General features: G+C 36.1%; 1 protein-coding gene across 1 annotated transcript; it reads left to right on the forward strand.

The window, feature by feature from the left end:
- The first annotated feature begins 25,205 nt into the window (after nt 1-25,205).
- LOC149835315 (uncharacterized) lies at nt 25,206-39,859 on the forward strand. The gene is made up of 6 exons (XM_090010497.1): nt 25,206-25,580; nt 26,038-26,124; nt 35,276-35,443; nt 35,561-35,647; nt 35,737-35,808; nt 37,635-39,859. Exons 1-6 carry the CDS (start codon nt 25,398-25,400, stop codon nt 39,597-39,599), a joined length of 2,562 nt encoding a protein of 853 aa, XP_089866623.1. The 5' UTR covers nt 25,206-25,397; the 3' UTR covers nt 39,600-39,859.
- The last annotated feature ends 32,230 nt before the right edge of the window (nt 39,860-72,089 follow it).

Raw genomic sequence — 72,089 nt, forward strand, 5'->3', positions numbered from 1 at the left:
TTTTTGATGTTTTGAAAAGCTAAGTTCATCTACTTTAATTCATGTTTTGAAGTAAAAAACAAAATTTGATCATGATTTTTGGTCTAAAGTTTTTAAGATAATGATATAGAGGATCATATCCTTTGATTTTTTACCTTTTTATTTTTGTACAAACTTTAAAAAAAAAATCACAAAACTCTTTATGAAATATAGTTGATGCTTTTTAATTATTGCTGAGGAGGAAGCATGGATAAGAGAACCTTTGTCATACAAAAGTTTTCTTGAAGAAATTGAGACATAACAAGATAGAGGATCACTCAATATGTGATTAGTGCAGAGTGATGAGTACTATGATGTCAGCAAGGCTGGAGACGCAAATGAATGTCAGGGAGAGTCTCAGCAACAAAGATCCCCATAGGCCAAGATTTTGATTTTTCATAATTATGCATAGATAAAGGCCAACGGACGACAATCAGTGGATGGCAAAACCAGGATTAATGTTCAGTAGAGACAGAAAACCCAAAAAAAAATAAAATTTTTCAAAAAAAAAATCATAATGCAATTTTAGCTACGAAAGACTAAGAAAAAGTATGACATCCCATCACGGTCGTCAAAAATTGTTGATGATTATTTTTAAGGTTAAAAAAGATAGGAATTACCTAGATTATGCAGAATCCACTTTTAAAATCCTAGGGGATGTTGTTACAAGCTCTAACCATCCTTCGCCTAGTGGGAAGGTAAAGATCGAGCAGGTTTTCTCAACCTCCGTAACTTGAATTGCACCATTGTGGATTCCAATATGCAAATAAAAAATAAAACATGCATAAGCACCTAATCCAAAGAATATATGAAATAGAAACAAGCGAATTAGGGATCTGAGAAAATACCTTTTTTAGACAGGAGGATTTGTTTTATCATTTAAGCTCGTTCTTTTGTCCATTAACTCTTCACGTATATACAAGTGGTCTTCAATGGCGTTGGGACAGTGTACCAGCAAGGCGTGGATAGACGTGTTCATGTAGGGCCAACACGTAGGTATATAGTCTCTAGATTTTCAGATAATTTTCAGATGTTCAAGGTATAGGGTTGAGCTCTTATTTATAGAGTTCAGCATGAGATATGGATTACTCATCTACGAAAGTCTTCTAGTATAAAAACTCATCCCAGAAGAGTCCTCCCACCCTAGAAGACGTGCAGAGCAATTGGGATAAGATAGAGATAAGCCTCGAAGCTTATCCATGCATTTGGTATAGCGGATGACATTCTGATTGTGTCATCCCTTAACGGACGACACTACATGTTATCATCCAACAACAGACAACGTTCCTTGTTCTGCCATCCATTAATGGACGATAGTACATTCTACCATCTGTGGTGGGGGTCTAATTTGGTACCTGTAAACACTTAACTTCAAAAGATATTAGCGTTTAGTCATATTAAAATTTTTTGGTGTTTACAGTACATATGACAGGAGAAAAACTGGCACCCAGACACCTGTTTTGACTAATCTAACCAACTTTCTAGTCATTAAAATTATAAATCAGAAAAAACATAGAAAAATAACTAAAAAAGTGCAAGAAGTCAACTTTCCAAATACATCAAAATCACCTTGATACAATGTAAGGCTAATGAGATATGGCTTCTTGAAGACATGATGTTTGATAACCACTAGCTTCAGACCAAAAATCTGCCTCGCTTTTGAAATCCAAAAATGACAACCCTAGATGAGTTTTTAGCTCTGACTCAAAACAGAAGAGTTTCAGTCCAAAATCTCAGCTTTCAAACGGATATAAAATCATGGGTTTTTGAAATCGTGGTGTTGAGATATGTTCAAAAAATCAGAGGCTATCAGCAAAAAAAAATAGGAAAACAAATTATTTTCTCGATTCTCATGCATTTTTCAGTGGCCTTAGAGGCAGAATCTGAACTCATGTCAAAAATGAAAAATGCAGCTTTAGATGCCTATTTTCAAACGACACCTAGCACGTGATGATAAGACTCACAAAAAGAGAGATATAACTTTGCCAACATGGCAAAGTCAAACCAAAAAAATAAAGCAGATATGGATATTGGATTTAATGTTGATCCAATATACAAAAACACCAAAAGAAATAACAAAACTGACCTTGCAGTGCCAAAATCACATATATCTCAAATTTCAAGGTCTAGATGAGTGATCCCACTGTGATCATCATTCTGTAGATCCCTAAATTTAAAAAAATAAAGATAAATTTGAAAATGTTTTTGGATTATAAAATGGATCTGAATTTTAGAAGACACAAGAAAATGTGACGTCCTCTCTTCAAGTGTGCACCTTTCCTCCTCCGATGAGTAGGGATTATCCAATCTAGGAACTTCAGAATCTTCAACAACTTTTCTTCAACTTGCAAGTGACTAGTACCTCATACGTGGGTCCTAAAAATGGTGAGGTTGATGATGTTGGGAATCACCAATGCTCAAACAAGTACACAATCAAAGCAAATATACGAAAAATAGAGACAAATACACTCTAAATAAAATAAAAAAGAGAAATGGGAATTCACCATGAGCTTAAGTAGCTCTCATAAGAGATTGACTATAACAAGCGACGAATTCAACAACACCTCAACATGGCATAATCTCAAGGTGGTTTGGATCCAATAGAATGGATCCTAAAATTGGTGATCTAGACTTAGATTTGGAAGGTAGGTTCGATAGAGTGAGGGTACTTAGGTTGGGTTAGGCTCTTAATGCAACAAGGCCTTCTTACTCTAATTCTAGATGGTTGGACTAGAGGGGTGGATTCCTATTTACAGATTTTGAAATGGATTTGGGTCATAATTCTGATGATTTAAGATTCAAAGGTCTAGATCAAATTATTGTGCAGCAACTTGAAACTGATTGGATGAGAATATTGTATGGCACAATCTTATTGGTTGGTGTTTGAAAGGCTAATTCCTATTAGTTGGAGTTACCTTGCTTAGCGGCTACGGTTTTTTAGATCATGATGAGTTTCTGAGATTCCCGAATGAAGTCTAGGTTCATTGAATGATTTTTAGAAGCTTCCTAGGATAGGAATGACTTATCTCTAAGTGAAGGAGAAAAACTTCAAAGTAGCTTTTAGGGAGTTTTAGGAAGATAAGAATCCAAGGTCGTGGATGAGGCTTTTAAAAGGTTCATATGGATTGGGATAGAAATTTTGAATCTCCATGTTTAAAATTGGGTCATACTTCAGATTCATTATGACATGCGAAATGATTTTGATCATAACTCTCTATCCTAGTGTCAAATTGAGATAATTTTTTATGTTTTGAAAAGCTAACATCATCTGCTTTAATTCATCTTTTGAAATATAAAGCCAAATTCGATTATTTTGGGGGTCAAAAATGCACTAAATGTGGGTCCTATTAGAAAACAAGATATTTACTAAACAAATCACCTTGTTTTAGTCATAATTTTTTTATTAAAATATTGAATTGACCTCATTTTTATCTTATTTAAAATCTAAGACTCACTAGTTTAATTCATCTTTTGGTCAAAACCCTTGATGATATCACTTTAAAGGTAAAAAATATACTTGAACTTAATTTTGACTTAAAAATAACCCAAAACACTTTGTTTTCAAAAAAAAAAATCATAAAACTATTTGATCAAAATTGAGGTGTCCAAACAATCACAATCTCTATTGAGTCAAAAGTTAGAGATTTTTTTATTTATTTTATGATTAGTATGCCAAATTGCCTAGTGTTTTGACTAACACTACAAGAAAAACGATATTTAGAGACAGAAATTTGCGACAGAAATAATCCATCACAATGTTGCGACGAATTAGCGAGAGAAAACTATCCCATTCCTAAAATTGGAAATAGTTGCGGAATTTGCGATAGAAAAATTCCATCGTAAACTCTGTCGCAAATTTGCGATGGATTAGCGACAGACAAATTTCATCGCACACTCCATCGCAACTTCGCGATAGATGAGCGACACCATTTTTTCGTCGCTACTCCGTCGCAAATTTGCGATGGAGTTTGCAACAAATTTTTTTCATCGCTAAATTTCCAGTAAAACCCTAATCCGAGCCCCTTTCTTTTTCCTTTCTGTTTCATTCTGTCACCTGTCGCCCATCATCCGCCGCCCATCACCCATCGTCTACCGCTCATTGGCCGTTGCCCATCACCCATCGCTCGCCACCCTCTCCTTCACCTCCTCCTTCTTCCCTCACTCCATCTCTCGTCGCCGCATGCCACCGCCAATGACCCCCGAGCACCGACGCCGTCATGTGCCATGTGCTGCCATCGATGACCCCCGAGCACCAACGCTGTTGGATGTCGTGTGCCACTGCCGCCGACCCCCAAGCACTGATGCTGTCGTGTGCCATGTGTCGATGACCCCCAAACAACCTGACTCGTTGACAGTGCCTCATGGTGCGACAGGGTTCGAGCATGACTGGGCTCTCACCCTCTTCGATGCCCCTTCGAGGGGACTTGGGTCCAGTCCACCGGTGAAGACGCTTCTATAGACTACAATTCAGTAGGCAAAGCCTACCGATTCACAAGTTGGGCTATTCTCGATTTGCTCGTCATTACTAGGGAAATCCTTGTAAGTTTCTTTTCCTTCGCTTATTGATATGCTTAAACTCAGCGGGTGGTCTCACCTGACCTGGGGTCGCTAAGCTGAGATGAGAAATCACCTTTAGAGTTCTAGTAAACTTCTGACGCTTCATGCGAATTATGGCAATCCACCGCAAGGAGAATGCACAACTATGGTAATCCCCCACTTGCCTCACCACATTGTGTCGTGAGCTAACATTTCAGTAGACGACACACTCATAAAAAAGGCACCGCAGGCCAATCCTCCATTTATACATTTATGCTTTGTAGGTGCATAGCTGAGCTAATTGAGCAATGCTTAGTGCTAAGCATCGCATGCGGATAAAAATGTCATAAAAAAAGAAATAAAAAAAATGCAAAGACAAAAGCATGCAAATCGGGTAAATACCCATGGTGAGTAAGTGATGCAAGCGCATCACAGGTTATTTAATTTTTTGAATGCAACACTTTTCTGTTTACACACTCACTTAGTTATGGATATCTAGGACTGCTTTGCTAGAGTTCGAAGATCATGCTGAGAATGATTTGAATGTATGAAAATAGAAGTGCTCTTATTTTTGGAGTTCAGATTCTATATTAGTCATAGTAGTAGTTAGCAGGATATTGGAGTGTGTTTGTTGTAGGTACATATTTGACATTATTGTGATATGAATGAGCGATTGTATTCCCATGTTTGATGTGATTATATTCATGCTTGTATGAAGTTATTTTCAATTTGATTATGCCTTCCATGTGAAATTGTATCATGAAAATATGCTTCAAATGAATATATCATGTTGATAAATGTGATTTCATCATCCTAAATATCTTTGTGATGAGTGTAAATATGATGTGATGGTTTTGTACATGAAAGTATTAAGTTATCAATGCATGCATCACAGTTCTTGTGATTGAATGACAATATATATATATATATATATGTGTGTGTGTGTGATATATATATATATATATATATATATATATATATATATATATATATATATATATCAAATCATTAGATCCACCATCAATGCATGATAAATTAGATATTTTCTTCATCATAGTATTCTTATGATTCTCTTTTAATTGGTTAGGATAATATCTGTAACATCATAAGACAAAATGACTGCAAACCATGAATGCATGTACCGTAGGATAGTTGACAATGAGGTATTGCTTGAATATATGGATGATGTTAACAATTTTTTTGAATTTGCAATGGCAAGTGTCAGTATAGTGGATCCCACTGGTCGGATCAGGTGCCTCTACATGATGTGTAAGAACAATCGATTTGTAGAACCTCATGGCGTTAAACATCACCTATACATGAAGGGTTTTGTGAGTGATTATCAGAATTGGATGCTTCATGATGAAGAATTTTAGAACAATTTTGATGTATGGATGGATGTGGTACACGATAATCCATATATGGACCTGATATTTGATGTCGCAGGACCAGAACTGGGTTCTGCTATGGGTCCTAGTGATGTACCAACTTGGGTAGAGGAAGAAGCAACAAACGATGCAGCTAGTAGATTTTATGACTTACTTAGATATGCTGATGAGCCACTTTGGAATGGTTGCAAGAGTCACACTATCTTGTTTGCAGTTCTTCAACTATTGAATTTGAAGTCTGAGTATAATTTGAGTCAATCATGTTTTAACCATTTATACTCTATTGTGAAGAGTATATTGCCCAAAGATGAGAAATTACCATAAAATTTCTATCGTTCGAAGGTTATGGTCAACACTCTAGGTATGGAGTATCAAAAGATAGATGCTTGTCCAAATCACTGCATGTTGTATTTCAAAGATAAAAAAAATAGCAGATCATGTCTGTCATGTGGGCATCATCGATTCAAGCCAAAGACAAGAGGCAATGGTAGCACGAGGTCAAAATAAGTGTCATACAAGTCGCTCTGCTACTTCCCTCTCACCCCTAGATTGCAACGATTATATGTCTTTTAAGACAGCTAAACACATGAGACAACATGCAAATAAAGTTTGACATGATGAAGACAAGATCACGCATCTTGTTGACGTGGAAGCTTGGAAGCACTTTGATCGTACTCATCAGACCTTCGCAATGGAAGTGAGAAATGTTAGACTCGGTTTATGTACAAATGGATTTAATCCATTTAGGTGTAGATCAACTCCATAATCGTGTTGGCCAGTATTTGTCACCCCACACAACCTTTTTCCAAGCTTGTGTATAAAGTGTCAAAATCTTTTTTTGTCTCTATTGATCCCTGATCCAACCTCTCCGTGCTAAAATCTTGATGTATATTTAAGGACATTGATCAATGAACTAAAAATAATGTGGGATGACAATGTTCTCACGTACGATGCCTATAAAAAATAAAACTTTAATATGAAGGTCATTGTTCTATAGACAATCAGTGACTTCCCTACATATGGTATGTTATCTTGTTGGAGTACACATGGGAGGTTGGCATGTCCGTACTGCATAGAGGATACAAAATCTTTTAGATTGACGCATAGAAGAAAATCATGCTGGTTTGATTGTCACCATCGATTTCTATCCAGCGACCATCCATTCTGACGATAAAGAAATATGTTCCAAGCAGACACAACTGAAATGGAAGGTCCACCTACACGATTGTCTGACATAGAGATTTTAAGATGATTGCGATACTTTCCATATGGACTGACAGATGCCCGTAGTTTGATGCCCTTCCTTGAATTTGGGAAGGATCACAATTGGACAAAGAAATATATATTTTGGGAACTATCATATTGGCTGACCTTATTGATACGACATAATTTGGATGTGATGCATGTGGAGAAAAATGTGTTTGATAATGTGTTCACTACAGTAATTAATGTCAAAGAAAAAATGAAGGATAATCCGAACGCCCGTATGAATTTAAAGGTAATATGTAAAAGACTAGAATTAGAACTCAAAGAGTATAATGGCAAAGTACTAAAACCAAAGGCAAGGTACATGCTTGGACCAGATCAAGTAAAGCAGATATGTCAATGGTTGAGACAGTTAATATTTTCAGATGGATACGTCTCTAACATTGCTCGGGATGTGAAGATAGACGATGGACAATTATATGGGTTGAAGAGCCATGATTGACATGTCATTATACAATAATTGATTCCCTTAGCATTCCATAATATATTAGACAAACCTATATGGGGGTATTATCTGAGTTGAGTAGATTTTTTAGAACATTGCGAACATCAGAAGTTGTAGTAACTGAGATAAAGAATCTTGAGGATTCTATCGTCACTACTATTTGTCAGCTAGAAAAGACATTTCTACCAGTATTTTTTGATGTTATGGAACATGTGATCATACATTTGCCATATGAACTTAAGGTTGGTGGTCCTGTGTAATATCGATGGATGTACTAATTTAAAAGGTATATTTTTTTATATTTTTCTCTCCAATGCTATTGGGAATTTATTGTATTACAAGATGTATATTGTTTACAGGTGCATGTTTGACATAAAAAAAGGTTTGGAATAAAGCAAGAGTGGAGGGTTCAATTTGTGAGGCTTATACTTTAGAAGAGATTTCAAATTTCTCATCTATGTACTTTGAACATCATATTCCAACACGTTACACTTGCCCACTTCATAATGATGATGGAGAACAAGTTACTGTGGCTGACGAATTATCGATATTTAAACCACTTGGGCATGTTTTTGGCAGTTGTCGGTCAAAACTCTTGGAAGATCAAGAGCAAGATGCAACACAAATCTATATCTTTTTTAATTGATCAACGATCGACCCCTACATTGAGTAAATATACTTAATATGTTACACTAAGTTCTCTACGTACGTACATAGTTCGGTAATATAATTATTTGTTAAGTGCAAACAATTTGATCTGGAGTTGCGAAGAGAACTTCCACATCTCATTGATTCAGAAGTACAGAAACAACGTGAAAATAAGTTTATGGCATGGTTAAAAGAGTTGGTAAGGACGATGACATGCATTCTTTTCGTGCAAACAACAATATATTACTTAATTGGTCGTGATCACAGTCATTGTTTATGCTTGTAGGTCCACCATGATGATGTTAATGACCAAAGAATATGTGATTTACAAAATAGTCCAAGTGAAGTTGTGCAATGTTACAACGGGTACATTGTAAATGCTTATCAATTTCATACAAAAGACTACGGTGTAAATAAGTCAACAATCAATAGTGACGTGTGTGTCAAGGGTAGCAACTACGGTGAAAATGAACATGACTACTATGGTGTTATAGAAGAAATAATTGAGTTGACTTAGGCATAAATAATAGGGTAACTTTATTAAAGTGTCATTGGTTTGATCCCACAACAACAAGAGTCGACAAAGCCTCAGGCATTGCCATGGTGAATCATAAATCAAGGTTTGAAACATATGAACCATTCATATTAGCCTCGTAAGCTTAACAAGTTTACTATACTTCATATTAGAATACAAGGAAGTCAGATATAAATGAATGATAAGTGGTTTATAATGTGAAGTCTAAACTATACCCCGAGTATGATCAGTTACAGGAAAACAAGATTGTTGAAGATGGTGATTACTATCAATCAGATGATATGTATGACTTATCTTATGGTCACGATGTCACACATGATCTGCATGTCACAATTCTATTGTCTGATGACACACGTATAGACGAATGTGATCCAAATGATATACCAAGTGGATAAATGCCCAATGAAGAAGAAGATGAAAAGGAAGATGAAGAAGAAGAAGAATATGAAAGTCAAACAAGTGATGTAGAAGTATACTCGAGCTAGTAAAATACATCTTGCAATACATACCACATCACTTTCTCATATGCTCTTATGTTTATATTTCAGAGACCATGATAGTCATGGTTGTACTTAGTGGGATATTGGAGTGTGTTTGCTGCAGGTACATGTTTGACATTAATGTGATATGAATGATTTGAAAGTATTGCAATGTTTGATGTGACTGTATGCATGCTTGCATGAAGTTATTTTTTATTTGATTATGTATTCATGTTCATGGAATTGCATATCATGTTACATTTCATGCATACTTATTACGTACACAGTTCATGCATAGTTATAAAACTGATTCATATAGGACCTTTAAATCTTTATATTTCATGCATATGTCATGTCCATGATAAGATCAAGAGTTATATAACTCATCCAAATAACATTTTTATTTGTTAGAATATGGTTCATGGAGGTCACAATGGTTAAGCACCCAGTGGTGAAGGATCAAGTGGAGGTCGTGATAGCCAGTCTCAGCCTTCGTTTTCATGTAATGCTTTGATATGTATATTATTTAAATAATTGTATACTTGATTAATTTAAATATGCATTGTGTGAATTTCTAACTCATTTTTCTATATATGATGTTTCGCATGCACATGACCTACCTACACCAGTTATTCATACACATCACGAGACAATGCCATATGCAGGGTCTTCTTAGTCTGACACACGATGACTCATTCAAATAGTGTATATCGATAGTCGATCATAAGTATTTCATTTTTATTTATCTAATATCTATCTTATAAATAATGTATATCAATATTCGATTGTTAATGTGTACCAATTCATGTGCAGTGCGAGGTTCGAACCATAAGAAGTAATATGAGCAATTAGGCAATAACTAGTTTAGTATCTTTCAGGACTGGTCGCTTAATGAAAAGAGTACCCGAAGGAAGTGTTGGACAGATTGTGGTCCTCATCCATGGTATATAATCGTTTATCATAGCTAATGTATTTCATATTTAATTTTTTGTTATAGTCATGTGTACTAACTTTCTAAAATTATTTATAGGCTTTGAATCACTTCGCGACTGCGAAGATGGAGCAGAACGCGAGGCAAGTGTGATAGAAGGTGGCTGACAGTTGATTTGCTGACATGTTGCACAATATGAAGACTGTAGTAATAAAAGCATCTGGTAGGATAGATGATCCACTGTAGTGGAAGGGCCATGACTCTCCTACTATCAGGTCACATTATTGTGATGCAATGTGTGACAAGTGGGTGTGTCATGAATTTCGAAACCGCTCAGCAAAGGCTGCACAAAACCGAGCAAAAATGCCTGATGCCCATCTACACACAGGTGGATCTAGGACTTTTGAGGGCCACTATAAGAAAAATGTAACTCATCAATATATATAGTCAAATTTATAAGTATTGTTGCATACTTTTTAATTGAATTTTTATCATTTAACCTCGCAGGAAGCAGAAAAAAGAGGCATTGTGTCTTACAAAGATGTGTTTGTTGAAACACATAAACGTAAGAACACAAAAAAGTTTGTATCAGAGAAGGCAAGAACGACAACGATATTATTTATTGTATTAATAAATATTATAATTGATAAATCTTCATGAATATTATAATTCTTAATTATTAATCTATAGTGTAATCATTACTTTGTAGGAGTTATACAAGCAGCAGATGATAGAGCGATATGACGATGACTCCACTCAGTATCCGCCTTTTGATCCTGCAACATGGGTGACTACAACCGATGAACCAAAAAAGGGTCGTGTGTTCGGGTTTGGGAGTAACATGGACACCACACCAGTCGTTGGCTCCTGCAGTCAGGGCTCTCAGAGTTCTCCTGCCAGCATCAACTCCCAGCATCCGATTGACGCTGCTAATTCATGGAATGGTGTTTGCCAACTTGTTAAGGACATAGTGCGTGACTTTTTACATGAATCCATTTTCGACATTGTCTGTAACGAGTTGCACAACTTTTTTTGGGATAGGAAAACTTCGTTTGCAGGTGTCTGTCAGGTATGAAAGTTTCATGTCATTTGTTTCATCTTGTTAAATTTCAAGTTAGTATATGTATGATTTCATCACATATGAACATGATTTCGTCACATATGAACATGATTTCATCATTATCAAAGTTTTTTTACTGCATTATAACACATATATGCATGATTGAATCACTATGAAAGTTTTTGGACAACCTTAGAACACATATAAGCATGATTTCATCACTATAAAAGTTTTTTTACTGCATTATAATACATATATGCATGATTAAATCACTATGAAAGTTTTTTGACAACCTTAGAACACATATAAGTATGGTTACATCACTATGAAAGTTTTGACAACATTAGAACACATATAAGCATGATTTCATCACTATGAAAGTTTTTTGACTGCCTTATAACACATATATGCATGATTGAATCACTATGAAAGTTTTTTGACAACCTTAGAACACATATATGCATAATTGAATCGCCATGAAAGTTTTTTGACAACCTTAGAACACATATATAAGCATGATTTCATCACCATGAACTTGTTTGAGTGCCTTAGAACACATATAAGTATAATTTCATCACTATGAAAGTTTTTTGACAACATTAGAACACATATAAGCATAATTTCATCACTATATAAGTTTTTTGACTGCCTTATAACACATATATGCATGATTAAATCACTATGAAAGTTTTTTGACAACCTTAAAACGCATATATGAGCATGATTTCGTCACTATGAACTTGTTTGACAACCTTAGAACACATATAAGCATGATTTCATCATTATGAAAGTTTTTTGACAACATTAAAACACATATAAGCATGATTTCATCACTATGAAAGTTTTTTTATTGTCTTATAACGCATGTATGCATGATTGAATCACTATGAAAGTTTTTTGACAACCTTAGAACACATATATGCATGATTGAATCATTATAAAAGTTTTTTGACAACCTTAGAACACATATATAAGGATAATTTCATTACTATGAAATTGTTTGACTGCCTTATAACATATATATGCATGATTTAATCATTATGATAGTTTTTTGACAATTTTAGAACACATATAAGCATGATTTCATCACTATGAAAGTTTTTTGACTGCCTTATAACACATATATGCATGATTGTGATATATAACACATTTATTTGACAGCCTTATAAACCATATATGCATGCTTGAATCACTATGCATTTTTTTTATAACCTTAGAACACACATCTGCATAATTGAATCACTATGATTTTTTTTTGTCAGCCTTAAAACACATATCTGAATTCTGTTAAGTCCTTCACTTTATTGCTAGCTAGTCTATGTGGCATTCATCCATGTTACTTTGATTGACTTAGATTAGGTGCAATGCATATAATTTATTTTATTATATTTTGTTTATCAATACTAACCTTTCGGTTCTCTTGTAGGATGCTGGAGATAATCAGCGTAGAGGAGCTGATGGAGGCATGGATAAATGAGCAAATCGAAACAATGAAGAGGATGATGCTCAGAATCTTGGCGATAATTAGATTCATGTGTTGAATTTGTTGAACTTTCTTGTTATTTCAAACAAAATTCTTTGTATATGTTCACTTGTAAATAATTAGAACTTGACGAGGATTATAGTGGATCGATAAAATTTTTCTCCTTGTAACTTATGTTAAATTTGTTTCACCTACTTTGTATATATATTTTTTATGTGTACTTTATTTTTTATACACAGGATATATAAATTGTATAACGAGAAAAATTTTCTCGATATTTATATTTCAAACATTTTTTTATTTTTTTAGTTTTTGCGACGGATAATATCCGTCGCTAATTAGTATCGGCCTTCAATTTAGCGACAGTTTAGGGACAGATATTTATCCTTTGCAAAACTGAATTGACCGATATTTTGCGATGGATTGTAATCCGTCATAAATCCGTCACTATAATAGCGACGAATGTGTATCTGTCGCAAAACCAAATATCTGCGGATTAGTGACAGCCTCGCGATGGATCATGACATTCGCTAATTCATCGCAAATTAGCGACATATATGTTCCGTCACTAATTAACGACTATGAATTTATGATGAAAGTTATCTGTCGCTAGTTCATCGCTAAACCGTTCAACGACGGATTTGCGATGGATTATGTCTGTCGATAATCCACATATTTCTTTTAGTGTAAGTTGTGACCTAACTAACCATGTATCTTGGTTTTCTTATAGTGGGGTACTTTATTTTGATGGTTTCTCATGCTTTATTTATTAATTTCAGCATTTATATAAACACTATACAACCCACGTTTATCAATTTGCTTCCAAAAATTCGTAGACTTTTGAAGAAACTAATTGGTTAAGATGCAACTTTGATGCATGAGCAGGGGATAGTAAACATTGAAGTGCACTAGAAAATGTATGTCTAATTATGTCACGAACCTTTGCTAATTGGGAGAAACAGATGCCTTGGCTGTGCATTTTGTATACGTATGGCAAGATAGCATCTTCTACTTTCTTACTCGGACTAGATATTGACCAAACCTATACTGTGGTAAATTAAGATCTTAGGAGGTGTGCATAGCTTTGTTGGCCATGTGTTGTGGAACGTATCCTACATCTTGCTAAGGAGCCACTAGCTTGAGCCGTCAACCAAGCTTTTTATCATATGGTTTGCCTGCACAAAAATATGTAAGAAATCTCTCTCTCTCTCTCTCTCAATAGCCAGCGGATGGTGAGTGGACATCCTATTCATGGTGATTGGTGATCCTTGGACTGGGTGTACCTAAGAACAAGTTTGTACAATAAAACGTGAAGACCTTTTTATTGAAAAAAATAAGGTTTTTTTATTTTCCCGCATCATTTGAAAGGAGTATATATATATATATATATATCAAAAGCGGTAGGTGCTTAATTCATCCATGCTTGATTAAAACACACGCATGCTAACCATCCATCATGCACGCGTGATGGATGGTCAGCGTGCAAAAAACACAAAAAATAACCAAAAAATGTGCAAAAACGCATTTTATGTCTTTAGCGACGCTAAAAAGCTGAGCATCCATCCTGTGCACGATAGGACACTCAGCAATAGTACATTTTTTATCGAGCACGTATCTATTAAGCACCTACCACTCACTATATATATATATATATATATATATATATATATATATATATATATATATATGAGAGAGAGAGTGAGTAAAATGTGTAATTTGAAAAAAAAAAAGTCGATAGACAGATGCATGATGTGTGACCGCCAATTTTACACCTTCCACCTGTTCATTGACACACTCGTTCTTTTATATATATATATATATATATGAGAACTGGACATATTAGGCCCTATTTATCATTCTGCCTCAGGTTTTAAGTGTTTTATGATAGATCTGAACCGTTAGATGTCTTTAACATACTCGATTTAGTGAGAATCGATTTTTGGATCATGTTTTTTTATGAAAAAACATATTTTTATGAACCAAGAAAAACTGGTACATTCATAGCTATTGATTTTGGATCGATGAAAAAACCTGTATACAAGTCAGATTTTAGCAATCCAAAAGTCGGTTCCAGCTAAACAAAACCTATAGATCACATCTACTGTGTTAGATGTGAGAAAAAATACTTAAAACTGTGATTTTTGAATAGACCTAACAAGACCTAATGAAAAAAGAGCTTAACGAACACATTACTATATATATATATATATATATATATATATATATATATATATATATGTATGTGTGTGTGTGTGTGATGGTTCTGTACCATGATACCATATGAACTCTTGTTTACTTAGATCTAGCCACCTCTAATGGGCCTTAAACCAGGTTTGTGTCCTTTTTCACCTTCACATACAACCGGATCCTTGTCCTGGATTAAATGAACCAGGTCTGAACAGACCAAGTGAAGGCCCACTTTTAACACATGTAGGAAGTTGCTGGACCCAAGTTGGGCCCATGGTGGATTCATACTTGCTACCTGGACCTGGGCCCATATCCGGCAGGATCCAACGAAGAGTGAGCTGGATCCAACACATTATGGTCATCAAGTTTTGTCCCATCTAAGCTGGGCCCAACACATTTCAGGAAACAGATTCCATCGGGGCCAAACCAATCAGCCACAGAGAACTGGACCACCGAGGATCTGGTTGCTCACACACCATTGCCCTGACTAGACCAAGTGGAGTCAGCAAACTAGTCACTTGAGTGTAGCACTAGATTGCTCAGCCAGGGGCTCGACCTAGCCTGGTTGGTCTGACAAGTCCTAATGTCTAGTCTATTTTGTGTCGATGTTAGCTGGGTTCAGGCCAGGATGAAGTCTGACCAAGCTCGGCACATTGACTAAGCCGGCTTGAAACTAGGTCTGGTCTGATGAGCATGGATCTTAGGCCTGAACTTGGGCCAGATGTGAAACAAGTTGTCTAGGACAATTATTGGACCAAGTCAATTCAACCAGTTTAGGCTTAACCGCTTAAGTAGTGCTGTCAATGAGTCAGGACCGTCAGGTATCTGACCCATCAGGGTGTAGTCGAACCAGACCAAATAACAAGTTCTTGGATTCGGGTACGGGTCTGGGTTTTGTCAGGTCAAGAAAATGAAATCCCAAACCCAGATCAATATAATTTCAAAAGCTTACTTTTTATAAAAATACATATAAAAACACTTAGACAGGGTCGGTTATTCGGCAAAAACCATCACCCAAACCAGGTCTGTGGGGTCGGGTTCAGATCAATCTGAATAATATTTGGGTCGCCGTTTTTTATGCCCATGCCCGGAAATTCTTGTAGGGTTGGGTTGGGTACCCAATACAAACCCAACCCGTTGACAGCCCTTGTGTTAAGCTTGCTGATCAAACCTGATGGATTTTTGTGGTCTTGTTTAGTATACGGTCCAGGTCTAGATCTTGAAGGGTCTGTTAACATGATCCCATATATTTACATGTAAAAATATAAGTTGTCGACATATTCTTTTACCAAATCCAGCGGTGACATATAAAATTCGGGTCCCTATTTGGATATACTTCATCGAATCCATTTTGGAAACAGGTCAGTCATGATCTAGCTCCTATCTGATCCATTTGTACCCCTAGATGCGCTTGGTCCCTGCACTTTCTAGGTTCAGTGAACCACCAATCTACACCAGATCCAGTACATATTGTTGTATATGGATCAAGTAGGAGAACCCACTTTCATTTGCATCAGTCTGGTGTCTATCTAATGGGATCCTGCTAGATCTGCGTCATTTCAGATCTATCCTAAAACCCGTGTTCTTTTCTGGACAACCCATTTCCATGTGCTACCAATACCTCTTTGGGATTATCTAGATCCAGATCCAACTTGATAATGTAAGTCGGATTTTGGTTCATGTTCAGGTTATGTGGAGTTAGGATATGAGAGTTCAGATCCAATAGCACTTTTAAAGTGTATATTGTACATAGGAGTTCGTCGGGTCAAATTAGTACCCCAATTCCCCCAATGAAACCCATCCAGTTATTAAACAGATCAACGTCATTGTGTACAGCACCAAATTGGATCCAAGTCAATCAGGTATCCAACCCTATATCCAACTGATTCACAAACATTGGAAAGGAAGATATGATAATATTGTGTTAATATTTTGAGAAATTAGAGAAATATGTCCAACATGGCCAATTTACTACTTAAAATATGCCAAACATGACCACTTAATTTCTGGAAATCAAATTCTGGAAACATCGGGAAACTCCAGCTTTCTTATAGCAAAATTGGGGTTTTCGAGTTTTTTCTTCTCTCCACCCGCCTGACCCTGCCTCCTCATGTCCTAGACGACTTTTCTGGTAACCACACTCTCCGGTGATCGTCCTTCCGGCAACTTTTTCCGGCGACCAGCGGTACTCTCTCTCTCTCTATGACGCGTGAGGGTGATGTTGAGGGCTTCAATGCTCAGTATGATAGACCAGAAGCAAAGAAAGAGAAATCTCCGAGTGTGTGCTACCGAGTCTGTAGGGAACAAAGACTCCATCTTCCTTTTCTTCTTCTTTTGGTGGGAAAAGGTTTGCAGACCCATTGTTTGTAGAAATTACTCAACGACTTGTTTAACAGGTGGAAGCCAAACACAGTGTGCAGAAGTAAAGTGCATATAAAAGAAGCTAAGTTGATTACATTCCCAGGGTTCCTAGTTTCCTGCCATTTATTATGAACGAAGACCAACTTCATAATTTCACTTAAATATTTGACCATATAATTATGCATTATCACCATTTCTTGTTTGAATGTCCAAATCTTGGTGGATGCCAACTTTATTGTGGCTAGCTTCAATGAATCTTTTATTGTACTAGTATGTTTTCTTGACTTTAATTGTCAATGAAGACTGAAAAAGTATGAAATAAAAAATTGCCATGGTATGGAGTCCAGAAAATTGATGTTGCGTATGAGTGGTTGAGCATATTATCTTCACATCTTTTCTGGTGTCTGATGCTTGGTGATTAGTAGCACAAGTGATTTGTGATCTTATCTGATATTTCTATTTCATTGATGTGCTGGTGGTGATAACTTGTTTGACGTCATTATGTTCTTTAATATTGCGACTTATATTTAAGTTGTTGTTGTGGTATGACCTCTATTGTCTTGTCCTTAATATTGTTGATATGCATTGATGCCGTCTTCACAGTCTTTGGTGTTGTACTCTGGTTGACCAACAATTGGTATTGTTTGTGCTTTATAGTGTCTCGTGTCTAAAGTTATTAGCATAATATTGCTCTGCTTAAGTGCATTAAAAACTAGTATGATTGTCTATTGATACACTAAAAAGTGTGAATTTAGGCATATGTATGCGACAATCAATGTATAAAAGTTACATCTCTTTTTGTATTAGGCTGGTATACACTTTCATTGCAATGTTAGGGGGGAAGAAAAGATAGAAAAGTATCGTTGGCCTTTGAATCTCTATATGACCTCTCACAACCAATTGCTGATGTTATCTGACTCATCCAAATGTTTGCAAGCAAAGGGCTCTTGGCAGAGGTGGTCACCCTCTTAGATAGTTGTAAGATCAATTTAGTTAATATGGAAACTATATATCAATTTCTTGGCTATATAATATAGCATTCTCTTTCTGGTGTCCATTCCATTGGGGTCTCACATTGCATTTTCCTTTTTGGAAGGCAACTGAACTTGTCCAATGGTATGTCTGACCCGCTTGTTGACCCCATATGAAGCAGTGCTAAGGGAGGCATGTCCACACAAAGGAAATACATGATCAATATGAAGGAGATACAAGTTGAGATTGGAATCAAAGTAAGTGAGAAGGGTTTGCAGCATTATCAACTACTGAGAATTACACCATGCTTTTGAAGCTCCTTTGAGATCTAATGAGCCAGTTGATTATTGTTTTGAAGAATCTCATTGAGAATAAATACTGAACTTGGGGAATGCCTTAAGTATTTTTCATCAAGTTGTCATTATGAAGCTCATGACTTCCACTAAATAAACATGCAAATATACCAGCCTAATTACGAACTATGTCACATGGGTGCGGGTGCGACAATGCAGCACTTTCAAAAAACTTGAGTGCGGAGATGCGGGGAGGGTATATATATATAATGATAATGCAGTTATATTTTTTATATTTAACAATTAACACTAATGAAATAAAAGCAATTATCAATTTATCATCAATTCATCATGCATAAATTAATGCAATAAATCAAGTAACAATTTACAATTGCTATTCCTAAATCTTAAGCAATAAAAAACAACACAATACAATAAAATTTATTCTAAGTGAATTAGAAAATATGAAACAATCACACGAGTCAAGTAGAAAAGAAGTAAATTATACTAATAAAAGAAGTGAACATAACAATGCATACCTGCATACCAAAAGTATATTATACATAGTGTATATGACGAGCTAAAGAACCTGTCATTAATTGTTTGCTTCAACTTCATATTCATCAAAAGAAGAAGAACTAAGTCCATGTTGAGAGTGTTCAAATCATGCTCCCCCTCCAAGTCACACTCCTCTGGGTTTAAATCCCAAAAATTGAATAATTCTTATCTGCATTACAAATTAAAATTTGAAAATGTTAAACACATGGTCAACCGAACCCCACCCACCCATCCTAGGGTTGTGTGGGTTCAGCTGAACCCATAGGAGGAAGAAGAAGATGTAGGAGGGGAGGAGGAGAAAGATGGAGGAGGGGCGGAGGAGGAAGAAGGGGGGAAGGGACTTACCGAGCATGAGGAAGGGGAAGCTGTGGCAGAGGCAGCACAGTAGCACGGCAAGGAGGAGCGAAAGGAGGTGGGGAGGCCAATTGTGCCCTAACCCGACAACCCCACTTTTGTTTTTTCTTTCTTTTTTTAAACTTTCTATTTTGGACCAAAGTGGACTTGGTCAGAGTTGACTGAGTCCAGCCAAATTGATCCTTGGTGCTCATTAACCGCACCGGGTGCGGTCAGACCCTGCGTTGCATCGACACAGGTGTGGCGACCCTTTAGAGGAGTCTATGTGACATAGATTATGAAACTACAAGGTTTGACTGTTGTCGATATTACTATGCTGATGACCGGATATCATGGAATTTCGGAGAAGATTGGATTTCACTAGAAATCTCAACCAATGAAAGTGCTGAGAGAGAACAAGCAGAGTAACAACTTTGGAATGAGCACAACGAGAAGATGCAAAAAGCCTTTAAAAAATCTCTTATATCAAGGGATTTAAGAGAAGATTGGATTTCACTAGACGTCTCAACCAATGAAAGAGCTTGCGAGAGAACAAGCAGCACAACAACTTTGGAATGGGAACAATGAGAAACTGCAAAAAGCCTTTAGAATATCTCTTGCTTAATTGATTTGGGAAGACCACTTGTGTGGATTAGGTAGATAATAGGCATTATGAGAGTTAGCTTTGAGTATTATATGTTCTTTTTGTTCAGTTATATATGATGATGATTGTTGCATTCTAAAAGACATTGATGAGCTTTATTTAGTGATAGATATTGTTGATAGACCTTTTTTTATTATGACAATGCATGCCTTAGATGTTTGTTTTTTATAAATGTGTATGTGTTGAGTGTTTGTGCGTGAAAGAGACAGGAAAAAAGAGAATATATTGAATTTTATAAAAACTTATCATTCTTACTAAAAAAAGTAACGTAACTATTTTCATAAAAAAAAGAAAAGAACACACAAAGCCAAGTTAGATTGAAACAACAATTTCGGATAACTAGATTATCTACAAGTTAGCTGGCTATCATCCAACAGCAAATCCAGGTTTTCTTAAAACCAGTCTTTTCTATCTGTCATCCAAATGTACCTTTACAATTCTCTCTCTCTCTCTCTCATTTGCAAAAACTTCTCGAATTAGGGTATGTGAGGTCATGAGTTCCTTCTCTTGAATAAAAACTTAGCAAACCATGGTAAAAAGGGAGCTCATACGGTTTCAGGTCTTGTGGCCTCCTCTTTTCTTTCATTAAAAAAAATAAATTCTTATTATATGTGAATTGTGTTGCTGATAATATGTCTTCTATATGTGAATTTACTTAAGATTGTATGTTTACTTTGATCTTTAGTCCAAGTTGAAAGGTGTCACAATGGACCTTTCTCCTTTTAAGAAAGATATCACGAGCTCTTGGATGAATTCTCTAGGGTATGTTTTCGAATTTGCTACTTTAATTTCCTATGATCCATTTATTATTGTGGAACGTAGATCTCTTAAAAAACAATTGATTGCAGCAAAATGCCACAAACACTCGCTGAAATGAAGATCTGGTTCTCACAAAAGTTTTCTTTCATTTATGAGGCTAAGCCTGCTACCAATTTGGCATTTTTTATGCAAGCTCTGTATCCCCACGCAATCTGTAGGCTGCTGTAAAATGAGATTTGATTAAGATTTTTACCTTTTTCCTGCATTAGCATCATGAAGTTTGTATGGCTTAAAAAAATATGAAGCTTTGTCTTTTCTGAATTTTGAATCAAGACTCTCTTCCTTTGTTATAGCTCATATGGTATCTTGAGGTCCTCTATCTCAAAGACGGGCATTATACTGTCTCTATTATCTTTATGAGACGCAGGCATTCAATCCAGCTTTCAAAATCTTTCACTGGGTATGGTCTTTCTCTCATTTATTGACTTTATTGCATTCTTTGTACTATGTTTGTATAACATCTTCCCACTACAAGAAACAAGGGATACAATGACGAATATATAGTGGAAAATCTATAAAAATTGACACAAGTATAGAAGGCTACAGCGGCAAAAATGAAAAGCCCGTTGGCCGTTGATCATCAAATAATACCCCTTCCGCCTCGCATTAAAGGCAGAGCATGGTTGAACCCTGTAGCGGGTAATGTATTTTGCTGCTGATTTTAAATAATTTTGCAACATGATAGATGCCAAGCCAATGAAGACAACTGTTGTTGTTAACGTAACCCTGTTTAAATATGACAGTGAGTCAATGAAGTGACACATTAAGGTGCATGGTAGGAAGCGTTAGAATATATTACTTTCACCAGGCTTGATATATCATACTTTGTCAATAAAGCCTGTCAGTTTATGCATGAACCCACATAGAATCACCGACCCATGTCAAGCGTATACTTCAACATCTTATGGGTACCATTGCATATGGGGGCTCCATATACATAAATCTGAATCTTTGTAGCTCTCAGGCTATGTTGATGCTGACTGGGTAGGTTGTCCAGATGTCAGAAGGTCAATAAGTGGATACTTGACATTCCTTGGGTCCAATCTAATTTCATGGAGCTCTTCTAAACAGCACTGAAGCCTAATATAAAACTCTTGCTGCTGTTGTTTCAGAATTATCATGGTTTAAGAATTTGTTGCCTATTATATGGTGTGACAATTTAGGGGCTACTTATCTTGCAACAAATACAATTTTTCATGCTCAAATAAAGCATATAGAAATAATTTTTCATTTTGTACGAGAGAAAGTCAAAAGGAAGGAAATTGTAGTTAGATTCATTAGTTGATATTCTTACAAAGTCATTGCCCACTGCACAGTACTAAGCCATCATATTCAAGCTCAATCTCTCAGATGGAGAGATGATCTTGCGGGAGAGTGTTGAGCCAAGTGAAGAAGGACTTGAGGAGAGTCCTACTAAAGGAAGGACAACCATTTCCTTATTAGCTATGGAATCAAACTCCTTGGAAGGAAGATAAACTTATTAAGAAACCGATTGTAACATGTAATTTGAAACTCATTGAGCTTGGGTTTCCTATTGTACCAGGTTGAGAAATTATAAATAGTAGACTCTCTCTCTCTCTCTCTCTCTCACACACACACACACACACACACACATTGGAAGAATAGACACACACAAAGAGAGGCTCCTTCCCATGGACGTAGGCTTGATAATAGCCTAACCATGTAAACTTATGTCCATTATCGTGTGGTTTGTATATGTGCATGATAAACCTGATAAGCTTTCAATGCAGACATTGACATGTGGCGGGTATTATTTTAATTTATTAAATAGTTTTTAGTTTTTTCTAATAGTATTTCAACTAAAAAATATTTTTTATCAAAATATCAAATAATAGTTGTTTATTGATTAAATTTTTTTTAAGAGCCAGTATCCTCGTGTGATAGTTTCCAAAAAATGTGTGAACTCGCAATTAATGCCATACTTGTATCTCTGTGACATAGTCGAAGTATATCGGGTCATATTTGTATCTTTGTGACATAGCTTGGTATTGGTCTTTCCTTAGCTTAAGCACTAAGATCATGGTTGCCCAACCCAGGGTTGGAACAAGGGATGTTTGGCAGGCCTCGGACTATTGCGTCTGCTCCCTGGTCAGGTGAGCAAGCCTGCTTAACAACCAAAGCATGTGACAAAACACACTAAATTAATCAATGAGATTTCGAAACATCAAAGATATTTTCGTTGACCAACACAGAATGGAACTTCTCTATTTTTTCCTGAACCTCTCTTGGTCGGTCAACATTCATTTTAAGGTACACTCGAAATGTGAGAAAGTGATTCAATTTCATAAGAAAATGGATACTATCATCTTTTTTATAACCCGAAGAAACTGCATCCGGCACGAAGACTTGGTCGCGCTGGCTTAGCCTGCCATACCTACGTTCATTGTGCCTGTGGCATAAAACTACAGTTGTAGGCAAGGAAAGACAGCAAAACGGATGGGTAACTTTGGGAACACCATCAAATTTAATCAAGTTCAAATCAAATAAATTGATTCAGCTCGAACGTCTTTCATCCGATTTAAAGTCGCACATCCTCTCTCACACACGCACACACAAATAAAAATGGATCAGATGCAAACAGTGCCATATCAACCTGATCAGTGCGTTATCAAATGGAATTGGTTTGGTTATGACACTGGATCAAATACTTTTCGGCAACTAATACATTTACATACCAACGGCGTCTCTGCGTGGTTGGTAGGAGCTGTCAGTGCACGTCTCCTTGTAGTGGGACGTTGCTGATTCAAACCCAGTAGTACAATTGAATGATAACTGGTGGGGTCTGCCTAACCCCAGCTTGCCTTTCAAAAAAAACAAAACAAAACATTTACATGCTTGTTACCTCTTAAATTTAACTAAAATCTAATCCAATTTTGAAGTGGGGATCTAGGTAAATCCAACTTAATGTAGTATAAAACTAACCTCACAAAATATCTGTTCCACATATGCAACATATAGGTTTTCTACTGTGGAAGGTTTCATTTTTCATATGTAATATACCTTATATGTGAAAATGACTTTTTTTATAGTCCAAGAAAAACAACTCCCCCCCCCCCCCCCCACACACACACACACACCAAATCAACGATCACACATTGGCTGGCTTCCGGTTGGTAAAACCCTCGAGCTCCCCCCTACTCACCGGGAAGTACACCTAGCTTTGACCTTGTGGCCAGGGACGCTACCCATGGGTTTTGAACTTGTGATGACTGCTAATTTTGTGACATTCATGAGTCGACACAGTGGAGCCCTTGTGGGCCTTTTATATATATATATATATATATATATATATATATATATATATATATATATATATATATATATATATATATATATATATATATATATATATATATATATGTGTGTGTGTGTGTGTGTGTGTGAAGATGACTTTGTTTTCATAAGCATGCCTTTTATATTGGGAATAAACATGCCCTTCCAACAGAAAAGAATGGCATTAAAAAATGCAAGCAAAACTTCATCAAAGTCGGGTTGGATCTAGGATGGTCCGCATCCGAGACCAACCTTGAGCGTCATTGCCAGATATAGGACCACCAGAAGCGGACTTGATGTAAGCTGATCCTTGTTAATAGTTCCAAGTTCCAGCTTCCAACCTCATTTGATCATGCATGATCCATATCCAATCCAATATAGATTTGGATCTATATTGTAGATTATGGATTTGAGTTTGGGTCTGACAACATCTAGCTCGTATTCAGACCTTTTGCAGCCCAACTAGACCACTAGATAATACCAGGTGAGGGAAGCCTTCTTGGACTATTTTTTTTGTCGTGTCCCAGGTGACACAAGCAAACGCGCTTGGACATGTGGATACAAGACTGACATGTTAATATTTTAAAGGTTGATTTTAATAAAATACATTTTCACATTAAAATATTAATAAATTAGTTTTTATTGATTAAAACATTTTCTGGTTTCGTGTCCTATTTTTCAAGAAAAAATCAAACTTGTGAGTCGAACTCGCCTCACTGTCCTCGTATCGACGTGTCTTTGTGACAATTCTTGGAGTCCAGCCTTCTTGGGCAAGAGAGAGAGAGAGAGATTCAATAATAAACAAATAAAAGTAAAGGTGAAGAGATAATTAAAAGATAAAAATGAAAAAGCAAAAGGAAAAAAAAACTTTTTAAACAAGCGACTCGTCTCTCTCTCTATTTTGGGGTTCGTCCTCTCTCAACGAATCAATCAATGGGTTCCTCCGAGCTATTCTTCTTCTTCTTCTTCAATAAGGGGTTTTAGGGTTTCTTTTCTTCCATTCTCTCTCTTTGTTCCCAAAGCAGAAGTTTCTCTCCCTCTTTATATGCGGCCCTCTCGAATCAAAAGCGAGAAACCAAAAAGAGTAATTTCCGCAGATCCCTTCATTTTTATCCGTCAATCGGCCCATGGACTCCTCCAGAGAGCCATCGTCGTCCTCCGTGCTAGTGCCACCGGAGGAAGACGGCGGCACCATCTCTGCCACCGCGGCCATGGCCAAGGACGCCGCCCTCCTCTTTCAGTCACGCAGCTACCAGGAATGTGTAGACGTACTTAACCAGGTCTTGAAGAAGAAGGAAGACGATCCCAAGGTTTGAATCCCTACGTTCCCTCTTTCATCTGTTTTAGATTAGCTTTCTGAATGAGATTTTTCGTATTTGTCAATTGGGTATGAAGATTCGACCTTTTCGATGGTTTTCTTTCGTGTCCGGTTGCGATTTATCTTGTGGGGAACGTGTGTTTGTTGGTTCATTTCCCACTGTGGGTATGGTGGGTCTGTTTGATTTGGATAGTTGTTGATTGAAAAGTATAGAAAAATGTAGTGTTTGAAGCTTGTTTGGATGACCAAGGTCGTGATTTTTGTTTTGTTTGTTGATTTCATGCACTATTTCGGATTAGATGTGTATTGGTGGAATGATGACAATTCGAAAAAGATTATTTTGTGCATAGCAGGATTGTGCTAACGAGTTAGAGTTCATAATTTTCTGCATTTTTATTTTGTTGGTATGTGTTGTCGTGGGTGTATGTCTTACGGGTATGGTTGTGCAGGTTCTTCACAACATTGCTGTTGCAGAATACTATCAGGATGGCTGTTCTGATCCCAGGAGGCTTCTTGAAGTGCTTAATAAGGTCAAAGTAAGTGGGATGAAGTTGTATAAAGTGTGAAACAGTACAGAACTCTAGTGATGCTTGAGTGGTGAATCTTCTTTGTTTTGTAACTCAATTTGAGGTTTAGAATCCTTTTCTATAGATCCATTTTTTTTATATTTTTGTATAATTTGCTTTTCTTGTCAGGATATAACGTTGTCTTCTTTTGTCATTTTAAGTGAAATCACATTTTCATGGTTTGTCGATATGCTTTCAAGAAAATGAAATCTTGTCTATCTTAGAAGTCATCCCCTTTTTCTTTGGTTAAGGCATGAGCAAAGGAAACTTCGTTAGCATCAAAAGCAGAAGTAAGGTGATAATGTATCATGTGAAATGCAAAAGCATTATACAGAAATCCAAGAATCTTTGGTACAGGTGCTCCGCCTTTTGTCTAAGATTGGGAGTATGCTCTGTGCTAAACTCACAAGTACCAACCCTGGATATATTCAAAGCACAATGTCCTATGTCATTTAAAGATGACTCTCTGAAGTCTGAATGTCGGAATGAAGGTCATGACTAGGGTTTGAGACTCCATAAAGAAAGCACGTTCATGAAGTGTTTGCATGCACGGAGTTTTCCAGAAAGGTTGCACCAATAGAGTTCGTATGTGACCTTAAAGTCTTTTCACGGTGGTGTAACCGAATTCAAGAATCTGTATACAGTTTTAACATGATATGGAGGTCATTCTTTGTTGAAAGCTTAGCAATATTTCTGATGACTGAACATGTAACACATTCATTTCTTAATTTTAAGTTCTCAATCAGCAGAATAGTGAAGCCTCTTCCTGTACACCTTCAGCAGGCAATATTATTGTATGGGTTAGTCACACTGAGGTCCATCAGAACTTCATCACTCAAAAGCTATGTCACATGGGTGCGGGTGCGGCGATGCGGCACTTTAAAAAAACTTGGGTGCAGGGTGCGGGGGTGCGGGAGGGTATATATATATATATAATTTTTAAGTTTTAACAATTAACAACAGTAACACTAATGAAATAAAAAACAATTATCATAATATCATCAAATCAATTCATCATCATGCATGCAGGCCTATGTCATAGGGACTCGGCCAACTGGGTGCTGTACCCACATCGACGCGACGCGGGTGTGCGTGCGGGTGCGGCACCCGGTGTGGTCAACCTGACCCTGGGTGCGTTGACCGCACTCAGGGTCATTTATGTCCAACTTTTAGACTTTATATATATATATATGTATGTATATATATTTGCCGCACCCCCGCACCCAAGTTTTTTGAAAGTTCCGCACCCGCACCCATGTGACATAGATGCAGGCATATTTTTTCACTTAACTTGACTTGCAAATATATTCTTCATAGTCTATTTAGTGGAAAACATGCATTAAATTAGGTATCTTTTATGTTTAAATAGGATTCTAAAGAGATCAAATTAAAATTAACGGTCTATATTGCAGCAAAACTTTGTGATAAAAAATCAAATGTTTTGGTTGAATTAATTCGATATCAAAGCATATTTTCTAGTAACAAGCCATGATAAACGCATCTACATACATGTTCGGATTTAGGAAAAACACCAACAACTATGCTTTCTTTTTTAACCGGTGTGTGTGCGTGTCACAAATATCACCCACATTTTGAAAATATTGTGATAAATTAGTGATATTTTCAAATGACAATATTATAACAAAAAATACTATTTATTATTTTTTAAATATTATCTATTTTTAAATATCACGTCTTTAACTTGGTATTAACATAATAAAAATACTTTTGCTTATTGTTAATACGATATGTTTATATATGTTAATATACTGATATTTTCTGAAATATTTGTGAGAATGAGACTGGGAGAGGGAGAGAGAGAGAGGTAAATGTTAAATTATGTAATCTAATCATGCAATGTAATATATATATTTTATATATATAAGGTAATACATATACATATATTAATATATATGTATATGTATCTACTTATTATATATATAAAATATATATTTTTAACTGTTTGGCCGTAGGGGTAGGTTAGTCTTTTTACAACATATTCTTTTTAGAATATGTTTTTGTAATTTTCTCTTATTCTTTCTTTATTTTTTATTTTTTTTTATTGCTTTTTGTAAAAAGTGGAAAGCACCTTGGAGGGGGCCCACCATCTAGTCGTTGGGCCCCTTCTAACGGTCACATTTGTGACAGTTGGAAGGGGCTTCAACGGCTAGAGGTGGAGCCTCTCCAAGGACTCCACCTCCTCTATTTAAAGGGGCTCTCCCCTTGTGTATTTTTTAAGCTTTTGGGATTATAGCCCAAGATTCTTTTCAATCTTATGACTCTTGGGTATGCTTTTGCGCATTTGTGAGTTTGTGTTGTGCTTTTTGTGCACAAGTGTTTCAAGTGTTCTTGTTGTGCGTATGTGTACACATTTGTTTCCAAGAATATTATAATATTGCTATTAGTATCTTGTTGAAGATACTTTTACATGGTATCAGAGCTTGGTTGAAGAAGGAGGTTCGTGCTTTTATTTGTTTTTTGAGTGCCTCGAAAAACGTGCCTTCAAGCTATTGGCAGTTGAAGTGGATAACCTTCTTCGGGCAATATTTTGAGAGTCTCTTTCGTTAAGGAAGGCGTGAAAGTTTCTTGAGGTACGTATTATTTTTCAACTTCTATCCTCTCTAATGGGCGAAAAAGACTCCCATTTCTCTCTTGGCTTCAAATTGAATGGCTCAAACTATCATGTTTGGGCCGGGAACATGGAAGCTCAAATAAAAGGTAAGGGTCTTTGGGGATACGTTCTTGGTTCTATACCGGAACCCTAACCAAGGATTACTTTGGTAGAGAAAGGCGAAATCAAAATTCTCGAAGGAGAAGAAAGGAATAAAGCTCTTGAGGAATACTCCAAGAAACATGAAGAATGAGAAATGAAAAATTTCAAGATTCTTTCTTGGATGTTTTCATCGGTTGAAACAAAGATAAATGTCAACATTATTAAATTCAAGAAAGCATCAGAAGCTTGGCATTATCTAGAAAAAATGTACACGTCAAGAGACTTGTCACACAAGTATTATCTCCAAAAAAGGGCTTTGACCCTTCAACAAAATGAGATGTCCATAAGGGAATACTTTGCAGAATTATCGTCCATATGGGATGAACTCGCAATGCTTGAGCCTAAGTGGAGTGGAGAAGCTATTGAGCTTAGATACAAACAATTGGAAGATGACCATTTTTTTAATTTTTTGAATGGCCTTAGATCCGAGTTCGAGCAAATTCGGTCCTCTCTCCTTTCCTCCTTCGTTTCCCCCTCTCTTGAAGATGTCATTACAAAGCTAAGTGGGGAGGAAACTCGTATGAACTTTAGCAAAAACAATTCAAGTGTTCTTGCTACTTCAAGCAATGAAGAAAATGAAGGCGCTAATGCTGTATCAAGACCGGGGAGCAATTTGAAAACTTATAAGCCTCCTCACTTCAATAATCAAAATTCAATTGGTCAAGGTGTAAAGAAGGATTTTAGCAAGCTTACATGTTATTTTTGTAAAGAACCGGGGCACATTAAACCTATATGCCCAAAATGGAAGAAAATACTTGCTATGACCATGACATCTCAACAAGAGGAACGACCATCATCGTCAAATGGGTCTCTTTCTCTTCATCAAATTGTAGAAGCTTTGCAACCTCTTCTCAAGGGAGGAACTTCCGGAGCCGCTATGTCTACCTCTTCACCTTTCGGTAAGATATCTTGGCTTTTAGATTCCGGCACATCTTTTTATATGACTCCAAGTGTTTGCTGCCTTTCCGAATTTTCTAAAAATCCTCTTCCATCTTTTGTCTCAACGACGGATGGAACACCTCTTGAAATTAAAGGAATAGAAAATTTTGAAAAACAAAATTTTTTTATCCCTAAAATTTGTCTTATATCAAAATTAAATTTAAATTTACTTTCGGTCTCTCAACTCTCAGATCATGGTTGCGATGTAAAATTCACTTATGATAAATGTTGGATTCAGGATCGCCAGTCCGGGAGATTGACTGGGGAAGGCTCTAGGAGAGGCGAACTCTACTACGTTGACTTTTTTCAAGTTTCCAAGAATCAATTTTGTAATGTTGTTCAAAACAAAGATATTCATGTATGGCATAAGAGACTGGGACATCCCAACATTGTTAAAATCTCTTATTTGCCTTTTATTAAACATCTTTGTAAATGAGATTTTGTTTGTAATGATTGTATTCTTGGGAAAATGAAAAGTCTACCTTTTTCTCAAAGATCCATGTTTTCAACAAAGCCCTTTGAAATTGTTCATTTCGATGTATGGGGACCTGCTCCCGTGATATCTAAAGAAGGATTCTCGTATTATGTTATTTTCGTGGATGATTACACTAGTTTTTGTTGGATATACTTTCTTAAACATAAACATGAAGTTTTTTCAATGTTTAAAACGTTTCATATGATGATTTTAAATCAATTTAATGAAAGTTTAAAAATTCTCAGGTTTGACTCTAGTGGTGAATACCTTTCAAATGAATTCAAGAGTTACCTTGAAAATTATGATATTATCCATCATAAATCTTGCCCGAAAACCCCACAACAAAGTGGGTTAGCCGAACGGAAGCATAGGCATATTATTTAAACAACTAGAACCTTGCTCATTTCGCAAAACATTCAAAAGAAACTATGGGCTGAAGCGGCCTTTACCTCGGTATATCTCATAAACAGACTTCCATCGAAGAATTTGAGTAAAATTTCTCTTTTTGAAAAGTTGTATGAAAAAGAACCTGATTACAGCAGGTTAAGGGTGTTTGGATGTAAGTGCTTTGTCCTTACAGATAAAAATAATAAGCTTTCCCCAAAGTTTATTTCGTGTGCCTTTCTTGGTTATTCCGAAACCCATAAGGGTTTTCGATGTTATGACATTAAAAATGACAAACTTTATGTTTCCAGAAATGTGAGTTTTTTGGAAAATCTTAGTGGTTTTGAAAGTCCAGAGTTACATAATGAAAATGTTGATTATTCTTTTTTGTTTGAACTATTAGCCAAAGATGATGATTCTAGTGATGATGAGTCAAATCAGAATGACTCAAGTGATATTGATATTGAGGAAATCATTTCTCCGCTTTACTCCTCTCACCAATCTATTGATGAAGGGCCATCTAGAGATCCCATCACCTATACTCATAGAGACAGGAGCACTTTTAGAAGTGCTCTTGAAAGATATGATGATAGTCAGACTATTCCTCAAGGTGAGGAAAATCTTCGTAGAACCGAAAGACACAGAAAAGCTCCCTCTAGGTTCATATCATATGATTCTTTTTCACCTAGATATAGAGCATGTCTTAGTGCCATTCACTTCTACGTAGAACGTAGAAACTTTGTGGAAGCTAGTAAAAGTCCTGAATGGATAGTTGCGATGGAAAGTGAACTCAGAGCTTTGGAAAAAGCTAAGACATGGGAATTTCAAGTTCTTTCTAAGGGTAAGAAAACAATAGGGTGTAGATGAGTTTTTAAAGTTAAAATTAAGAGCGATGGATCTCTTGAGAGATATAAGGCTCGATTGGTTGCCAAGGGTTATAGTCAAGAGTATGTGATTGACTATGAAGAAACTTTTGCGTCTGTGGCCCGAATGGTCACTGTTCGATGTCTCGTCACTATTGCATCAATTAACAATTGGAACATCTATCAAATTGATGTTAAGAATGCCTTCTTGAATGATGATTTGAATGAAGAAGTTTATATGGATGCTCCACCTGGAATGGAGACTCCCAAAGCAAAAGTGCTTCGTCTTAGGAAAGCGCTCTATGGCCTAAAACAAGCTCCTAAGGCTTGGTATTATAGGTTTAACTCAGTAATGTTGGAAAATGGTTTTTCTTCTTGCTTTACTGACACTGCTTTGTTTGTTAGAAAATCCAATGCAGGGATTGTGATTTTATTGTTGTATGCGGATGATATGCTCATCACCGGAAGTGATTCTAATGGGGTTAAGAGTATAAAATCAATTTTAAAAGATAAATTTGAAATGTCTGACTTGGGTTTTCTAACTTATTTTTTGGGAATTGAAGTAGCATACTCCTGGAGGGTATTTCTTATCTCAAACTAAGCTTGCTTCTGAGATCATTGACAGGTCAGGTGTTACAGATGAAAAGGTTTGTGAAACTTCTGCCATAGTGGGAACTAAAATGAAGATTGATGATGGTGTTCCTCTTTCGGATCCTACTCCCTACAGACAACTTGTAGGATCATTGATGTATCTGAGTATTACCAGACCAAATATCTCTCATGCAATGCACATTGCAAGTCAGTTTCAGCATTCACCAACATCCGTCCATATGAGTGCTATCTTACGAGTCGTAAGATACATTAAGGGTATTCTAAACAAGGGAGCTTTTTTATCCTCTTCGTCTGATTTAAAGTTAATTGCTTATACTGACTCTGATTGGGGAGGTGACCCAAATAACTGTCACTCCACCACTGGTTTTGTGTGTTCTTAGGAGATTCGCTAATTTCATGGATATGCAAAAAACAACAAAAAGTGTCTCTATCATCGACTGAAGCCGAATATCGTTCCATGACAACTACTACCATGAAAATTGTATGGATTCATCAGTTGTTGGAAGATATAGGGATCACAATCGAAGAACCTACCAAGCTATGCTGTGACAACAAAAGTACAATTTATATTTGCTAAGAATCACACTTTTCATGAGCGGACCAAACACATAGAGATGGATTGTCACTATGTTCGTGAGGCGTACCTCAAAGGAGTCATTGACCTTCCATATGTCACGTCAGAATATCAGTTGGCGGATTTCTTCACCAAAGCTTTGTGTGCTCCGCGCTTCAACTTCCTTCTTAGTAAACTCTCGGTCATACTGCCCTAAGTTTGAGGGGGGGGGTGTTAAATTATGTAATCTAATCATGCAATGTAATATATATATTTTATATATATAAGGTAATACATATACATATATTAATATATATGTATATGTATCTACTTATTATATATATAAAATATATATATTTCTACCCTTTTAGCCGTAGGGGTTGGTTAGTCTTTTTACAACATATTCTTTTTAGAATATGTTTTTGTAATTTCCTCTTATTCTTTTTCTTTCTTTATTTTTTATTTTTTTGTTGCTTTTTGTAAAAGGTGGAAAGCACCTTGGAGGGGCCCACCATCTAGTCATTGGGCCCCTTCCAACGGTCACATTTGTGACCGTTGGAAGGGGCTCCAACGGCTAGAGGTGGAGCCTCTCCAAGGACTCCACCTCCTCTATTTAAAGGGGCTCTCCCCTTGTGTATTTTTTAAGCTTTTGGGATTATAGCCCAAGTTCCTTTTCAATCTTATGACTCTTGGGTATGCTTTTGCGCATTTGTGAGTTGTGTTGTGCCTTTTGTGCACAAGTGTTTCAAGTGTTCTTGTTGTGCGTATGTGTACGCATTTGTTTTCAAGAATATTGTAATATTGCTATTAGTATCTTGTTGAAGATACTTTTACAGTACACAGAAAGGGGAAAGAGATTGAGTTGAGAGAGATAGAGGTACACAATAACAGCGGAAAAAGGGAAAACTGGAAAGAGATCGAGAGAGAGGTAGCTGAGAAGAGAGACTGAGAGACGAGGGGAGAGAGAGATTGAGAGGGAGATTGAAGGAGAGAATGAGAGAGAGAGAATGCATGCCTAGGTTGGAGATGGCGAGGAGGCATCGCCGGACGGTGGTAGCTTGTAGTCGTCGCCGGCGTTGGGGTCAGAAGACGGGTCGTAGCGTCGGGGTCGGGAGGAGAGGGCAAATTTTTTTTGCCCTAATCCTCCTCTCAGCCCATTTCATCGGGCTCTTTTTTTTTTAAGTCCAAAATTTGACATTTATGACCCTGGGTTCGTTGAGCGCACCGGGTGCCACACCCGTGTCGCGTCACGTCGCGTCGACGCGGGTGCAGCACTTGGTTGGCCGAATCCCTGTGACATAGCCCAAAAGTGGATGGATGCTTCTGCTAGGGGTGAAGATCTAGTTGTGGTTAGTGATGCTGAACTGCAGTACTTTTACTTCATGTGATTAACTTTCCACCATGTTTGCTAGACATTCCTACCAGCTAGCTGTGTCCATGTCTGTCATTTGGTTGCATCAACACTAGCTATGACATTCCTTGCGAATTTTCAGGTGATACCTTTTTTTAGTTCATGGATTGCCTAGCACTTTTGGATGTTCCGAAGACATCTGTGAACACTTTTTTATAATTTTAGCTTTAGGTTTACCATTTCCTGTTTTTGTATTAAAACATGCTTTGTTGTTAGTTTTCTTAATTTTATCAAAAATTATAAACACCTTGATGATATCATCGTTACAAGAATTTTTTTGCTTCGTTGAGCTTGTAAATGTGTTGATTAGTGCTTGTTGACTGAAGTGATTTGGTCTGTATTAATTTAGAGAACATTTTGAATTTTTCATCACAAAGTCTTAGCTCAACATGAGTTCATTTTTGTTGATTTTTTCTCTCTCTGAAAACACATCTGAACATGAAAAATGCATAATCTAATACGTGTTTTCTGCCAAGTTATAGAGAATGAATATGTAAGTTCCAAATTAAGCAAATGCCTGCAACTATGATTTTTGTAACCATGTCCTGTCAAAAAATGATTTTTTTAACCATAGGAGATTAAATTGGTTTGGACTTACCAATTCCAAATTATGCAGATACCTACAACTGTGCACTTTGTCGATGGTTAGCATGGTTATGAGATTAAACTGATTACAACCTCTCTAGCATTCTTTATATGTGTGTGTATTGTGGAATTGGGACTTAGCTTTCTTTACTATTTACTTCAGTGTCTCCCCGATTGTTGTTAGAAGTGACTTTCTTATTCAGTTATATGCACTTTTACAAATGTAGTTGTTGCATGTAGCATGTGGCTTATGGTCGATCTTTTAGTCATTTTCTTTTATTGTTTGGAAAATGGCTGCATGGCCTTTTTGTACTTGAAAACAAGCCCAACACTTCTGTGATGCTGTGTGTAGATGTCGATGATACTTTTTCCCTAGTTCTTTTCATTGAGTTTTTTTTTTTAGTCTTATTCTCAAGTAATAACTGCTTTGTGTAAGTGGCAGCATGTACCTATAGCTTCTTTCGGATTTTTCAATTACAACTTGTCAGCACATTTACTGTTTTGTACATTTGAATTAATGGTGTAGAAAAGAAGTGAAGATCTTGCCCATAGGTCTGGGGAACAATCTGACGCTGCTAGCAACTCTGGAGGTAGTGTTGCTTCAGGATCTAGAGGAAGTATGACCAGCGCTGCACACCAGTTTTCTGTTGTGTATGTGGATGAGTTTGACACTTCAATAGCAGCATTTAATATTGTATGTTGTCTGTGCTCCCTTGATTATTCTTTGGTTGTAAATCATTTTAGTGTTAGTCAATATTTTCCAGGCGTGAGATGGTTGATTTGTTATAGCTTTTGCTTCTGAAATATGCAGGGAGTTATCTTGTATCACCTTCAAGAATATTCACAGGCTTTATCCATTTTGGAACCATTATATCAGAATATAGAACCTATAGAAGAAGTACTCTCTCTAAATTCTGAGTCAGCTTCAGATCTTAATGCATTGATGTTTTTATTCCTTCTTTTAAAGGATTGATTTTGTCTTTTCAGGCAACGGCTCTCCATATTTGCCTTCTCATATTAGATATTGCCTTAGCCTCCCATGATGCATCAAAAGCTGCTGTAAGTTTTAGTTTATTAATTTTTTATAAGTTGCTAGATATTGACTCATAAGTTTTTTCTGGAATGAAGCTCTTTTAGTTGTTTGTGTTCACTTATCATCCCACTTCAGGAAATTGGTATTTTTAAAACATTTGGTTGGATGCTTGTCAACTAGTAGTAGTGATGAAGTTTTCCACAAAAGTGAAACTTCCTGATGATTGCTTTTCTTTTGAATTTCACCAAAAATTCATTATTGCTGTTATGGTGCACTACAGTAATGTCTCTCTAAGTAATCATGTTCTAAAAGTTCACTTGAGACTACTGTTTTGGCCAATTTGTTAACTTGAGTTGAACTTTGGTCTGTTAAGCTAGAGTGCAGGATTCCTCCAAGGAATTTTATTTTCTTATTCTTTGTAGCTCCACTTGATTTTGGTTGAGGACTTTTTAATCTGGGGTTTTCCCATAATAAGCTGTAATGTTTCCCTTTTTAATGTCAAATCAATACCATATTTGACTATCCAAAAAAAATCAATGCCAGATTTTGTGTGCTATTCTGAATGAAGAATTCCACTAAAGTGGCTGTATCCCTATTCCGCAAGTTTAATTGTGTGACATACTTCTTGCTTGTGGCGGAACTTAGCTCTGGGAACCAGATTGCAGGTGAAATGAGCTTGTGTGTCAGTTCATGACAGTCTCTCTTTCTATTATGGCTAACCCTAGTACTTATGGCTCATGTATTGTAAACCTGAAAGTTTGTGAAATTGAAATGTGAAAAAGGTGTATACACCTGCTGACAAATGCAACTCTGCACAGAACAAAATATCAAACTAGAAAGAAATGCCAAATTAGATTAATTCTATTGCTCTTCAATACCCCTCAACCCTCCTCCCCTGCTCTCCACCCCCTGCCCCCCCACACACACACACGCAAAACATGCAGCATGGATGTTCGCTTATGAGGTTCCTGCTAACACAAGGGGCACCATATGAATCATATGTGGCTCTCCATCTGGTAGTGGTTGTGTCCAGGAACTGCTCTCAATCCATGTTAGTCTGTCCAATCAAAAGTATATTTTTGAATAAGTTGCTGTTCTTTTCCTTCTCTGACACACTCAGTCCAATCAAAAGTATAGTTTTATATAAAGCCTCATTTTAACTCTTACTCTAAAGCAAAACAGTTATCAAAATTAGCGTTAAGGGGTGTTCAGAAAATTGGAAAGATCACACCCTAGACTGGTTCCCCTTTGGGATTGATTGACAAATGTACACAATACTATGTCACAGGGACTCGGCCAACTGGGTGCCGCACCTGCGTCGATGCGGGTGTGGCATCCGGTGCGGTCAACGCACCTAGGGTCATTTATGTCCAACTTTTGGACTATATATATATATATATATATATATATATATATATATATATATATATATATATATATATATATATATATATATATATATATATATATATATTTGCCGCACCCCCACACCCAAGTTTTTTGAAAGTGCCGCACCCCCGCACCCATGTGACATAGACACAATATTTACAGTGAATTGAATCTGGTAGGGGTCTGCCTAACCCCAGCTTGCCTTTCAAAAAAAAAATTGTGGTTTTTCATCACACTGGATAGAAAAACAAGGAGCGTAAGCTAGATTAGGAAGTTTGAACTTTTATAAACTCCTCATACGCATGAGAGAGAGAGTTTCTTGTGTCAGTTTTCTTGTCTACTTTTATGCTGATATGCTATAGCAATGTGCAGTGAAGTGTTATGATTGTTACTAACATGCTTACTTTTTCATGTATTTATCTAAAATTTGCAACGTTTTCTGATATCTTTTCCTGGCATCTAGGATGTGATTCATTATTTGGAGAAAACATTTGGTATTGGCTACATGATAAATCAAGGAGATAATGGTAACATGCAAACATATCAATCTTCAAGTCAAATGGCAAAAGCTACCTCAGCACCAACCAACTTGGATGCCGTTGATGTTTCAAATCTGGACTCTGGTGTAAGTGCAAATGCTTATGAAAGCTCATTGGCTAGAACCTTGTCAGATGATGCAGACTATGAAAACCTTTTCTCAACATTAGACATTGGTAGCAAAGCCTTGTCAAGGTTTACAGATTCTGCCCAAGTCTCAAATGATCTAGGTCAAACATCTGAAAGATCATCAGCTGTAATGGACCTGAAGCTCAAGCTACATCTTTACAAGATCCGGCTTCTTTTGCTTACTACAAATCTAAAAGCGACAAAACGTGAAGTTAAGTCAGCTATGAACATTGCACGTGGTAGAGATTCTTCCACTGCTTTGCTTTTGAAGTCCCAATTAGAGTATGCCCGTGGTAATTACCGCAAGGCAATCAAACTTTTAATGACATCTATCAATAGGACAGATTCCAGAAGTTCCAGCATGTTCTTTAACAATCTTGGTTGTATATACCATCAGCTCAGAAAGCACAGCACTTCAACTTTTTTCTTTTCAAAGGCATTAGAGAGTAGCTTGTCACTGCGGTCTGAGAGGCCCCTTAAGTTCAGTACATGCTCGCAGGACAAGTCTGTGCTCATCATTTATAACTGTGGCCTACAGTATCTCATTTGTGGTAAGCCGATTGTTGCTGCTCACTGTTTTCAGAAGGCTAGTTTAATTTTCTACAATCAGCCCATTCTATGGCTCCGGCTTGCTGAATGCTCCCTGTTGGCACTTGAGAAGAGCCTTGTCAAATCTAATGGACTCTCTCTTAATGATGAAGTTAATGTCCACGTTGTTGGCAATGGAAGATGGCGACAGCTCATTGTAGAAGATACGAATGCAAGGGTTAGGCATTTGGATTCTTTAAGGGAGTTGGATCTCTTAAGTGGTGACGGCCTATGTGAACTCTCACTGCCATTTGCTCGACAGTGTCTCTTAAATGCCTTGCATGTTTTAAATACTCATGGTTCAAAGTCATTTAAGGCAGTTTCTGCAGTCACTGCTTCAGGGGACGCTGAGTCCAGCCAGGGAATGTCAGCTGGTCATGAGAACTCAATCCATAAGAATTCAACAAGTGGGGACTCAAAAACATCAAATGCAGCAGCAAGTGCTGCTCCTTTGGCAAATGGAGATTCAAAAGAATCCAAGGGAGGTGCTAGCTCTAATGCTACAATGCAGAGATCTGTTGCTGCTTATAATAATCTATGCCGAAAACAGCATCTTATGATAAAGCAAGCTGTGTTAGCAGACCTAGCATTCGTGGAGTTGAGCTTGGAAAACCCTTTGAAGGCACTGTCAGCTGCAAAGGTGCTTCTTCAGCTACCTGATTGCTCCAGTATATACCTTTTTCTTGGCCACATATATGCCGCAGAGTCCTTATGTCGATTGAATCGACCTAAAGCAGCAGCTGAGCATCTGTCAGTTTATGTATCAGAGGGTATCAGTGTCCAATTGCCCTTTAATGATGATGACAGTAAGAAATGGAGAAGTGATAAGTATGTAGATGTTGAAGAGCCAAACAATGCTGCAGCCTTCAAAAGCACTGGCGGAAGTGGTAATACTAATGACTTACAGAAGAGCATCATGTTTATGTCTGGAGAGGAGGCGTGTGGTGCATTGTACGTAAACCTTGCAGCTATGTCAGCCATGCAAGGTGATCTTGAACAGGCCCACAAGTTTGCATCACAGGCTGTGGCCATGATCCCATCTAACCCATTAGCCATACTTTCATCCGTTTATGTGGATCTTCTGCTTGGGAAAACACAAGATGCCATTTCAAGATTGAAGCAATGCAGGCATCTTAGATTCTTGCCATCTGGTGTAACATTGAACAGCTCTTGATCCTAGTGTGTAGGATATATTAGTTTTGGTTTCGCCACTGAAATCAACAACTTGCAGTGTGTGTAACATATCCGTGGAAGAGGTGGTAGAATAAAGGTTACATTTATTATTTAGGGTTTTGGTGGCATAACCAAAATTGTTATGGTTAGCAGATGCCCAGCCTTTTTCCTCTTAGTAGAAGCGTTGTAGTTCATCAAATTTAGTTTCACCAATGTTGCTGTTGACTTCAAAATTCAACAAGGATTTGTTCTTTCATCAAATCATGGATTCTCTTTTTGCTTCAGTGCTTGATCCTCTTTCCTGCGTTTGTCAAAAATGGTGCTCTGCATATCATCGGTTTGTCAAAAATGGTGCTCTCTATAATCAAAATCCTCAACCGGTTGTGGTGAAGTATCAGTTAATTTTTCAATGAATTACTGTGATAATGAGGCTAGGTGTATGACCTAAGCCGCAGTCAGAAAAATAGAAACAATTTCAACTCTGCTTCTCTTTTCTGCTAATAAAAGATCTGCATTCCTTAGTCAATGAACATCGGCACCAGAGTCAAATGAGGTAGCTGGATGGTTAGGTCGCTCTATCATAACCATTGGTCTTAGGTTCAAATTCTGCCGAGTCATTCGTTGCCTATATGCAAAAAACAAAAGGAAAGACTAGTGTAGATGGATGACATCATGCCAGGGTTTAAAACACCAATTTAATTAAGCCGGGTCTTAGTCAAACACGGCCAACTGGGTTTGTCCAAGTAGCATTACAGCTTGGTTGACTAACCTGCGGATGCTTAGCCAACCCTTTGATGGAAGGTAGACAAACTTGATTGGCAAAGTTGGCAGTCCACAGCCCTTGGCTTTTCTTAAGATCATATATGAAGTTAATTAAATTATTAAGACCATAATTTCTAAACAGGAGCCATGGTTTGACCATATTTAGCAAAACTCCATTGTTTTTCACTAAAACTTTGGCAAAAAACTGAAACTGTCTTTTTTAAAAATTAACCAAAAAATGTTCTTTTGATACAAAAATTTAGAACACGAAAATGTATCTTAAAATGATACTGTTAAAGAAAAAACTCAATTATGGATCCAATTGGATCAGATCCTGGCTTCACGTCACAATGATTCTTGAATCTGAATTTCATTGTTCATACACCCTATCTTGTTTTTTAAGAAAACAGCTCATATAACCGTGAGTTATATTTAACAAAAACCACTAACTACGTCTATTGCATAACAACATTGGTAAACACAGCTTTTCAAACCAAAGATTAAAAATGACAGTATGTATGGATCTTAATCATTTCTTTCCAAAGAAAAGGGATTTTAACCACGAAATTAATTAGGACTTTTGGAATATCAATCAAAAGATGTGTCCTTAAATAGAATATGCCACATAGGTGAACTTTTTAAATAAGTCCTTGACAAAAACAAACACTATTAAGGGTTATTTGAATGACACCTAAAATCAGGTTCAAAACATACTTTTAGAACCTAAACAAGGTTTTATGCCCGTCTTGTAGATACAAAACCATATTTTCATAAACCAGACTGTTAATTAATACTTGTTTATAAAAATCTATTAGAAGTTTTATATGGTCTTGCATAACTTTTGATGAAATCTATAGATATTCAAATATGGTCATAATTATGTTTGTTGTTCTGGTATTGCATGCAACTGACTTATACAATATCTTATTATGGTTTTATCTGTTTTGGTTATAAGATGAGATCATCTAAAAATGTGTATAAATTGTGTCAATTTGGACAAAACAAAAATTCAACCTCAAAACTTTGGATACATTGTCTTTGATGTCTCACAAATCAGATTATGAGTATAAATTTGAGTTAGTTGGGGTGATGCAGTATATCATATTTCTTTTCTACAATAGGGTTTCTTGAAGAAGAGGTCTTCAAGAGATAGACTTACTCATGACATCATTATGAGAAAATACCTGATGACCCGACTTAGACTGTGGAGCATGTGGTGCACATGCTTGAAATAGATTTGATATTGTCTATCTACCAATTATGTAATTTGATATGAGAGGGGACATGTAGCCCTACTAAGAGACAATAGTTGATAACCACACTAGTAGTAGCCTTTGAGATAAGATTGACTACACGAACTTTGGTCTCAGACAATCAGTGTATTGTATGTCTATGTATTGGGTGAGTAAAACTTTTTTAATGCTAGTAATAGTGACTAGTATGAGTACATTATATTAAGGTCAAACCTCTAGTATGTCTTTTAATGTTGTTTCAGTTAGTATTCTAGTAAATATGCTCATATTAAGTCAAAATCAGGATTTTTCAAACAAGTTTTTTTGTAAATCTTGTGTTTGAGACATGTTTGTTAATTTTTTTTATCTCCATAATCTCTATATTTTAGAGTTTTATTTTAATTAAAAATATTACCTAATGAGGGATGGTCTTGTCAATTAAGAAAGTGTGCTTAGAGGTTGGCATCAACTGAGACTTTTTTTAATGGGAGACTAGAGTCTTCATACTTTATAAATAGAAGGTCTCACCTTATAGATGAGGAATAGAGAAATCCTTCTAGGTAACTTTGTGCTGAGAGGAAAGCCCAAGTCTACTCCATTCAATGTACTCATAAACTTATGGTGGATGTAAAAGCTTAAGTCCAATTTTCTTTTGATGGACATTCAAATTAAAGTAAGTTGATCTAGCCTTGTGCCTTATTTTTTTCTTTTTTAATCAAAATAGATTTGAGAGCTTTGGTTGGTGAAAGGTACACTCTCTCTTTTGTTATTGATTTATGTATATTATTTATTCAAATTTGTGCTAGATCTTATACATATATTTAGGTCAAATCATAACCCTAAATCGGATAGCACTTGACATAGTCAGCTTGCGAAAGCCATAACTTTGCAACCTTATATCAAAAGTAAGTGATTTTTGATGTGCTGGAAAGCTTATTCAATTCTCTAAATTTTGCCTTTTTAAGATAGAAAAAATTCATCATCTTCTATGTTGAAAATTTCATTACAATCAAATGGTTTATATCTTAGTATAGTCAGCTATTTTTTTTAAACAAGCTTGATCTTATTTCTAATCTTAAGTACAATCATATTGATGATTGTTGATATAATTACATATTTATTTTGAATTGCAAGTATAGATTATTTAAAATTTGATTCATATAGGTATGCTTAGATATTTCAATTGATTATTTATAATCTTATATATTAATTTAGAATATTGATTTGATCATCAAGATTTTCTTTGTATATTGTCATATAGATCATGTATAAATGCATATAGTTTCTCTCCTTACTATAATTATTTTGAATAAATAAAAATAAAAGATATAATTGTATGTCACAAAAATAAAGTAATAAAATTATACACTTAATTGCAATCATATGTGGATATGCCATATTCAATTGATAATATTCCTTGTTGTATTTTAATTTTATTAAGTTTAGAAGTTATTTTTAGTATCTTGACCTACCATGTTTTCTAACAAAAACTAGGCAGAACAATGTTCAAGTTGAAAACTTGGTTTTATTGAGCATCATGCTTTGTCACCCATTAAAACCAACCAACATGAAAAATGGATGGAAACGTCACGCTTCTTTTAACGGATGCATCTATGCAAACTATCCTTATTCTAGCTAGCCACCTACTGAAAAGTAATCGATTGGTGTTGCCCGTGCAAAAAGGCGGCCATTTTATTGGCCAGTGGATGATTGCAAAATAGTAAAAAACATTATGAGTATGTTTGGTTGTGTTTTTGAAAAGTGAAAATATTATGCAAAAGCAATTCACTTTCAAAATCTCATGAGACCTCATGAGAAAGTGAATCTCACTCGAACAAGATTCACTTTCTAAATCTCACTTTTAGGTTTTATAACAACTCACTTTTTATGAGGCTTCCTTTTAGGTTTTATGCCAAAAAAGTTTTGTGTTTGGTTACAAACCAAACATATCCTATGCTTGTATATTTTACTGCTCCATCCATTCATTGGATTCAAAATAGTTGGGTTGGTACCTTCATGTCATGAGCTTGTTTGAGGGTACATTGTGTGAACGCGACATGACTAAGGTGCGAAAACAAGGCCCAAATAGTCCAACATGAATTATATAAACTGGCAATGAAAGGGCTACATACCTAACCCAAAAATCCTGGGGTTTTGGGCCAGAGTGGGTAGTGCCTACCTTAACCCAAATATTATGCCCACTAACCACACCCCCCCCCCCTCTCTCTCCATTGCCACACACATGTATCCACCCTAATTTGGATTTCTCACTCTGCCATGGCCAGATGGCCAACTTTTGACTGGAGATTTCCATAACAAATGATTGAACAAAGAGTTTTTGCCTTTTCAAAACTTCTAAGATTTTACCTTTTAAAGCTTGGTTCAAATAATTAAAAACTGAATGTTGTAGTAGCAAATCAATCTTGGACCCAAAAACCCAGATTTTGCACTTAGCTCTTTGATTATTTTTGCATATTTTTTATTAAAAATAAAAATATTAGCTTCATTTGTTTTTTTAAGGAAAAGAAAAAACAAATTATTAAGTTAAAGTTAAGATGAAAATTATAAGATTTAGGTGACTTAAGGCCGATTAGTGGTCGACCATCAGTGAAGGCAACAAAAAAAAATAGGATTAATCAAATTCAGATCCTCCTGAAGCCACTTAGAGAAAACCATAAAAAAGATGTCGGGCAAGGAATGAACCAAGACTAACTTGTCCATGAGGGCACATTTGATGCACTGTCCCTCACAATTTTGGACAAAAATCATGTTGGAGACAATGTTTTCAACAAACATTGGACGCGGCCATCCATATGCTGCATCCTTATTTTTATGTAATTTCTGTTCCACCCCTTGTTACGATGAGAACGAGGATGGGCATAATGAAATTAAAAAAAAATCGGGGGAGAGGGGTCCCCCTCGACTCTCTCTCTCTCTCTTTTGTAGCTAGGTGAATGTTGGTGGGTGTGAGTCAGCATCGATTATCATCGACACCCGTGGTGCGACAATCACTACAAGAAAAATGCGTAATGGTGACGGATGTTATCCGTCGTATAACCCTAGTCGCTAAATTGCGACAGAATTTATCTATCGCCAATCCGTCACTATGTTGCAATGACTTAGTGACGAATAATGTACGTCGCAAATTCATCATTAAACGATGACTGATTTGGTTAAGCGACAAAATTTAAGCTGTCGTTATTTCCATTGCTACCATTCATCGATGGATGAATATTCATCTCCAATTAGTGACGGAGTAGCACCGACTTAAATTTCGCCGCAAACCGACGACTACCTCAAATTGGCGACGGATATTATCCGTCGCTAATTTGTTATAAAAATTATATATATATTTTTTTAATATTTTGAAAATCGAGAAAAATTTCTCGTACAATTCATATATTCTGCTTATAAAAAAATAGTATAAATAAAAAATACATACAAATTAAACAGAAACGCTAAGTTAAACAAACTTTAACTACCAAGTACCGTCCTTGCGAAGTTATAATTAGTTACAAGTTTGTCAAACAAATTAAACAAAAAAATCTAATCCTCGCCAAGATTTTGGGCATCATCCTCTTCATTTTCTTGATCTGCCCCTTTCTCCATGCCTCCACCAGTTCTTCTACACTGATCATCTCCATCATCCTACAAAAGAGAACCAAAATGTTAGTATTTATAAACAAAACATAATGAAATAAATTATATGCAATCCATCTAATCTAATGCAACAAAGTAAATGGCTGAATGACAAGTAGACTAGTAATAAAATGAAGGACATTAACAAAATTATAAGAAAAAATTTATAGCATCTCAATCATGCATACCTGACGGGTACCTGAGCTCATATTGAATGCAGATGAAGTTCTATTGTCCTGAAAAAAGTTGCACAACTCATTACGGACAAGGTTGAGAATGACTTTATTTAAAAAGTGTTGCATTTTATCCTCAAGACGCTGATAAACACCATCCCAAGACACAACAGACTCAATAGGACATTGGGGTTGATGTTGGCGGGAGAACTTTGTGAGCCAGGGTTGCAGAAGGCAACGACTGGTGTGGTGTTCATGTTACTTCTAAACCCGAACATACGATCATTTTTGGGTTTACCTGTAGCAGTCACCCATGCTGCAGGATTAAAAGACGGATGCTGAGTAGAGTCATCTCCATATTGTTGTATCATTTGCTGCTCGTATGAATCCTACAAATTAATAATTAGAATATGAATTAATAATTAAGAATTACAATGTTTATGATAACATAATTCAAAGTAACTTGTATATTACAATGTTTATTAATACAATAAATACATATCGTTGTCGCTCTCGCCTTCTCTGATACAAAATCTCCCGTGCTCTTATGTTTATGTGTTTCAACAAGCACATCCTTATAAGTCACAATGTTTCTTTTTTCTGTTTTTTGCAATGTGACATGATATAAAAAATTGATTAATAAGTATGTAGAAATACTCACAAATTTGACAAATATATATATATATATATATATATATATATATATATATATATTAATGACTTATCGTTTTCTTCTAGTGGCTCCCAAAAGTCCTAGATCCACCTGTGTGTAGATGCGTATCAAGCATCACTGCTCGGTTTTGTGAAGCCTTTGCTGAGCGGTTTAAAAAATCATTGCTCGCCCACTTGTCGCACATGCCCTCCCAATAATCTCTCCTGACAGTAGCTGGCCCATGGCCTTTCTACTGCAGTGGATCATCTATCCCATCAACTATTTTTTTTGCTGCAATCTTCATATTGTGCAACATCTCAGCAAATCAATTGGCAGCCACCTTCTGCCACACTACTCTCACGTCCTTCTCCTTGTTTGCACTTGCGAAGCGATGCGAGGACTATAAATACTTTCAGAATGTTAGCACATATTTCAATAAAATACTGTTTGTTGTGATAAATGATTGCATACCATGAATGAGAAAATTAAGTTTTCCAACACCTTTTTTGGGTACTCTTTCCATTGCGCTACCGGTCCTAAAAGATGATGCAGTAATGAATTCATAATTTCTCGTATTACTTCTTGCTGCATGAAAAGATACACATTAACAATCGATCATCAATATACATTTTTTATAAGTTAAATATTGAAAAAGTAACAATGAAATACTTACGGTCGACCATCGATATACACTATTTGAATTACTTGTCGTGGGTCACACGGAGAAGGCCTTGCATCCGACGTATGTGGGTCATGTGTAGGCAAAACAACACCTACAGAACAATGAGTTAGAAATTCATATAATATAAATTTTAACTAATCAAATATATAATTATTTAAATGATATACCTATCGAAGGAGCCCGTGAAGATGAAGGCTCAGACTAGCTACCACTGGGTGCTCGACGACTGTGTCCTCCACGAACCATATTCTAACAAATTAAAATGTACTGACAATACATTCAAACATTGCATTACATTTCAATATATTCAAATCATTCTAATCATTCAGATCAAATTGAAAAAAACTTCATGCAAGTCATTCAAACATTGCAACACATTTCAATATATTCAAACGAATACAATACATTTCAATACATTCAAATCATTCATATCAAATTGAAAAAAACTTCATGCAAGATATTCAAACATTACAACACATTTCAATATATTCAAATCAATACAATACATTTCAATACATTCAAATCATTCTAATAATTCAGATCATTCATATGAAATTGAAAAAAACTTCATTCAAGACATTCAAACATTGTAACACATTTCAATATATTCAAATGAATACAATACATTCAAATCATTCTAATCATTTAGATCAAATTGAAAAAACCTTCATGCAAGACATTCAAACATTGCAACACATTTCAATATATTCAAATCATTCAAATCATTCAGATCATTCATATCAAATTGAAAAAAACTTCGTGCAAGACATTCAAACATTGCAACACATTTCAATATATTCAAATGAATACACTACATTTCAATACATTCATATCACTCTAATAATTTAGATCAAATTGAAAAAACCTTCATGCAAGACATTTAAACATTGCAATACATTTCAATATATTCAAATCATTCTAATCATTCATATCAAATTGAAAAAAACTTTATGCAAGACATTCAAACATTGCAACACATTTCAATATATTCAAATGAATACAATACATTTCAATACATTCAAATCATTATAATCATTTAAATCATTCAGATCAAATTGTATTACAAGTTGTATTTCACTAGCTCGTGAATGACTCATCATCACTTGTCTGACTTTCATAGTCTTCTTCCTCCTCCTCCTCTTTGTCATCGTCTTCTTCTTCTTTATTTAGCGTTCATCCACTTCGTATATCATTTGGATCACATTCTTCTATGCATGTGCCATCAACCAATGGAGATATGACATGCATACCATATGCGACATCATGACCATAAGTGAAGTCATACATATTATCTGATTAATACTATTCATTCTCTTCATCAATGTTGTCTTCTTGTAACTGATCATACTCGGGGTATAGTTTAGACTTCACCTTATAAACTGTCAACCATTCATTTCTATCTGACTTCTTTGTAGTCGGATATGATGTATAGTACACTTGTTGAGCTTGTGAAACTAATATGAATGGTTCATATGTTCTAAACCTTGACTTACCATTCACCTCCACAATGCCTGAGACTTTGTCGACTCTAGTTGCCGTGGGATCAAACTATTGACACTTGAATAAAGTTAACCTGTTATTTGTGCCTAACTAAGTTAACTCCGTTATTTCTTCTATAACACCGTAGTAGTCATGTTCATTTTCACCATAGCTGCTACCCTTGACGCACACGCCACTATTCATCGTTGACTTGTTGATACTGTAGTCTTTTGTATGAAAATGATAACTATTTACGACGTATCTATTGTAATACTACACAACTTTAGATGGACCATTCTGTAAATCACATATTCCTTGATCTTTAACATCACCATGGTGGACCTACAAGCACAAACAAGGACTATGATCACGACAAGTATCTTATTGTTGTATAAAGGAAAAAATGTATGCAATCGTCCTTACTAACTCTTTCAACCATGCCGCAAATTTATTTTTACGTTCTTTCTGTACTTCTACATCAGTGAGTTGTAGAACTTTTCTTCGCAACTCCAGATCAAATCGTCTACACTTAAGATAAACATATTTTACCGAACCATGTACACACGTATAGAACTTAATGTTACGTATTAACTATACTTACTCAATATATGGGTTGATTGCTGAGCAATTGAAAAGGATATATATTTGTGTTGCGTATTGCTCTCGATCTTCCAAGAGTCTTGATCGGCAACTGCCAAACGCATGTTCAAGTGGTTGAAATATAGACAATTTGTCAGTTCTAGTTAATTGTTCTCCATCATCATTACGAGGTGGGCATGTGCAACATGTTGGAATATGAGGTTCAAAGTACATAGATGAGAAATTTGAAATCTCTTCCAAGGTGTATGCCTCATAAATAGAGCCTTCTACTCTTGCTTTATTCCGAACCTTTTTTTTGAGGTCAAACATGCATCTGTCAACAATATACATCTCGGATTACAATAAGTTTCTCAATAATATTGAAAAGAAAAATTTAAATAAACATATACCTTTCAAATGGGTACATCCACCGATATTGCACAGGTCCACCAACCCTAAGTTCATATGGCAAATGTATGACCACATGTTCCATAACATCAAAAAATGCTAGTGGAAATATCTTCTTCAGCTGACAAATAGTAGTTATGACAGATTCATCTAGATTCTTTACCTCAGATACTACAACTTCAGTTGCGCACAATGTTCTAAAAAATCTACTCAACTTGGACAGTACCCCTCATATAGGTTTGTCTAACATATCATGAAATGCTAGGGGTATCAACCGTTGCATAATGACATGACAATCATGGCTCTTCAACCCATATAATTGTCCTTCATCTATCTTCACAGCCCAAGCAATGTTAGAAACGTAGCTGTCTGAAAATCTCAATTGTCTCAACCATTGACATACCAGTTTTACTTGATCTGTACCAAGCACATACCTTGCCTTTGGTTTCAGTACTTTGCCATTGTACTCTTTGAGTTCCAATTCTGATCTTTTACATACCACTTTTAAATCCATATGTGCCTTCGGATTATCCTTCATTTTCCCTTTCACGTTCATTACTATATTGAATACATTATAGAAGACATTTTTCTCCACATGCATGACATCTAAATTATGTCATATCAATAAGGTTGGCTAATATGGTAGTTCCCAAAATATAGATTTTTTTATCCAATTATGATCCTTCCCAAATCCAATAAAGAGCGTTGCCTTATGGGCATTTGTCAGTCCACATGGAAAGTATCACAATCTTCTTAAAATCTCTATGCCAGAACCTTATTGGTGGACCTTCCATTTCAGTTGTGCTTGCTCAAAACATATTTTTTTATCATCGAAATGGATGATCGTTGGTTAGAAATCAACGATGACAATCAAACCAACACGGCTTCCTTCCATGCGTCAATCTAAATGATTTTGTATCCTCCATGCAGTACGAACATGCTAACCTCCCATGTGTGCTCAAACCAGATAACATACCGTATACAGGGAAGTCATTGATTGTCTATAGAACAACAACCTTCATATTAAAGCTTTGTTTTTTGTAGGCATCGTATGTCAGAACACCGTCATCCCACAATATTTTCAGTTCATCAATAAATGGCCTCAAATATACATCAAGATTTTGGTTGGGAGATGTTGGACCAAGGATCAATAGAGACAAGAAAAGATTTTGACGTTTTATACACAAGCTTAGAGGAAGGTTATATGGGGTGACAAATACTGGCCAACACGAGTATGGGGTTGATCTACCCCCAAATGGATTAAATCCATCTGTACATAAACCTAACCTAACATTTCTTACTTTCAAAACGAAGTTCTGATGAGTACGATCAAAGTGCCTCTAAGCTTCTGCGTCAACAGGATATATGATCTTGTCTTCATCATGTCAAACTTTATTTGCATGCCATATCATTTGTTTAGTTGTCCTCGAAGATATATAAAGACGTTGCAATCTAGAGGCAAGAGAGAAGTCGTAGAGTGACTTATACGACACTTCTTTTGACCTTGTGCTACCATTTTCCTTTGTCTTTGGCTTGAACCGAGGATGTCCACATGATGAACATGATCTGTTTTTTTCTTGATCTTTAAAATACATGCAGTGATTGAGACAAGCATCTATCTTTTGATATCTCATACCTAGAGCATTGACCATAACTTTCGCACAGTAGAGTTTTTTATGGCAATTTCTCATCTTTGAGCAACATACTCTTCACAATAGAGCACAGACGGTCAAAATATGATTGACTCAAATTAAACTCGCACTTCAAATTCAGTAGTTGAAGAACTGCAGACAAGATAGTGTGACTCTCGCAACCATTCCACAATGGTTCATCAACATCTTTAAGTAAGTCATAGAATGTACTAGCTGCATCGTTTATTGCTTCTTCCTCTACCCCAGTTGGTGCATCACTATCTCCTAAACCAGAACCTATTTTTGGTCCTGCAACATCAAATATCAGGTCCATATATGGATTATCGTGCACCACATCTACTTTTGCATCATAATTATTCCAAAATTCTTCACTATGAAGCATCCAATTTTGATAACCATTAGCAAAACCCTTCTTGTATAGGTGATGTCTAACACCATAAGGTTCTACAAATCGATTATTCTTACACATCGTGCAGGGGCATCTGATCCGACCGGTAGGATCCACTATACTGACACTTGCTGTTGCGAATTCAATAAAACTGTCAACACCATCTATATAATAATGTAATACCTTATTATCAACTATCCTACGATACATTCATTCACGGTTTGCAGTCATTTTGTCCTAAAATAGTACATATATTTTCATCACTAGTTAAAAGAAAATCTTAATAATGCTATGATGATACAAATATATTCATTTGAACAAAAAATTTATGATACAATTTCACATAGAAAACATAATCAAATGGAAAATAACTTCATGCAAACATGGATACAGAAACATCAAACATTGCAATACATTCAAATCATTCATATCAAAATAATATCAAACATGTACCTGCAGCAATCACACTCTAATATCCCGCTAACTACTACCATGCCTAGCATGAAATCCGTACTCCAAAAATAAGTACACTTCTATTCTCATACATTAAAGTCTTGCTCAACATGATCTCCAAACTCCATCAAAGCAGTCCTAGATATCCACAACTAAGTGAGTGTGTGAACAAAAAAGTGTTGCATCTAATAAATTAAATAACATGTGATGCACTTGCATCACTTACTCACCTCGGGTATTTACCCGATTTGAATTGCTTTTCACCAGAAATCCTTTACAAGTACAATGCTCAGAGCTCCTTATATTTACTGAAAAATAGTAAAACCTGCTAAAAATCACACCAGAAACTTAGTTGAATGCTAAAAATTGTAGTAGGAAATCAAAACAGATTAAAACAAAATAAAACAAAAATCGAGGCACCCCTTTGCCTGTCAAAAAAAGCACAGAGGCACCCCCTTGCCTGTCAGAAAATCACAAAGGCACCCCCTTCCTTGTCAAAAACACACAGAGGTAGGGGGGCTTTGCCCCTTGCCTGTCAAAAAACCCGAGCGGCAGGGGCTGAGACCCCTGCTAGACTGTAGGAAGCAGAGCTTTGCCTTCCCTATCGAAAATCCCGAACGGTAGGGCCAAAGCCCCCGCCAGACGGGAAGAGACAGGACCTCGCTCTGTCTGCTAGAAAGACCCGAGAGGCAGGGGCCTCGGCCCCTGTCTAACGGGAGGTGGAAAAGACCCCCGTCTGCAGAAAAACAAAGAGGCAGGGGACAGAGCCCCCCCTGTCTGTCAGAAGCACACAGAGGCAGGAAGCTTCGCCCCTTGCCTATCGAAAAATCTGAGCGGCAGGGGCCGAGGCCTTTGCCAGACGGTAGGAGGCAGGGCCTCGCCCTGCCTACTGAAAAGCCCGAATGGCAGAGCCGAAGCCTCCGCCAGACAGGAAGAGGCAGGGCCTCGCCCTTCTTGCTGAAAAAATACAAGCGCCAGGGGCCGAGGCCTCTGCCTGACGAGAGAAGGCAAAGGCCCCCGCTTGCCAGAAAGCCCGAACGGCAGGACTGAGGCCCTTGCCGAATTGGAGGAGCGAAGAGGAAGAAGACAAACAGAGAGAGGGGGGGTCTCCACCTGAGGGGTCACCGGACAGGGGATGCCGGTGGTGGTCGGGAAATATAGCGAAGAGAGAGAGAGAGAGAGAGAGAGAGAGAGAGAGAGAGAGAGAGAGAGAGAGAGAGAGAGAGAAAGAGAGAGAGGACAAGCGACCGGTCAGGGGCCGACGGGGGTGGGGGGGGGGACGGGAGGCGGGTCGGGGGGCGACGAATGTCGGGCTTGGGAAATGCGGCATAGACAAAACAGAAAAGAGAAAGAAAGGAGAAAAATTAGAGATTTACGAGAAAATTAGTGTTGGTCAAATTTCGTCACTACTCCATCGCTAATGGGCGACAACTTAGCGACAAAATAGTTTTGTCGTTGATCCGTCGCTAAGTTGCAACGAATATGGTGACAAAATAAATTTCATCGCTAATTTGTCGCTACTTTGCGATGGATTATCGATAGAATACTTTCTGTCGCTAAAATCGCAAACAACTGATATTTTAGCGACAAATACCTTTTTCTCGCTAATCCGTCGGTGTTTTGCGACGGATTTTTTCCGTCACAAATAGTCGTCGCTAATTAGGGTTTTTATTGTAGTGAGTGAGGGTCCCCAGTGGCCAGGTTTCCCTTCTTCTTCGTCTCTCCCACTTCTTCGTTTTTCATTTTTTTATTCTTCTCTTGTCTTCTTCCTTCTTCTTCATCTCTCCCCCTTCATCTTCCCTCTTTATTCTTTTTCTTCTTCTTCGTTCTTTATAGATTAGGGTTTTTTTCTTCTTCTTTTTTGTTCACCTTCTTCTTTGTTCTTCATTCTTCTTCTTCTTTTTTAAGGCATTATTTGTTCTTTTTCTTTTTTTTCATTCTTTGATTTTCATAATTTTTTTCTTTGATTTTCATAGATTAGGGGTTTGAATCAAATTTCTTAAATTAGAGTTTTTTTGTAGTTAATTTGATTATGATTTTTTTATTAGGTCTTTGAATCAAATTTTTTAAATGTGGGCTTTTTATAGTTAATTTGTTTATGGTTTTCTTTGAATTGATTAGAGTTTTTGTGTGACTTTTCATTGATTAGGACTTTGAATCAAATTTCTTAAATTATGATTTATTTTCTTGTATTTTAAGGTTTTATGATTTAATAGGGTCTAATAATTTAATTTGTATAGTTAATTTGATTTTAGGGTTTCATATTTTTATGATAAACTTTCATAATTAGATGTAATATGACATTGATTAAATCATTTATATTTTTAAAATATAATTTTTTTTCTAAAATTACTCAAATTTTAAACATCTTTTAGTTTTTTTGACCTCGTCCTCGATTTTAGATTTTAAACATTTTTTATGTTATGGTATTTAGATCCAATTTGAGATCCATATTTGGGGCAAAATTTCATGATTTAGATATACGTTCTTTAAATCCATATTTGATACCAATTATAATGTTGTGATAATGAAAAAATATTATGTATTTGTTTTATGTACACTGTTTTATGTTATGATACTTAAATCCAATTTGAGATCCATATTCTGGGCAAAAATCCATAACAAACATTTTAAAACATATAAAATAGTGAATGAATCAGATAATACAATCCAAAATTGAAGTAATTGTACCTTATCCATGTTTGTCCAAGTTATTCTCATATCATTATCAAACATAACACCCGAGTAAAGTCCTAACCAACATTGGATTGATACAATTGTTACGAGTGTTCTTTCTATTTTTTTTTCATTTCTTTCAATCCTAAACAAGCCCTAAAAGTCTGGCTATTGCTTTCACGCCACATAGTTCACCATCTCCAAATGTAAAACCAGTGCTCACAATATCAAATTTGTGGTGGACCAAGCAGTAGGTCCCTCGTAAAGGAGGCCTCATCTATGACACAATCATGTAATAGTCATCACATCCTAATAAGGGTTTTGAAAGAATTGAGGCAAAGACAGTACATGCTAGTAATGTGAAAACCCTTTCTCTGTAACGTGTCGTGTGTAAGCAGAAAAACAAGGCACAGAAAATAACATGCTCGTAGCGTAGGACCAGACACCCACAATGTTGGGACCTCTATGCACAGATGCAAAATTGCAGCATGGGTGAAGATGTCATTGTTACATTCAAAATCGCTATGGAGTTCACACTCTCAACCCTTTCACAAGTTTGAATGCCTTTAGTAACTGAAACTGTTACTTTCTGTGAATGCTTGTATGTTTCATCATCTTTGTACCATAACCTTTATATTGCATTTATAGTTGTGAAGAGTTCAGATTTTTTAGACACATGATTGAGAGAAATCCTTTCATCCCCCAAGAGACGCGTCTCTTGCATTTGAGTATTGTGACGGTTGGAATGACCCCCACCAGTCACCTTATGACCACATGGCCTTACATCTCCCACTTGTCCATAAGGGATTTTCTATATTTATATGCTTGTTCTCAATAGAAACCTTGCATATACACTTTTCAAGTGATCTTTACTCACCACTTAGACATATCTGAGTCCCATCTGACTCACATGTCTAGTGAAAACATCCTCAGTGACTGCCTTGGTTAGCGAATCTGGTACTATGCCACTTAAAGGAATATAGTCCATTGTTATTTCATTTTTCATAAGCATATCATGAATATATTGATATTTAACTTCAATATGTTTACTTTTAGAGTTATCAGTTTCTGTTTGTATTAGTCTTATAGCAGCTTTATTGTCACAATAAAGTTAAACTGGATCTTTTGGAATGTCTGATTTTAACTCATTTAAAAAATGATTTATCCACACATCAAATGTGGCTACAATGTTATAGGCAATATACTCAGCTTCCTGGGTATGTTGTGCCACACACCCTTGTTTCTTGCATGACCATGCAATTGCCCTACCTCCTAACATAAATACATAACCAAAGGTGAACTTTGCTTCATCTCTATCTCCAGCAAAATGAACATCTGAATAACCCATAAGCTTTAGACTATCTGACTGATAGCATAGCTTTAGTTTCTTAGTTCCCTTTAGATATAAAAAAATCTTTTTCATTGCTTCCTAATGAGAGGACCCGTGATTACTTTGATATCTACTCACTAGATTTACAATAAAACTCAAATCAGGTCTAGTGCAACACATTGCATACATAAGGCTTTCAATTGCCTAAGCATAGGGAACATTCAACTACTTTTCTTTTCTATCTTTTGGGCAGTAATTCTTACTTAGCTTTTGACCTTGTATTATAGGAGTACATTTTGCCTTGGTACTTTCTATTCTAAGTTTTTTTAGAATGTGGTCAAGATATTTTTCTTGACTTAGACATAGCAATCTCGATTTTCTATATCTCTTAATCTTAATTCCAAGGATATATGAAGCTTTATCCATATCCTTTAAATCAAATCAAGAACTTAACCATGATTTAGTTACATTTATCATGTCTATGTCATTTTTTGGAATTAATATATCATCAATATAGGGGGATAACATAGTAAACTTACTCCCACTATTCTTGGCATATACACAGTGGTCTAGACTATTTGCCTCATAACCTAATTTGGTTATACAATTATGAAAAGTCAAATACCACTGTCTTGGTGACTGCTTAAGTCCATACAATGATTTATTTAACTTGTATACCTTATCCTATTAACCCTTAATTTTAAAACCTTTTGGTTGCTGCATGAAAATAATTTCATTTAATTCACCATTTAAGGTAATTTTCGCATCCATTTGATATAGGTCAAGATCAAAATAAGCTACCAATGCTAAAATAATATGAATAGATGCTAGTTTGGCTATATGAGAGTAAGTTTTGTCATAATCAATTCCTTCTCATTAAGAATAACCTTTTGCTATTAATCTTGCTTTGAATCTAACAATAGATCCATCTGCCTTGAGTTTTTTTCTTGAGAGCCCACTTATTATCAACTGCCTTATATCCATTAAGTAAAGTAGCTAATTCTCAAACTTTATTCTTTTCTATAGAGTCCAACTCATCTTTCAATGCTTTCTTTCATAGTTTAGACTCATTAAAAGCAACTGCATCTTCAAAACTCAAGTTGTCAAGAGTTTCAATAATTTCTCACTCATGAATGTATACTAATTATTCAAATAGAATAGAGGAGTTCTTGTTCTTTTCTGTCCAATTATTGGTTTAAATTTTGCTCATTATTTACAACTAGATCATTATGCTCTAACTCTTGATTGGGAACCCCAAGATCATTTATGATATCAAGAAAGACATCATTCTCTTCAGGATCAGAATTGCTTTCTTGAGTTTTCAAAAATTCTACCTCTCTACTCTCTATAAATCCATTTTCAAGATTATATAGTCGATATCCATTTGATCTTTTTGGATATCCCATGAAGATGTATTTGATAGTTTTGCTAACTAACTTATCTCTCATTTGACTAGAAATCAACACATAAGCTTGTAACCCCTACTTTCGTAAATGAAATTCTGGCTTTCTACCGGTCCATAATTCATGGAGTGTAATCTCTACAACCTTAGAAGGAACCTTATTTAGGATATACATGGCAGTGCAAATTTCTTCTCCCAAGATTTTTTTTGAAAGATTTGCATGTGCCAACATGGACCTTGTCATATCCATTAAGGTTCAATTCTTTTGTTCTTCTATACCATTCTATTGTGGTGTATAAGACATAGTTGTATGAGAAATTATATTATTATCAATGTAGAAGGTCTTAAACTCATTAGAGTTATATTCACCTCCTCAATATGGTCTTTAAGTGTATAAGAAATTCACAAAAAATGCTAAATTTAAGCACTATTTGACAAAAAAAAGTAATATGTGGTTTTCAGAAACTCAGAATTGCTTTTTTGCAATTTCATAAAATAATATAAGAGGTTCTATATAAACAAAAAACACAGAAACTTGTTTCTACAACTTTTTGAGTTAAACAATTTTTTTTGACTCTTTCTATACTATTAGAAAAGTTCAGAGGCCCTATTCTACAAAAACTCAATAAAGCAGAACACTTTCTAAAATTTTTGAGTTTATCAGAAAAGATAAATCTTTTTTTTTGCAATTTTCAGAAAGGCAAAAATCTTTTTAAGCAAAAATGAAAACAAAAACCTCAAAAAGAATTTTTTCTAAGTTAAACAAAAAGATTTAATCTGCTTTTTGTAATTTTATTAAAGATCAGTAGCCTTTTCTTAATTATTCAGCAAACTATATATATATATATATATATATATATGAAATTTCCTGAGTTTAACAGAAAAGAAAGGAACTACTTTTCTGTAATTTCAGAAAAGTCGGTAAAATGTTTTCTGTTTTTCAGGAAAACCAACCCTTTTTTTCGAATTTACAGGAAATTTCAGTTTTAGACTTAAACTTTTATTTTATTTGTATTTATTTTTATTTTTTATGTAAAAAGGCTTATGCATTAAAATGAATGGGGAACCTGATTAGAGTTCTTTTTTTTCTTTTTCATTTGTTCTGAGAAAGTGGGGAACCCGCCGGAGCAGCGCTGGAGAGGCATCAAGTTTTTTGGCGCCCAATAGTTTGACAAGGAACGACCACCTCCTTCGGCCTGTCCGGCGATGCCCCGACAAGATGAAGATCCTGTTCTCCTTTTTTTACTTCCCTTTTTCTGTTTTTTTTATTGTTGTCTGTCTGCTGCTGCAGGCAAAAATTTGGCATCGGTCCGACAACACATTGCACCCGATGACACCTGGCTACCAGTCTAGCGACAGCACGTTGCACCAGACTAAGTGACCGACGGTCACCACACAACCTCAGAAGGCCTCCATGACATTTGTCTATCGCTGCAGGCAAAAACCGGTGGCAAATTCGGCCTCCGATCGAAAAGGGTGAGCAATTTTGGGCCTCCTTTTTTTCTATGGCTTCAGCTAACGCCTCTGTAGGCATTTTTCGTTTGGTAACACCTCTCAGTAGAGAGAGAGGGGAAGTAGGGAATCAAACCCTCTTCCTCTTCTCTTTTTTTTGTCGATCTTACGCAAATTGGGAACGCTTGGTTCGCCGATTTGTCTAAATTAGAAAAATAAAAGCTAACCTCTTATTTTGAATTTTGATTTTTCTTTATGCCCCTTTTTCTGGCAATGAGACACCATCGTTGCCAGCGTTCGATTTTTGCGTCAACACTCCTGCATACACAGATTGCTTTCGGCACTTCAGGGATCTGTCAAACTTGCTCTGATACCAATGGTGGGACCTTTATGCACAGATGCAAAATTGTAGCGGGGTTGAAGATGTCGTTGTTATGCTCGAAATCGCCAGGGAGTCCACACTCTCAACCCTTTCACAACTTTGAATGCCTTTAATAACTGAAACCATTAATTTTTGTGAATGCTTGTATGATTCCTTGTATGATTCATCATCTTTCACTACAAGAAAATACATTGTTAGTGACGGACGTTAGCGACGGAATTTTTCCGTCGCTCGTTAGCGACAGATTACCGAGCGACAAACATCCGTCGCTATAATTAATGAAGTTTATGAACATAGCGACGAAATATAGTCTGTCACCCAGTCTGTCGCTACTTAGCGACGGATTTTGCGATGTAATGATTTGTCGTTACGGTCGCACCATTTGCCGACGACGTTGGCGACCGAATCCAGTTCGTCACTACTTAGCGACGGAATATAGTCTGTCGCTCGTTCCATAAATTTGATTTACGTTGGCTTAGCGACGGAATTCATCCGTCGCTAATTTTCGAATAACCCTAATCCCAGACAACTTTTCCTTTTCTTCTTTCGCTGCTCCCGCCGTTTGCCGCTTCCGCCGTTCGCCGGTCCCACTGTTCCCTGGTCCCAACCCCCGGAGACAGGTAAAGGAAGGCACCCCCCCCCCCCCCCCGCATTTTCAGGCAGGGGGGCAACCCCTTGCTGTTTCGGCAGGGGGTTAACCCCCTGCCGTTTTCGGCAGGGGGTTTAACCCCTACCTTTTCCGGTAGGGGCGACCCCCTGCTGTTCCGGCAGGGGGTTGACTCACTGGCAGAAAGGCTGGGGGTCGACCCCCTGCCCGAACAGGGGGTCAGTTAACCCCCTATGTTCTGTAAGGGGGTTAAACCTCTATGTTTCGTAAGGGGGTCGACCCCCTGTCGGAACAACAGGGGAGTCGACCCCTTGCCGAAACAATATCTTTTTTTCGTGGTGATTTCATTTTAAAACTATGTTTTTTTGTGCAGATTTTTCAACGGAACCAGCTCGTGCTCAGCCACCTGTGGTAAGTAATTGACAAAAATAATGCAAATCGGGCAAATACTCGTGGTAAGTAAGTGATGCAAGTGTATCACATGTTATTTAATTTATTAGATGTAACACTGTATTGTTCACACACTCACTTAGTTGTTGATACTTAGGGTTGCTTTGTTGGAGTTTGGAGATCATGCTGAGCATGATTTTAATGTATGAATATTGAAGTGTTCTTATTTTTGGAGTACGGAGTTCATGCTAAGCATGATAGTAGTTAGTGAGATATTGAAGTGTGTTTGCTGCAGATACATGTTTGTCATTTGTTTGATATGAATGATTACGATGTATTGCAATGTTTAATGTAATTTTATCCATGCTTGCATGTAGTTACTTTCAATTTGATTATGACTTCCATGTGAAATTGTATAATGAATGCATGTTTCAAATGATTGTATCGTGTCATTAATAGTTTGCACATGAAAATATTAAGTTATTAATGCATGCATCAAAATTCTTGTTATTGCATGACATCATATATTACATGATAAATTTGATATTTTCTTCATCGTAGCATTCTGATTGTTCTCTTTTAATTCGTTAGGCTATTATTCGTAACATCATAAAAAAATGACTGCAAATCGTGAATGAATGTACCGTAGGATAGTGGACAATAAGTTATCACATAAATATATGGATGGTGTTGACAGTTTTATAGAATTTGCAATGACAAGTGTCAGTACGGTGGATTCCACAGGTCAGATTAGGTGTCCCTGGAAGATTTGTAAGAATAATCGATTTGTAGTACCTCATAGCGTTAGACATCACCTATACAGAAAGGGTTTTGTGAGTGATTATCAGAACTGGATGTTTCATGAAGAAAAATTTAGAAGCGATTTTGATGCACGGGTGAATGTGGTGCACGATAATTCATATACGGATTTGATATTTGATGTTGTAGGAACAGAACTGGGTTCTGCTATGAGTTCTAGTGATGTAAGAATTGTCGTAGATAAAGAACCACCAAACGATGCAGTTAGTAGATTTTATGATTTACTTAGAGATGCTGATGAGCCACTTTGGAACGGTTGTGAGAGTCACATTATCTTGTCTGCAGTTCTTCAACTAATGAATTTGAAGTCCGAGTATAATTTGAGTCAATCATGTTTTGACTGTTTGTGCATGATTGTGAAGAGTATGTTGCCTAAAGATAAGAAATTGCCACAAAATTTCTATCGTGCAAAAATTATGGTCAACGCTCTGGGTATGGGTTACAAAAAGATTGATGCATGTCCAAATCACTACATGTTGTATTTCAAGAAGCAGGAAAACAACATATCATGCCCGTCATGTGGGCATCCTCAGTTCAAGCCAAAGACAAGAGACAATGGTAGCACGAGATCAAAGGAAGTTTCATACAAGTTGCTCCGCTACTTTCTTATCACTCCTAGATTGTAGCGATTGTATATGTCTTCAAGGACAGCTAAACACATGAGATGGCATGCAAATAAAGTTTGACACGATAAAAACAAGATCACGCATCCTGTTGACGCTGAAGCTTGGAAGCACTTTGATCGTACTCATCAGAACTTCACAATGAAAGTGCAAAATGTTAGACTCGGTCTATGTACAGATGGATTTTATCCATTTGAGGGTAGATCAACTCCATACTCATGTTGGCCAGTATTTGTAACTCCATACAACCTTCCACCAAGCTTGTGTATGAAACATCCAAATCTTTTCTTGTCTCTGTTGATCCTTGGTCCAACCTCACCTGGCCAAAATCTTGATGTATATTTAAGGTCATTGATTGATGAACTAAACGTACTGTGGGATGACGGTGTTACCACGCATGATGCCCACCAAAAATAAAATTTTAACATGAAGGTCGTTGTTCTATGGACAATCAGTGACTTCCATGCATATGATATGCTATTTGGTTGGAGCACACATGGGAGATCGGCATGTCCGTACTGCATGAAGGATTCCAAAGCTTTTAGATTGAGGCATGGAAGGAAGCCTTGCTGGTTTGAGTGCCATCGCCGATTTTTACCCAGCGACCATCCGTTCCGACGACAAAAGAATGTGTTTAAAGCAGGTACAACTGAAACAGAAGGTTCATCCTCAAGATTGTCTGGCATAGAGATTCTAAGAAGATTGTGATACTTTCCAAATGTATTAACAGATGCCTGCAGTCCTACACCCTTTCGTGGATTTTGGAAAGGATCACAATTGGACGAAGAAAACTATTTTTTGGGAACTACCGTATTGGCCGACTCTATTGATACGACATAATTTGGATGTGATGCATGTGGAGAAAAATGTGTTTGATAATGTGTTCAATACAATAATGAATGTTAAATGAAAAATGAAGGATAATCCGAAGGCCTGTATGGATTTAAAATTAATATGTAAAAGACTAGAATTGGAACTCAAATAGTATAATGGCAAACTACTGAAACCAAAGGCAAAGTACGTGCTCAGACCTGATCAAATAAAACATGTATGTCAATGGTTGAGACAATTGAGATTTCCAGATGGATATGTCTCTAACATTGCTCGGGCTGTGAAGATTGACGATGGACAGTTATATGGGTTGAAGAGCCATGATTGCCATATCTTTATGCAACGATTGATACCCCTAACATTCCATGATATGTTAGACAAACCTATATGGGGGGTACTGTCTAAGTTGAGCGGATTTTTCAGAACATTGTGCGCATCAGAGGTTGTAGTATCAGATGTAAAGAATCTCGAGGACTCTGTCATCACCACTGTTTGTCTGCTAGAAAAGATATTTCCGCCAACATTTTTCGATGTTGTGGAACATTTGATCATACATCTGCCATATGAACTAAGGGTTGGTGGCCCTGTGCAATATCGATGAATGTACCCATTTGAAAGGTATATGTTTTTTATATTTGTCTCTTTAATGACAGATATTTAAAATTTGAAATGTATATTTTTGCCAGATGCATGTTCGACCTCGTGAGGCGTACACTTTAGAAGAGATTTCAAATTTCTCATCTATGTACTTCGAACCTCATATTCCAGCATGTTACACATGCCCGCCCCGTAACGATGATGGAGAACAAGTAACTGTAGCTGGCAAGCTGTCGATATTTCAACCACTTGGGCATGCATTTTGTAGTTGCCGATCAAGGCTCTTGACAGATCGAGAGCAAGACGCAACACACATCTATATTCTTTTTAATTGCTCAGCGATCGACCCATACATCGAGTAAGTATATGTAGACGCAACACAATTATAAATCCTTTTATGTTTTATATGTGGATACATGGCTCGGTAATATAAGTATTTGTGGTTTGCAGGCGATTTGATCTGGAGTTGCAAAGAGAAGTTTCACATCTCACTGATGCAGAAGTAAAAAAGAACGTGAAACTAAGTTTGTGGAGTGGTTGAAACAGTTGGTAAAGAAGCTAACATAAATTTCGTACTTATAAACAACACTAAGTTACTTAGTTGATTGTGATCACAATCATTGTTTATGTCTGTGCGTAGGTCCGCCATGGTGATGTTAAAGATCAAAGAATATGTGATTTAGAAAATGGTCCGACCAAAGTTGTGCAATGCTACAACTGGTACATCGTAAATGGTAATCGATTCCATACAAAAGATTACGGTATAAACAAATCAATGATGAATAGTGGCGTGTGTGTCAAGGGTAGCAGCTACGGTGAAAATGAACATGATTACTACGGTGTTATAGAAGAAATAATGGAGTTGACTTACTTAGGCATAAATAACAGGGTAACTTTATTCAAGTGTCATTGGTTTGATCCAACTGCAACAAGACTCGACAAAGCTTCAGGCATTATGGAGGTGAATCATAAATCCAGGTTTGGAACATATGAACCATTCATATTAGCCTCGCAAGCTTAACAAGTTTATTATACTTCATATCCGAGTATAAAAAAGTCAAATAGAAATGAATGGTGGGTAGTTTGCAAGGTGAAGTCCAAACTATACTCTGAGTATGATCAGTTACAGGAAGATGAGTTAGCTGAAGACAACGATTACTATCAATCAGATGATGTCTATGACTTCGCTTATGGTCACGATGTTGTGCATGATATGCATGTCATATCTCCATTGGTCGATGAAGCAGTCATAGAGGAATGTGATCCAAATGATGTACCAAGTGGATGAGCAAACAACAAAGAAGAAGAAGAAGAAAAATAAGAAAAAGAAAAACAAGAAGAAGAAGAAAAAGAAAGTCAATCAAGTAACGAGGAATAATTCTCAAGCTAGTGAGCAAAATCTTGTAATACAAACCTCTATTTAAATGCATTGCAATACTTTATGTGAATGATTTGAATTATTTGAATGTATTGTAATACTTGATGTGAATGAATGAGTTGTATTGCAATACTTGATGTGAATGATTAAAAATTTTATTTGAATGTATTGCAATACTTTATAAGAATTATTTGAATGCATTGTAATACTTGATGTGAATGATTTGAATTATTTGAATGTATTGTAATACTTGATACGAATTATTTGAATGCATTGTAATACTTGATGTGAATGATTTGAATTATTTGAATGTATTGTAATTTATGCAATGAATGATTTGAATTATTGCAATACTTGATGTGAATGATTTGAATTATTTGAATGCGTTGTAATACTTGATGCGAATGATTTGAATGCATTGCAATGCTTGATGTGAATGACTTGAATGCATTGCAGTACCTGATATGAATGATTTGAATGTATTATAATACTTGATGTGAATGATTTGAATTATTGTAATACTTGATGCGAATGATTTGAATGCATTGTAATACTTGATGTGAATGATTTGAATGATTTGAATGTATTGTAATACTTGATACGAATTATTTGAATGCATTGTAATACTTGATATGAATGATTTGAATTATTTGAATATATTATAATTTATGCAACGAATGATTTAAATTATTGCAATACTTGATGTGAATGATTTGAATTATTTGAATGCATTGTAATACTTGATGCGAATGATTTGAATGCATTGCAATGCTTGATGTGAATGACTTGAATGCATTGCAGTACCTGATATGAATGATTTGAATGTATTATAATACTTGATGCGAATGATTTGAATTATTGTAATACTTGATGCGAATGATTTGAATTATTGTAATACTTGATGCGAATGACTTGAATGTATTGTAATACTTGATGTGAATGACTTGAATGTATTGTATGACATATGTTATTTGTTAGAATATGGTTCGTGCAGGTTACAGTGGTCGCTCATCCAGTAGTAGTCAGTCTCAGCCTTCATCTTCACGGGCTCCTGTGATAGGTATATCATTTAACTAATTGGATGCTTGATTAGTTCAAATGTGTATTCTGAGAAAGTCTAACGTATTTTTTTACAGATGATGTTTTGCCTGTACATGACCCACCTACACTAGTTGATCAAACAAGTCATGAACCAACACAGGAAGCAGGGTCTTCTTAGTCTGCCACAAGAAGACTCATTCGAATAGTGTATATCGATAATCGACCGTAAGTATTTTGTTTTCAATTATTGCATATCTTATAAATATTTTATATTGATATTTACTATGTATCAATTCATGTGCAGCACGAGGTTTGAGCCACAAGAAGTAGTACGGGAGATTAAGAATTCACTTCTTCCACATCTACCAGGACCGGTGGCTCAATGGAAAGAGTACCCAAAGGAGGTGTTAGACAGATTGTGGTCCTCATTCATGGTATACAGTTGTTTCTCATAGTTAATGTGTTTTATATTTTATTTATTTAAGTAATGTCTACTAACTTTCTGAAAATATTTGAAGGCTTCAAATCGCTTCACAACTACGGTGGAAGAAAATGATGTAAGGAAGGTGTGGCAGAAGGTGGCTGTCAATCGATTTGCAGACATGCTGCACACTATGAAGACTGCAAAAAAAAAAGCATCTGGCGTAATAGATGATCCACTACAGTGGAAGGGCCATGGCCCAATTATTATCATGAGAGATTATTGGGATGAAATGTGCGATAAGTGGGCGGGAGATGCATTTCAAAATCGCTCTGCAAAGGCTGCACAAAATCGAGCGAAAATGCCCGAAGCCCATCTACACACAGGTGGATCTAAGACATTTGGGAGCCACCTGAAGAAAATGGTAACTCATTAATATATCATATTAATTTTATAAGTATTGTTGCGAACTTGTGAACTAAATCTTTTGTCCTTTAACTTCGCAGGAAGCAGAAAAAGGAGGCATTGTACCATATAAGGATGTGTTTGTTGAAACACATAAACGGAAGACCACGGGAGTCTTCGTATCAGAGAAAGCGAGAATGACAACAGTATGTATTTATTCTATTAATAATCATTGCAATATGCAAGTTATCATAATATTATCATTAATTATTAGTGCATACTTTAAACATTATTTTGTGGGAGGCATATGAGCAATAGATGGTAGAGCAATATGGCAATGACGCTACTCAGCATTCATCATTTGATCCTGCAGCATGGGTGACTACAGCAGGTGAATCCAAAAAGGGTCGTGTGTTCGGATTTGGGAGTAATCTGAACACTTCACCAGTTATTGCTTCTTCCAGTTATGGCTCACCGACTTCTTTCGTCGATATAAGCTCCAAGTAGCAGCATATTCTTTCCGGTGATGATGTACGTCACATCATTAAGGACACAATGAATGACTACTTCCATGACATCGTCGCCCCCTTTCTTCGAGATGAGATCAACAATCTTGTGTTGAACAAAGGATCTTCGATTGCAGGTCCCTCTCAGGTATAATCACATATTCAGTTTTTTGTCTGTCTGCCTTAGAACACATATGAGCATAATCGAATCACATATATAACTTTTTGCCTGCCTTAGAGCACATAAGAGCATGATAGAATCACTTATAGAGTTTTTTGCCTGCCTTAGAGCACATATGAGCATGCTATAATCACATATAAAGTTTTTTGCCTGCTTTAGAGCACATATGAGCATGATAGAATCACATATAAAGTTTTTTTGACTGCCTTAGAGCACATATGAGCATGATAGAATCACATATAGAGTTTTTTGCCTGCCTTAGAGCACATATGAGCATGCTATAATCACATATAAAGTTTTTTGCCTACCTTAGAGCACATATGAGCATGATAGAATCATATATTAAGTTTTTTTGACTGCCTTAGAACACATATGAGCATGCTATAATCACATATTCAGTTTTTTGACTACCTAAGAACACATATGAGCATGTTATAATCACATATTCAGTTTTTTGACTGCCTGAGAACACATATGAGCATGCCAAAATCACATATAGAATTTTTTTACTGTCTTAGAACATATATTATTCATGATATATTCACATATAAAGTTTTTTGCTTTGTCTGCCTTAGAGCACATATGAGCATGATAGAATCACATATACAGTTTTTCTGTCTGCCTTAGAACACATGTGAGCATGCTATAATCATATATTCAATTTTTTGACTGCCTTAGCACACATATGAGCATGATCGAATCACATATATAGTTTTTTGCCTGCCTTAGAGCACATATAAGCATGATAGAATCACATATAAAGTTTTTTTATTGCCTTAGAACACATATGAGCACATGATAGAATCACATATAGTGTGTAATTTATTTCATTATATTTTGTTTATCAATATTGACTGTTATTTTCTTGTGTACGCTGCTAGCGATAATCAACGTAGCGGAGCTGAAGGGACAAATAAAGGCAATGAAGAAGAAGACGCACAAAATCTTGGCGATGATTAGAGAACTGTGTTGAAGTTCTATTTTTTTTGTTTCTTAAATGTAATTATTGAATTGTAGTTAATTGAACTTGTTAATTTTAAGGTGAAACGATTAATTTTTGTAGATTCCTTTTATATGGATTTTTTTGTGTGGTTTGTTTTTTATTTACAGGAAATATAAATTATACAGGAAATATAAATTGTATTGTTCTCGGTATTTAATTTTCAAATAATTTTTTTAGATTTTTTTTCGTGTTTGCGACGGATTAGCGACGGAACCATCCGTCGTTATGCATATAAATCTAGCGACGGCTTAGCGATGGACGTAAATCCGTCACCAAGCCGTGGTCGCCGTTTAGTACCGGCGGATTGGCGATGGAATATATCGCTCGTTATTCTGTCGCAATTAGCGACAGACCTGGCGATGAATTTATTCTGTCGCCAGTTAGCGTCAAAAAAATCGCGACGTAAGCATATCGTCGGCTAGTAGTCGCTAAGTCTGTTAGCGACGGAATAGCGACGGAATGTAGTTGTTGCTAATCCACGGCTTTGTTGTGGTGTTTGTACCATATCTTTTTACTGTATTTTATAGTTATAAAGAGTTCAAGTTTTTGGGATACACCCCTGGGAGAAATTCTTTCATTTCTACGAAACACGTCTCTTGCATTTGAGTATTGTGACTCTTGAAATGACTCACAATAGTCACCTTATGACCACATGACCTTACACACAAGCAATGTCGAAAGAGAGGATCATGTTATACTTGTAAATATCTTGTAGATCATATTATACTTGTAAATATCTTCCTTCATATATCTTTTATGTGTTTTTTCAAGGAGGTTCACACATTTTGCGACATTTGAAACATTGAGTTGCTAACATTGTGATATAGTTGTAGGGGGCAACAATGTTCTAAAAAAGTCAAGAATCAAATTTTTGAACATGGCAAAACTTTGGCAAATTGTGATGTTTTCCCCAAATGTGCCATTTTGCAAGGATAGTACAATCATTTCTCATTTTAAATCTAACAAAGGAGGTAAATATAACTTTGATGAGTTTTAGACCTTTTGCAATGATAATAACATAACTCATCATACAACTATGCCTTATACACCTCAGCAAAATGGTGTAGTAGAAAGAAGGAATAAAACTTTAATGGATATGACAAGATCCATATTGGCACATGCAAATCTTGTCCAAAACTTTTGAGGAGAAGCAATATGCATTGCCATATATATCTTAAATAATGTTCCTTCTAAGGTTGTAGAGCTTACACCTCATGAGTTATGGACTGACAGAAAGCCAAATTTGAGTCATTATGAAAGTGGGGGTCACATGCTCATGTGTTGATTCCTAGTCTAACGAGAGACAAGTTAGATAGTAAGACTATCAAATGCATCTTCATGGGATACCTAAAAAGGTGAAAGAGATATCGTCTATATAATCCTGAGAAAGGACTTATAAAAAGTTGGGATATATAATTCTTGAAAACCAAAGAAAATAATTTTGATCCTGAGGATGATGGTGTCCTTCTGAATATCATAAATGATTCTGAAGTACCTACTCAAGAGTTAAATCATAACAATTTATTTGCAAATAATGAGCAAACCTCATAACCAGTAATTAGATAGAAAAGAATAAAAACTCCATCCTATTTGAATAATTATTATATATTCTTGAGTGAGAAATTATGCTATTTCATGAATTTAGAAAAACTCTTGACAACTTGATTGTTGAAGATGCAGTTGCTTCCAATGAGTCTGAACTATAGAAAAAAGCAATAAAAGATAAGTTAGACTTCATAGAAAAGAATTGAGTTTGGAAGCTAGCCACACTACCTAATGAATATAGGGCGATTGGTAGTAAGTGAGTTCTCAAGGAAAAACTCAAGACAAATGGATCCATTGATAAATTCAAGGCAAGACTGGTAGTAAAAGGCTAATTTCAATAAGAAGAGATTGATTATGAAAATACTTATTCTCCTGTAGCCAAACTGGCATCTATTCATATTATATTGACATTAGTAGTTTATTTTGATCTTGACCTATATCTAATGGGTGTGAAAATAACTTTCTTAAATGGTGAACAAAATAAAATTATTCCATGCAGCAATAAGAAGGTTTTAAAATTGAAGGTCAAGAGGATAAAGTATACAAGTTGAATAAATTCTTGTATGGACTTAAGCAATCACCAAGACAGTGGTACTTGACTTTTCATAATGCTATAACCGAATTGGGTTATGGGGAAAATAGTCTGAATCACTGTGTATATGCCAAAAATGGTGGGAGTAAGATTACTGTGCTATCTCTCTATATTGATGGCATATTAATTGCAAAAAATGACATAGACATGATAAATATGACTAAATCATGGTTAAGTTCTTAATTTGATTTGAAGGATATGGGTAAAGCTTCATATATCATTGAAATTAAAATACAAAAAAATAGAAAATCGAGATTGTTATATCTAAGTCAAGAAAAATATCTTGACCACAAAAGAAATTTAGAATGGACAGTACTAAGGCAAAGGGTACTATTGTAGTAAAATGTCTAAAACTAAGTAAGAATGATTGTTCAAAAGATGGACAAGAAAAGTTGAATGTTTCCTATGCTCAAGCAATTAGAAGTCTGATGTATGCAATGCTTTGCACTAGACCTAATTTAAGTTTTACTGTAAGTCTAGTGAGTAGATATCAAAGTAATCTTGGGCTCTCTTATTAGGAAGCAGTGAAAAAGATTTTTTAATATCTAAAGTAAACTAATGAACCCAAGCTATATTATTAGTCAGATAGTCTCAAGCTTGTAGGTTATTCTGATGTTGGCTTTGCTGGAGATAGAGATGATACAAAGTTCATCTCTGGTTATGTTAGGAGGTGGGGTAATTGCATAGTCATGCAAGAAACAAGGGTGTGTGGCACAATATACCTAATAAGCTGAGTATATTGCCTATAACATGACAGTTACTTTTTGTGTGTAGATAAATCACTTCTTAAATTATTTAAAATTGAATATTCAAAAGGATACAATTCAACTTTATTGCGATAATAAAGTTATTATAAGACTAATACAAACAGGAGTCGATAGCTCTAAAAGTAAGCATATTAAAGTTAAATATCAATATATTCATGATATGCTTATGAAAAATGAAATAGTAATAAATTATATTTCTTCAAGTAATATGGTAGCAGATCCGCTAACTAAGGGAGTCATTGAGGATATTTTCACTAGACATGTAAGTCAGATGAGACTCATGTATGTCTAAGTGGTGAGTGAATAAATATCACTCAGAAAGTGTATATATGCAAGGTTCCAGATGAGAATAAGCATAGAAATACAAGATATCTCATGTAAGGTCATGTGGCCATAAGACGACTATTGAGAGGCCATCACAAAAGTCACTTTCTCTCAACAATCACAATTGTTCATACATGTAACAGTTAAAGTATAAATAGATTACATATAAAATAATTAAATAATAAATCATGCATAAAATACAGTTACAAGTATGAAACACCAATAAATGTGTCTCTTGGGGCTAAAGGGATTTTTCCTAGGGATGTGTCCCAAGCTTGAACCTCTTTTAACAGCACACTTTTTCGAGCATAACAGCACACTCTTCAGATCACCAAATGTGTTTCTGCATCTAGTGTTTCCTACATTTTGTTTAGGACTTTTTGTATGAAATGTTCTTCATACCATATTTGACTATCCGAAAAAAATCAATGCCATGTTTCTTGTGCTATTCTGAATGAAGAACTCCACTAAAGTAGCTGTATCCCTATTCTATGAGTGTAAATGTGTGACATACTTCTTGCTTGTAGCAGAAATTAGCTCAGGGAACCAGATTACAGGTTAAATGAGCTTATGTGTCAGTTCATGGTAGTGTCTCTATCTATCGTGGCTAACATGATAGTCTCTCTTTCTATCGTGGCTAACCCTAGTACTTACGGTTCATGTATTGGAAAGCTGAAAGTTTCATGAAATTGAAATGTCAAAAAAGGTTTATATACACCTGCTGACAAATGTGACTGCACAGAGCAAAAGACCAAACTAGAGTAAAATACCAAATCAGCTTCATTTTAGTGCTCTTCAACACCCCTTAACCCTCCTCCTCATCCTAACAGGAGAGGCAAGTAGAGTTGCCAGTCAAGGAAGCAGAAGCGGAAAGTGATTCGGGAAGCAGAAGCGGAAAGTGAGATACTTCTAAAATTTTAGAAAGTGGGAAGCGCAAGACAACTTAGAAGCGAATTAGGAATCGTCTCAGGAGCGACCTAGGAAGCGAGGGAGAAGTGAACTGGAAGCGACCTAGGAAGCGATCACGAGAAGCAAAAAAAGAGAAAAAGTAAGAAAAATAAATAAAAAAACACAAAATAAAAAAATAAGGAGAAGTGAGCTTCTCCTAAATCGGAAGCGC

The sequence above is a fragment of the Nuphar pumila genome, chromosome 6, assembly GCF_984573655.1.
Source record: "Nuphar pumila chromosome 6, dmNupPumi1.hap1.1, whole genome shotgun sequence".
In the NCBI taxonomy this organism is placed as follows: domain Eukaryota; kingdom Viridiplantae; phylum Streptophyta; class Magnoliopsida; order Nymphaeales; family Nymphaeaceae; genus Nuphar; species Nuphar pumila.

Coding starts and splice junctions, on each gene's coding strand:
- LOC149835315 (XM_090010497.1), top strand. CDS start 25,398: ATGGACTCCTCCAGAGAGCCATCGTCGTCCTCCGTGCTAGTGCCACCG. Junction 26,125..35,275: donor AAGTGCTTAATAAGGTCAAA/GTAAGTGGGATG, acceptor TTAATGGTGTAG/AAAAGAAGTGAAGATCTTGC. Junction 35,648..35,736: donor ATATAGAACCTATAGAAGAA/GTACTCTCTCTA, acceptor TTGTCTTTTCAG/GCAACGGCTCTCCATATTTG.